This window comes from Mustelus asterias, chromosome 10 (genome assembly GCF_964213995.1).
Source record: "Mustelus asterias chromosome 10, sMusAst1.hap1.1, whole genome shotgun sequence".
NCBI classification, from domain to species: Eukaryota; Metazoa; Chordata; class Chondrichthyes; order Carcharhiniformes; family Triakidae; genus Mustelus; species Mustelus asterias.
Window position 1 is genome coordinate 26441766 of NC_135810.1, and position 72089 is coordinate 26513854.

A 72089-nucleotide genomic window follows, 5' to 3' on the forward strand; every position below is an offset into this window, starting at 1 on the left:
TCTATGCTCCTGATGGTTCTGCCATTTATTTTATAGCTCCCACCTGAATTGGATCTACCAAAATGCATCACCTTGCATTTGTCCGGATTAAATGCCATCTGCCATTTGTCTGCCCAATTTTCCAGTCTATCTATATCCTGCTGTATTCTCTGACAATCTTCATCACTATCCGCAACTCCGCCAATCTTAGTATCATCTGCAAACTTGCTAATCAGACCAGTTAGCTTTTCTTCCAAGTCATTTATATATATATTACAAACAGCAGAGGTCCCAGCACTGATCCCTGTGGAACACCACTTGGTACAGACCTCCATTCAGAAAAACACTCTTCCTCTGCTACCCTGTCTTCTGTGGCCAAACCAGTTGTGAATCCATCTAGCTAGTTCACCCCTGATCCCATGAGATTTAATCTTTTGCACAAGCCTGTCATGAGGGACCTTGTTGAATGCCTTATAAAAGTCCATGTAGACAACATCCACAGCCCTTCCCTCGCCAATCATTTTTGTCACCTCCTCAAAAAACTCAATTAAATTAGTGAGACATGACTTCCCATGTACAAAACGATGCTGTCTGTCTCTAACAAGACCATTCAGTTCCAAATGTGGATAGATCCTATTTCTAAAAATCTTCTCCAACAGTTTCCCTGTCACTGACATCAAACTCACTGGCCTATACTTACCCGGGTTATCCTTGCTACCCTTCTTAAATAATGGGACAATATTGGCTATCTTCCAATCCTCTGGTACCTCACCAGTGACCAACAAAGAAACAAAGATTTCTGTTAGAGGCCCAGCAATTTAATCTCTTGTCTCCCTCAGTAATCTGGGATAGATGCCATCTTGCCCTGGGGATTTGTTGACCTTAATGTTTCTTAATTCACCTAACACTTCCTCCCTCGTAATGATGGCTTGTTCGAAAGGGTTTACAGACCCCTTCAAGACACCATCAATCGACGTGTCCCTCTCCTTTGTGAATACAGATGCAAAGTGCTCATTAAGGATCTCACCCACTTCCTTTTGTTCTACACATAATTTCCCTCCTTTGTCCATAAGTGGACCAACTCTTTCTCTGGCTACCCTCTTGTTCCCAATAACTAGCAGGTGGTGGTGTTCCCATGTATCTGCTGCCCTTGTCCTTCGAGATGGAAGTGCTTGTGGGTTTGGAAGGTGCTGTCTCAGGATCTTTGGTGAATTGCTGGAATGCATCTTGTAAATAGTACACACTGCTGCTACTGAGCGCTGGTGGTGGAGGGAGTGGATGCTTTTTGATGTGGTGCCAATCAAGTGGGCTGCTTTGTCAGTTTCAGGGAATTGCATATTTGAAGCCGTCCCATGTCTCTCTATTCATCCATACCAAACAATTCCTTTGTATGTATTCCTATGTATTGTTACTGGTAAGGATAAAAGGGTGAGGAGAAATGGCAAATGCATACATCTACGTTCATAGAGATTAGAAGGAAATATAAATATGAGGTGATATGGAATAGCCCTGAGGTTGCGAGTATTAAATAATGACACGATGTGGCCATGACAAATGGATTGCAATATAGTTGGCTTCTGCTGATGAATAGTTGATTCTTCAGTTCAGGTGTCCTGTCATTCGACAGAGAGATTTCAGTTCTTTTTCCAACTGCAATCCAGACAGACAGAAGGGAGAGGCAGAATAAGAGAATGGCTGAATGGCAGGCAGCCTAGTTTTTAATCCCCAGATGTGTATTCCAAGGGAGTCTGGGTATATCATAGTCTATCGAGGCCATTTTAAGTTTATTTATTAGCATCACAAGTAAGCTTACATTGACACTGCAATGAAGGGGCGATTCTCCCATCCCGACACACACGTTTTGGTCATTTCGCGGGATTTGTGCATGCATTCCTGTTGCATGCACATCCCCCAGAGCCGGAGAACAGGTGCAGTCGGGACTGAGCTGGAATCCGGTGGGAAGAGAGGTATCTCATTTAAATCTTTTAAAAATATATTTTAAATCTCATTATTGGGTCCGGCACAGAATTCTCAGGACCTGATAGCATTTCCCACCCCGACAGGAGTGTTTCACTCCGGGGTTTAGAGTAGTTCCCTACTTGCGGGGAACTAGCGGGAGACCCCGCCGGACTGAAGGGGGGCAATCGGGACCCCCCAGGGGGTTGGTTGGCGGGGGTGGTGCCCCCTGTGCATGGGCACTCTGGCAGTGCCAGCCTGTGCGCCCTGGCACTGCCCAAGGGGCAAAGTGCCCATGCCCAGGGGCACCTTGGCACTGCCCATCAGACATCAAGCAGTGCCAAGGGGGCAGGGACAATGGGGGGGCAAGGGGGCAGGGCCAAGGGGGTATGGGCTGGGGCCAAGGGGGTGGGGTCGAGGAGATGGAACCTGGGGGTGGGGCCAAGGGCTGGGCGTATTGTGGGCGGTGTCAAGGGAGGAGTGCCTATTGTTGGCGGAGCCGAGGGGCGATCAGTGGGGGTGGGGGGCGTTCCGCTGCCACTCTGCACTGGGGCTGGATGGAGGCCAGCGATCGAGGCTGCCTGGGGGAGAGCGGTGCGGTCTGCTGGGGTGGGGGGGGGGGGGGTGCGTGGTAGGGGTGTGGGGGGAATTGCCACTGCTGGGGCGCGGAGGTCTGGAGATCGGGCCGCTCTGGGACAGGGGACGATTAGGGCTGGCATGGGAATGGTCGTGGGAGCTATGATCAGGCCGTGGGGGGTGTTGGAGGGGCAGCACTGCGGGAGTCCCAGGCTGGCCAGCGATCAAGTTGGCCAGCAAAGTGCAGGCTGCCAGTTCGTGGCCAATGCGCATGTGCAGAGTTCCAGACTGTCAGACTCCAGCGTGAATAGGCCCCACCCCTGAGCTTTAATGAGATTCACAATTGTGATCTCTGCAATGTACAGAGTGTGGAGATTCAGGTCTGAAGTTGAACTGAAAAAAACAGCCATGATTTACACCAGCTTTCTTACAAATACATCACCTTTGGGAGAATCGCCCCCCCTCCCCCCCCCCCCCCCCCAAGTTATTGTGAAAATCCCCGAGTCGCATTCAGGCGCTTGAACAGAGAGGGTGAGTGAGGAGATAAGCCTCTGTGGGACTACTCCATGCTGCTCAGGAGGGGTTGTTTCATGGTGGCCATATTGTGTTTTGGGTCGGCGGGGGGCGGGGGGGGATGGTGCCTGTGAGTGTGTGGGGGGTTGTGGGGCTGTTGTTGCTCATGGAGACAAACTTTGGATCCTCAGCACGGACCTGGGTCTGAGTGCTGACCACGGATCTTAGCGCTGACTCTGGGTCCTAGAGGTGGCAGCAGTAAGCATGGTTGCTGGTGGGGGATGGGCTGGAATTTCTCTGAAGTGGCAGAACTGCAGCATCAGGATTTGTCAAGCAGCACTGTCTGGGGCCACTACTGCATGAGTTGTGGGTGTGTGTTTGTGTGTGGGGAGGAAATAGGGGGAGCTGTGTTGCCATTCTGGGGGACTGTGGGGAATGTGTGGAGTGTGTGTTGCTGGGGAACTGTGGGGAATGTGTGGAGTGTGTGTTGCTGGGGGACTGTGGGGAATGTGTGGAGTGTGTGTTGCTGGGGGACTGTGGGGAATGTGTGGAGTGTGTGTTGCTGGGGGACTGTGGGGAATGTGTGGAGTGTGTGTTGCTGGGGGACTGTGGGGAATGTGTGGAGTGTGTGTTGCTGGGGGACTGTGGGGAATGTGTGGAGTGTGTGTTGCTGGGGGGGCTGTAGGGGAGATATGGGGAGTGTGTATTGCTGGGCTGGGGGCGAGCTGAGTTCCTTAACCTCTTCATCTGTCTCTCCCCTTCCCCAAATCCAGCCTCTTCAGATTGATGAGATAGCTTTTGCAGTGCAACCAATTGATCTTGCTGTTCTTCTGGTTGCTGCTGGAGTTGAGGAGGAGCATTGCAGGCAGAGGAGGCCCAGGCCTTACCACATGAAGGAGTAGAGGGAGACGGCCACCGGAGGCAGGATGTGGCTGTCATTTGCCCCGAGGGGGGTGGGGCAGGAAAAGGAGGGAGCCGAAACCCTGGCAGTTCCACATGCGAGTGTCCTTTGAACAACTGTCAGACTGTGGTGAACCATCGTTGGTTCCCACTAGGTAGGACTGAGCCAGGGTCTGGCCAATACTACGAGTATGTATATATGTCCGGATCTGTCCTTGCAACATAGGATACAAGGTTAAGTGCAAAGGAGGGAGAGGAATCCGGGATGCCAAACACATGAATCACATGTCTCCATTGAACATAGAACAAAGCACCAAAAAAATTACATCATATGAAAAGGCCCTTTGGCCCTCCAAGCCTGTAGCTGCCCATCTGATTTGTAACCCCCTACCCTTCTGGGGACCACATGCCTCTATTCCCATCCCATTCACATAGCTGTAGAGATACCCCTTAAAGATCACTATTGTATCTTCATCCACGACTTCCCCTGGCAGCAAGTTCCAGGCACCCGCTACCCTCTCTGTGCAAATAAAGATGCCTCATACATCTCCTTTCAACCTTGCTCCTCGCACCCGAATCTCGTACCCCCGAGAAGTTGCCTCAAAGTGATCACTGGGGGGAAAGGAAGGAGGTGCTTGGGGGTCAGGGGCTGGAAGCATGCAGGGTGCTGGGGATGGGAGGATCTGGGGGAGATCTGGGGGAAGATGCAAGATGGGGTTCAGCACTCACCCATGCTGCACGGATGAGGTCATTAACTTTTTTCCGGCACTGCTTCCCAGTTGGGGGGGCCAGTGCCCTGGAACTGACCGAAGCAGCGACTTCCTCCCAGGCCACATTTCCATCAGCCCCCCTTGGTCTGGGTCCTCCTGGGGGCAAGAGGGTGTCCCACCTCGCCTCTGCTGCATTCAGCAGCCCCCCCAGGTTGCCCTCAGGTGCACATTTTGTGCAGGAATGCCTGTCCATTCTTGAGTTTTTAATGGAGCTGCCCCTCGTTAGGGCAAATCAGCTGCAGGTAGTTTGGCAGAACTTTCCAGCAAGTTCCATGCAGTCTGCTTGTTAGCATTGAGGGGAAGGCAAGTGAGCACTTGCAGGTGTGCTGATGGGGAAGGGGGAGGTGGTGGATGAGTGCCTCAGTGATTGGGGACAGAGGAGAGAGAGGGAGGTGTCACGCAGCCATCAGAGTCCAGAGGAGATAGGCGCCCTGTGCGGGAGGGTTCGGGGTGGGGGTGAGGGGATCACCCTGCCTGATATCTGTAGGGTGGAGGGTGGATTTCTCTGCCTGTGATGAGTGACAGGAAGGGAGGGTCCGCTACCACTCTGCCTGAAATGAGTGAGGGAAAGGGGGGGTCCGCTGCAACTCTACTTGAGATCATTGGGGGGAAGGGGGGAGGGGGCTGCGATTGGTCTGGGGTGATGGGCGGGTGGAGGGGGGGTAAGGGGCTCAGTAATGTTGTGGGGGTGGGGCAATGTCTGGGGGGTTGGGGGAAGCATTATCTGGGCCGGGCGCAATGTGGCAGGGGAGCCGCATTCCATCATTGTTTTTCTGTGCATTCGCAGTTGGAGGCGCTGATCGGGGCTGCAGAGTTTCGGGTGCAATAAGCCCCACCCACAGGCTTGTGCAGTGCGATTCAGAATCGCTGATATTTTTTCAGGCAGAGTGCGTATGGGGCACCTGAGAACGGGTCTAAAAGTCAGATCTGAAACACTTCCAGTTTCGAGTCCGCCCAGCACTTAGAATCAAAATGGTAAAATAGGGCCCGTACAGTGCAGAAAATGCTCTTTGGCCCATCAAATCTGCACTGAGAATAACGACCACTAAAGTCGCGCTCATCCCATTTTCCAGCACTTGTACCATATCCTTGAATGTTATGATATTTCAAGTGCCCATCCAAATATTCTTTCAAGGTTGTAATGTGACTGACTAGGAGTCTCTCCCACTCTGAACACCTGCCTTTGGCATGTGTTGGAAGAATATTGAAGGTTGATACTTAACCTGTTTGGCCGCATTAGGAACACACCTTCCTTGGTTATTGAGTCCTGGGTAGGACTCGAAGCCAGAACTCTTGACCCAGAGGCATGGAGGCTATCCATTATACCATGAGACCTCTTCCAAACTTTAAAACATTTTTTATTTGATATGTGTGATGTTGTCTGAGCACTTGATTGCCCTTGAATTTGCTAGGAGGGCAGTTAAGACTAAACTACATTGCTCTGGAGTCATGTGTAGGCCAGACCAGGTAAGGGTGACAGATTTCCTTCACATTAATGAACCTGATGGGTTTTTAATGACAATCAACGATAGTTTCATGGTCACCATCAGACTTTTAATTCCAGTTTATTTTTTGTGGAATTCATCCACCATCGGTTGTTGAACCCTGGTCCCCTGAACATTACCCTGGGTCTCTGGATTATTAGTCTAGTGGCAATACTGCTACCCCACCAGCTCTCATTAACTCTTAATAAATAGTATCTCCTACCTCTCTGCCCATTTCGTTAAGCTGAGTAATTTCTTCCTGAGCTGTTTTACATCATTTGCCAACATGTCTTCTTTTGTTTTGTCAGCAACCTGTGAGATTGTGTTCCTAATAACAAATCCAAATATTCTATGGATACTGAAAACAAAGTGGATTCTCAGAGTTTTCTCACAACCAACTGGGATACAGTTGCTTGATTTTTCTCTTCTCTCTCTTTTTGAACAAAGCTGCCAAGTTGGCTACCCTCCTGTTCTCAAGAACAAAAATTTGCTATTCAATGAAGATTGAAGATTATAGCTAAAGCTTTGGCTACTGCTGCTGTGTCTTCTATTGACAATCCAAGGTGGATGAACTCTGGACCTTGTGACTTAGTTATGTTGTATTCTCATTTTTGTTACAAAAACAATTCTTATTCTGTTTATTATCTCTTAGTTGTTCCATACCCTCTGCTCAGACACCCATGGCACCTCTTCCAACATCATTTGTAAAAACCAATGTGTTTTTTTTAATATCTTGTCACACTTTCATTCACCTTCTTCCCAAGTGGCTCTATCATCTCTATAATTTTTGTTTTACTCTCCTTTAGAATTGGCAGCAAATACCAAGATTGTATTCCAATTTTCTTTCAGATTATCTGCTGATCTTATAATATGTTCCTTCTTATCTCAACTAATCTGCCGACATCCTTCTTAAATTCTTCATTAATATCTTTGAATTGTTAGTCCTAAACTTCTGATTTGGAAGACTGACTTGTATTGATATAACATCTTTCATAACCTCAAAATTATCCAATGCCTTTTACAACCGATGAGGTACTTTCAAAAGTTGGTGATTGCTACCACTGAACAGATGAAGCTCTAATGTGCTGCCTTCTAAGCTTTAACTTGGTTTTTAAATCTCTACTTATTCATGGAACTCCATTATTTGATGCTTTTGTCTTTATCTTATACTGTGTTCATCACCTATTTGAAAATTTCCCACGGCTGATTGGCCAACCTACTTGCTAAAATTTCTATCTGGTTAATTTGTAGTTGATCCCTTTTGATCATGCTGAATCTTTTTGATACAGCATCTTTGTATTAGACTCTTCATTGTTCTTTTTTTCTCACATGGTGGCTACTAATTCTCAATTATTCTGACTCCAGTTATTTGACACTGTGGTGGACCTCAGTTGTGCCTTTGTCCTATATGGACCACCATTGTGTGTGTTTGTCATACCTGGACACATCCCCTTCCAGTTTGGTTCCTCCCCTCAGCACCTAGTATAAAGGTGGCTGTCTCCTCCCCCTTGTTCAGTCCAGGTCGGTTAATTGTTGGGATCTGCTCCTGATTCTGTTGTGAATAAAAGCCTACACTTATATTGGCATATCGGTAGTCTTTCGCCTTATTGATAGTGCATCAATTTTATTCACAACAGTTACTAGTATGGAGCAGTTTCTAAAACCCGACAAGTTAGCTTTAGACCCTCAAGAGGTTGGAGCCTCTGATAAATTTGATCATTGGTTGGACTGCTTCGAAGCATTCGTCGACACCGCTACGGCCATCGACACCGACGCTGCTAAACTCCACGTGCTCCGCGCCCGGGTAAGCGAAACTGTCTATGGAATCTTCCGGGACGCTGCTACTTACGCGGACGCTATCGAACTCCTAAAAGGGCAGTTCCGAAAGAGCCCTAACGTGGTTTACGCCAGACACCTCCTAACTACCCGCAAACAGCAGCCAGGAGAATCGTGCGCCCAATTTCTGCGCGCCCTGCGAGTCCTCGCCCGAGCATGCAACTGTAAGGCTGTTTCAGCAGCTCAGAACACGGAGGATCTGATCCGCGACGCCTACGTTGCGGGCATTGAGTCTACATACATCCAGCAGCGTCTGCTGGAACAAGATGACCTAGACCTCCGGAAAACGGCCACGATGGCTGAAACGTTAGAAGCAGCCTCCCATAATCTCGGGTCTTACCTTGGATCCCGTTCCACCGACGGCTCCACTGCGACGGCTGCTCCAGCAGGGCCCAAATGTTACTTTTGTGGCCTCCCTAAGCACCCTCGGCGTCACTGCCCGGCAAAGGACGCGATTTGCTCCGGATGCGGTAAGCTAGGCCACTTTGTCAAAGTCTGCAGAGCAAAGCCGCTTCTGAAGACTCGTGGAGCCATGTGTGCTCCGAGGGCGCGGCCATCTTTGATGCAGGCGGCGGCTGCGCGCGAATCGCCATCTTGGATGCGGTCACCGGAAGTGCGGGAATCGCCATCTTTGATGCGGTCACCGGAAGTGCGGGAGTCGCCATCTTTGAGACTGGCATCAAGGCAAGCTGAGCAGGAAGCTTCATCCGTGACGTCATCAGACGGCGACGAAGATGGATTCTTCTTTAATTCAACAGTGGCATCGATTTGCCTGGACCAGTCGCAGCCACATCAACTCTCCAAGTCCATAATGGAGATCAAGGTAAATGGTTATGCAGAAAACTGCCTGTTTGACTGTGGGAGCACGGAAAGTTTTATACACCCTCGCACAGTGCGTCAATATGCCCTTCCCGTGCGACCCTGGAGCCAGACCATCTCCATGGCCTCGAATTCTCACTCAGTGGAGGTCCTCGGGTGCTGCTTGGTGACGCTGACGGTACAGGGCACAGTCTACGAGCGTTTTCGGCTCCTCGTGCTGCCGCGACTCTGCGCAGCTGTACTGCTGGGGTTAGATTTCCTCAGCCATCATAGAAGCGTCATCCTGCAGTACGATGGCCCTTATCCCCCGCTCTCCGTCTGCAAGGCGCCGTCACGGCAGCGCCCCTCGCGCACCACCTGCAGTCTCTCGACCCTCAAGATCACCCCCCCCCCGTTATTTGATAACCTCACCCCGGATTGTAGGCCTATAGCCACCAAGAGTAGGCGCTATAGTGCGGATGACCGGGCCTTCATTCGGTCCGAGGTACAACGTTTGCTCCAGGAAGGGATTATCCAGGCCAGCACCAGCCCCTGGAGGGCGCAAGTGGTCGTAGTTAAATCGGGGGAGAAACACCGCATGGTGATTGACTACAGCCAGACCATAAACAGGTATACCCAACTAGATGCATATCCTCTTCCCCGTATCGCGGACATAGTCAACCACATCGCGCACTATAGGGTTTTTTCAACGATCGATTTGAAATCGGCTTACCACCAGCTCCCTATCCGCTCGGAGGATCGCCCATACACTGCCTTTGAGGCGGATGGCCGCCTCTACCAGTTCCTCTGAGTCCCCTTTGGTGTCACCAATGGGGTCTCAGTCTTCCAACGGGCCATGGATCAAATGGTGGACCAGCACGGACTACGGGCCACTTTCCCGTATCTGGATAACGTCACCATCTGCGGCCATGACCTGCAGGACCATGATGCCAACCTACAAAAATTCCTTCGTACGGCCACTCTCCTGAACCTCACATACAATGAGGCGAAGTGTGTTTTCCGGACACGCCGCCTCGCCATCCTTGGGTACGTGATAGAAAATGGTGTCCTTGGCCCCGACCCAGCCCGTATGCGTCCCCTTATGCAGCTTCCCCTCCCTACTACCCTCAAAGCACTGAGGAGATGCCTGGGCTTCTTCTCCTATTATGCCCAGTGGGTTCCCCGTTACGCAGATAAAGCCCGTCCGCTCCTAAAATCGACCTCTTTTCCCCTGGCGGAGGAGGCCTGTCGGGCCTTCGATGACATCAAAGCGGACATCGCGAAGGCCGCGATGCACGCTGTGGACGAATCCATCCCATTCCAAGTGGAAAGTGATGCGTCTGACTTTGCCCTAGCTGCCACCCTTAACCAGAGGGGCCGTCCGGTGGCCTTCTTTTCCCGGACCTTACAAGGCCCTGAGATTCGACACTCCTCCGTCGAGAAGGAGGCCCAGGCCATCGTGGAAGCCGTCCGGCACTGGCGCCATTATCTCGCGGGCCAACGATTCACCTTAATTACGGACCAGCGGTCAGTTGCCTTCCTGTTTAACACCAGGCAAAAGGGCAAGATTAAGAATGACAAGATCTTGCGGTGGAGGATTGAGCTCTCCACCTACAGATATGACATCATGTACCGGCCTGGGAAGCTCAATGAGCCCCCAGACGCCCTGTCCCGTGGATCATGTGCCAGTGCCCAACTAGACCAGCTACAGTCCCTCCATAACGACCTCTGTCACCCGGGTGTCACCAGATTTTTCCATTTTGTCAAGTCCCGTAACCTGCCCTTCTCCCTTGAGGAAGTCCGGACGATTACCAGGCAATGCAGGGTCTGCGCTGAGTGCAAACCGCAGTTCTACCGGCCAGGTAGGGCGCACCTTGTGAAGGCCACTCGCGCGTTCGAGCGCCTTAGCATTGATTTTAAAGGCCCCCTCCCCTCCTCTAACCGCAATGTTTATTTCCTGAATATCATTGACGAATACTCACGTTTCCCTTTTGCCTTCCCCTGCTCGGACATGACCACGGCTACAGTGATTCGGACCCTGAACAAGCTCTTCACCCTGTTCGGCTTCCCAGCCTATATTCATAGCGACCGTGGGTCCTCTTTCATGAGTGATGAGCTGAGGCAGTACCTGCTCGCCAAAGGCGTTGCCTCCAGCCGCACCACTAGCTATAACCCCAGGGGCAATGGTCAAGTAGAGCGGGAGAACGCAACCGTCTGGAAGGCCGTTCTATTAGCGTTACGGTCTAGGGGCCTTCCAGTCAGCCGTTGGCAAGACGTCCTTCCGGACGCATTACATTCCATTAGGTCACTCTTGTGCACAGCGACCAATACGACCCCTCACGAGCGGATGTTTTCATTTCCCAGGAAGTCCTCCTCGGGTACTTCGCTCCCGGATTGGCTGATGTCCCCGGGACCCGTCCTGCTTCGGAAGCATGTCCGGACCCATAAGGCAGATCCCTTGGTCGAGGAGGTCCAACTGCTCCATGCTAATCCCCAATATGCTTATGTAGCGTACCCTGATGGGCGGGAGGACACGGTTTCTGTCCGTGACTTGGCACCCGCGGGTGCCCCGGAGGTCACCACGTCCTTCCGCCCCACGGTCCCTGGTGTCGTCCATTCGGAGACTGCTACGCCTCTTCCTCCCTCAGTCCCTGTCCCCAATGTAGTGTGCCCAGAGCCTGTTGCAGCCCCCCACCCCCCAGCTCCGGTTCCCACTGTTCCCCATACGCCACCAGGGCCACAGCCCATTCCTCTCGCCCCTATGTACAGCTCGCTTGAGTCGCCGGAGCCGTCGCCACGCAGTACCCGACGACTGGACGGGACGACGGATCGGTCCGCTTCACACCACCCAGCGCCTTCTCTCGACGCTCACTGTACGGAGCCTGGGCCGACATCGCTCCCTGCTCGGACGACTCTGCGACCTGCACTACGACGATCGCGACGACGGATCAAGCCACCGGTTCGTCTGGACTTGTGATATTGTTTCCGCTTCACCCCCGTGTTGTTTTTTAAAAGGAAGGGGTGAATGTGGTGGACCTCAGTTGTGCCTTTGTCCTATATGGACCACCATTGTGTGTGTTTGTCATACCTGGACACATCCCCTTCCAGTTTGGTTCCTCCCCTCAGCACCTAGTATAAAGGTGGCTGTCTCCTCCCCCTTGTTCAGTCCAGGTCGGTTAATTGTTGGGATCTGCTCCTGATTCTGTTGTGAATAAAAGCCTACACTTATATTGGCATATCGGTAGTCTTTCGCCTTATTGATAGTGCATCAGACACATTTCATTTTGGAGAAGTAAATCAAGCAATGTTTCTTTTCTGTACCAATATAAGGACTCCAATATTGTATACTCCAGTACACAATATACATGGGCGGCACAGTGGCACAGTGGCTAGCACTGCTGGGTTCAATTCCAGCCTGGGGTGTCTGTGTGAAGTTTGCACCTTCTCCCCCATGTCTGTGGGTTTCCTCGGGTACTCTAGTTTCCTCCAACACTCCAAAGCTGTGCGGGTTAGGTGGATTGGCCATGAAAAATTGCCCCTTTGTGTTAGGGTGATAAGCAGGGTAAATACGTTGGCTTATGGTGATGGGAGAGCGGGGGGTGTGGATAGGGCCTGGGTGGGATTGTTATCGGTGCACGCTTGATGGACCAAATGGCCTTCTTCTGCACTGTAGGGATTTGATTTGATTTATTATTGACACATATATCAGTACAGGGAAAAGTACTGTTTCTTGCGCTATACAGACAAAGCATACCATTCATAGAGAAGGAAATGAAAGAGTGCAGAATGTAGTGTTACAGTCATAGCTAGGGTGTAGAGAAAGATCGACTTAATGCAAGGTAGGTCCATTCAAAAGTCTGATGGCAGCAGGGAAGAAACTGTTCTTGAGTCAGTTGGTATGTGACCACAGACCTTTGTATCTTTTTCCCGATGGAAGAAGATGAGAAAGAGAATGTCTGGGAACATGGGGTCCTTAATTATGCTGGCTGCTTTGCCAAGGCAGCAGGAAGTGTAGACAGAGTCAATGGATGGGAGGTTGGTTTGCGTGATAGATTGGGCTATATTCACGACCTTTTGTAGTTCCTTGCGGTCTTGGGCAGAGTAGGAGCCATACCAAGCTGTGATACAATCAGAAATAATGCTTTCTATGGTGCATCTATAAACATTGGTGAGAGTCGTAGCAGACATGACAAATTTCCTTCGTCTTCTGAGAAATTAGAGGCGTTGGTGGACTTTCTTAACTATAGTGTCGGTATGGGGGGACCAAGACAGGTTGTTCGTGATCTAGACACCTAAAAACTTGAAGCTTATGACCATTTCAACTTCATCCCCATTGATGTGGACAGGGGCATTTTTTCCACTACGCTTCCTGAAGTCGATGACAATCTCCTTCGCTTTGTTGACATTCAAGGGGAGATTATTGTCGTTGCACCACTTCACCAGATTCTCAATCTCATTCCTGTACTCTGTCTCGTCATTGTTTGAGATCTGACTTCCTACGGCAGTATTCCATAATTCTATGATTAAAAACATCCTTCACTTTGACACAATGCAGAACTGTACACTTATTATATCTGAAGATTCCTAAAATCGTATTACTACTCAATTGATCCTATTTATGTCTTTTTCAGCTGTCTAAGTTCTTCACTTTTCATAAAATCATAGAATCCCTAAATGCAGAAGGAGGCCATTCAGCCCATCAAGTCTACACCAACAACAATCCTACCCAAGCCCTAATCCCATAACTCCTCATATTTACTTTGCTAATCGCCTGAACACTAGGTTAATTTAGCATGGCCAATCAACCTAACCCCCACATCTTTCGACTGTGGGAGGAAACCGGAGCACACAGAGGAAACCCATGCAGACATGGGGAGAATGTGCAAACTCAACACAGACAGTGACCTGAGGCCGGAATTGAACCTGGGTCCCTGGCGCTGTGAGGCAGCAGTGCTAACCACTGCGCCATCATGCTGTCCAAATTGTCATCCCTACTGCTTCCTGCCCTGTTATGCATGAATTGCACCACTTTCCTTCTTATTTCTTAACTCTATCTGTACGAATTTTCTCTATCCTTCTGAAGATATTAATGCTTCGAATTTGTTGACACGTTTTGAATGCTTACTGTATTTGAATCAGATTTCATTGTTTAGCTGAATATCAAGTAAAGCCTATCGAAACAGGCTTGGTTGTATCAATCATTCATTTATCAAAAGCACATAGAGTTCAGATTGGATGATGGCTAGTTTTCTAGATGGTAAAAGGTAATGGGAACACCACCATCTAGAAGTTCCCCGTTAAGTCACTCACTATCCTGACTTGAAATATATCAACATTCCTTTGCTGTCGCTGGGTCAAAACCCTGGAACTCCCTTCCTAACGGCACCATGGGTATACCCACACCTCAGGGACTGCAGCAATTCATGAAAGCAGCTCACCACCACCTTGTCAAGGGCAATTAGGGATGGGCAATGAATGCTGGCCTAGCCAGCAACACACACATCCCGTAAAATGAATTTTGAGAAATGACTTACTTTTGAGGTGCCTTTTCTAAACTTTCCTGTGTATAGTGCTCAGATACTTCACAAGCTTGGACTTGTGACTGCAAGGATCCCCATTTTACTAATCCAAGATTAAATATAATAAATTCACTGATAAAGAATATTTATGATTTCACTACAAAGAACACATGGAGAAAATCCGCCACTATAATTAACAGCCACTCTTTGAAAAGATCAAATCACAGAAACTGTCTGCATCTGAATTTATACAATTTGAGCCTATTCACTTCAATTCATATTTCCAATTTGGAGTTCATCCCTGTTGGATATCACTGCAAGCCTGACTGTTGACAGTCTAAATGCTCTCTTTATTACAAGAAAATGTCAAGCAGCTGGGCAATGCAAGATCACCTCTCTCCAGGTCTTTATATCTAAATTGCATTCTGGAATATGTCTCAGTGGGGTGGTGGGAGGATGCTTCCAACTTTAAAGAAAAGACAAGACTGTTTGAAGCCATATCATTCAAATAACTTGACATAGTGTTTTTTGCCATATCGTTTAAATAACTTGACATAGTGTTTAACCAATCTTTTATAAGAGATCTCATTATTAACAATTGACTTAAATGTCCAGAGGTTGGCTCTGTCTCCCTAATTAAAACATCTAATGGAATATTATCCATAAACGCCATTTTCTACATTTAGCATCCCAAATTAAATAATCCATTTGGCACTGAAAATATTTTTATTTGCTTTTATGAAAAGGTGAACTTGATGCAGATCCTGTTAACTATGTTCCATTCTTTCTATCCATGTTTCAAGCAATTTCTTTTCTTTAAATGCAAAGGATAATCTAAAATTCAAGAAAATATTTAGTTTTCCTAGCCTTATTGCTGTTACCTATTTGAATACGATGCCCATTCAGAGAATTCAACACATATGTGAGATACAGTCAGACTTGACACAGTTGTCAGTAATGAATGAGAAACAGCTTCAGCGCTTCTTCTGAAGGTTCAGTGGATTTTGTGTTAAGCTGCTGGGCCATGCAGACCAGGGTTGTCGCATCTGATTGTTATCTGGTGACCTCCTCGACCAGAAGCACACTTGTGTCAATATCAGCAGAGACAAGGTCAGGCTTGGCCACAATACCCTGAATTTTAAGTGACCTACAATCTTCCCTTGCTCATTGGCGAGTAGCAATAAAACATGGTGGTCTGATGGTGCAGAGCATCAATTGAATTGAATGTCAAATGAGGAGAAAAGGGAAGACATCTTTAAGGAGCGTGAACAATAATTTGAAGCAATTTGGTGCTTAGTTATCGCCCTCATTGAAGACAAGATTCAAAACTCATGATTCTTTGATCAGTTGGTCAAGAAAAGTATTTCAGACCCAATTTTATAAATCTGCATGTGAATCCCTGATATGCAACAAGGATTTTTTTTTAAATGATCCGAGATAACAATCAGGTCAAGAAAAGTAATTGGTTCAGATGAGAATGAAACATTGAACCAGTGATGAACTATTATTTACAAGTCTGTCAACACATATATTTTGAATTAGTGCATCTCTCATTATGTTGTAGAAATTTAATTTGTTGTATGAAATGAATAGTATTAAACATTTTTTAGATCCTTATTGAATATCAGGGATTCACATGCGCTTATAAAATTGGGTCTGAAATGCTTGAACTGTTTTCCTTCCTGATCACCATCAGCTTCATCACACTTTCCACCCTGTAAAATGAATAATGATACAAGCCTCTCATCACTCTATTGTAGTTAACAAGTTTTCAAACTTTATCTTACAGGTTATTGGGTGCAGGCCCATAAAATTTCAATAATAAACATCAAATCAGCAGAACATTCAACTATTTTCATCATCTCAGTTGGTTATATCGACATGTTCTTAGCTTATTTTATTTCCTCATTTCCTGGCAGACCTATCACATTAATGTGGGTGGCCAACTTAAGATGAATGTGACAGTGATGTGGGAGGAAAGAAATGTTCTCTGATGGAGAATGCTAAAGGCATTGTCAATGAGAATGATGATGAAGTGGATAAGGTCACACAAGGGCACTTGAAAAAAGGACCATGGGCCAATTAATCTTTCTCCCTATACTCTCAATATCACCATTAGTTTCACTTGTTGTTGGACTTCAATTGAGAGAAGTAAAAATTATGGGCAGAATTTTACCAAATGTCGGCAAAGGGCATTTTGTGGGAAAAGCGGTGTTGAAGCTGTCAGCACCAATGACGGCTTTCTCTGGCGTAGCGTCCTGGACTTGGTAAAAATGAAACCAAGAGATGAGTGCCATGACAACAGGAAGGCTCTGATTGAGTCTATCCTTTCAACAACTTAGTGTTTTGGAGATTAGGGCACCATTTTTAGAGGCTCATAAGTTAACCAGGGACATCCCCCATGTATCACCCCCCCCATAAAACCCTCAGGGCGTACCGTCTGGGTAATGCCAGGGGGTAGTGTCCAGACTGTGCCCAGGCATGACCCTGTTGTGCCTGCTGCACAGTCTGTTTTAACCCTTATACGGTGGACAAATAACTGCGAGTAGACGCTGGTTAGTTCAATCAATATTTATTTGAGACACACAATCAATAATCACCCACCCAACCAACAATAAGTTATCTTACAGAAAATACTAGAGTTCAAGTCCAATACAAGACCTTGACTTAACTTTTGCGTGACTGGCAAGTACCCAAGCAGATATTGGCCTTTATCTGTGCGCTGGTCTCGGTCGTCCTCTGCGTGGTCTGGTCCTTTGGTCTGGTCTGGCACTCTGGCTCTGGTCTTCCTTCCTTCTCGGGTGTGGTGGCTCTCCTCGTGCTGGTTGTCGCTGGCGATGGTCACTGGTGTTGTAGCTCATTCGTGGGGTCAGAGAGAGAGAGAGATTCTTGGTTGTGCAGCACCCTTTATACCCTATTGGGTTTCGCGTTTCTTTTGGCCATTGCCAATCAATCGATCAGGACTTGATCACCCTGATCGATGAAGTCCAATCAGGTGCTGCCACACCAGTCTCTGGGTGTGTCCCCAACAGCCATGTCTGCAGGTGCTGGAGGCATGTAGAGTTCACACCTCCCTCCCAAATAAGGGGTTACGGTGCCCTTATGTCTGGTAAACAACCCAGTTTGACCAGAAAGTCTCTTTTGTCCTGGAGATGACCCATATCCTGTGTATTCACCCGTCTGGGTTGCAGCCTGTTTATCTCTGTCTTTTAGGCTGCAGCCTGTCATTTTAGTTCTTGCCCAATTGTTCCAGAGTGCTTTACAAATCGCCATTTTAGATGGCCTGTTTGGCCACAACCCTCTCCCCCCTAAGCATTGCACTCACCTGAGTTCCTCTGGTAGTCTGTTCGCCAGGTGCACGCCTTGGGAGAGCAGCCATGATTCACGCTGGACTGCCCTCACGCCAATGTCAATTACCTTTCTTACAAGTGTAGGGGGATGGTTGAGGTGTAGAGGCCTGATAATGAGATGTTAATGTTGGGAAATGATGTTCCCAGTGTTGAACGTCTGGAATCACATTACATTACATTGGGGACAATCGTGTCAGTTTTACATTGGCATGAAACATGATTTTGGCCTCCCGCAAGATCTTCTGTACCTGTCACCAAACCCGTCCAAAATGAAGGAGCAGAAAATCCCAGCCTATAGGTGAGGACACAGCTCTGGATATAGATATTCACAGATGACAAGTCAGCTGAAATGAGTGAAGATGTGCCAAAATTCTATTTGTTGTGACCTCTGTAGAGACCCAAACTTCATGCTAATAGCTGACACCAGATTCACATTTCGACACTTGACTGTAATAAGTAAATGAAAAGAAACATTGAAGGAGTACCATTTTTGTCAGTAAATTATAATTTAAACTATTGAACAGAAATTTCCCTTTTACTTTTAACTTTAACCAAAAAAAACTCACCTTACATGTTTACTTTACATTGCCCTTTAAGTAGATGTTCATTTGTCCTGGAACTAATTAAATATAAATCTTAGCTCCCTCGGGTTTCCTTCCATTCTTTTTCTTTCCCAGCCAAGTAACTTTAATCCCCAGAACTGTCCTTCACAATGAGAGTATTTTCTGGTGATTCTTCACTTTAAATAATGCTAGTTGAAATCTCACAACATACTTGGAGACAATGGCAGCAGCATCTTTGCTCACAGTGGTTAGTTAGTAGATGTGAAAGTTACTGGAAGGTGTTGAATGTCTTGTTGTAAACAGTCATGCTTTAAACTCCCCATTCAGTTCCAAGATAAAAAAGAGAGTTGGACTCTCAAGGATAGGCAATCAGCATTTCTACCTGGATACAAGGCTCATGTGATTGCTATGGAGATGGGCTTTTGAATCCAATTGTGAACTCCCATCTGCAATCCTGTGTGGTGGACAGTCAAGAATTTTTACTTCTGATTGCTCTCTCTCACCACGATCTTGGCACAGTAGCTATGACTATGCGTTTTAGAATTATCTTTGTAACCCTCACCTTGTAAAGCCCATCTCCATAGCAATCACATGAGCCTTGTATCCAGGTAGAAATGCTGATTGCCTATCCTTTAGAGTCCAACTCTCTTTTTTATCTTGGAACTGAATGGGGAGTTTAAAGCATGACTGTTTACAACAAGACATTCAACACCTTCCAGTAACTTTCACATCTACCAGCTAACCACTGTGAGCAAAGATGCTGCTGCCATTGTCTCCAAGTATGCACATCTTGCACCTTCTTCCCATCAGAACAATTGGGGCCTCCCTTTAATCTTTAACGCACATGTCAGCTACTTCTGTTGTCAGACAGACCCGTGCTTAACCTGTGCTTAACCCTCTCTCCACTCACATTGTCTGTACCTTTAAGACTTGATTACCTGTAAAGACTCGCATTCCAACCATTATTTTGTAAATTGAGTTTGTGCCTTTATATGCCCTGTTTGTGAACAGAATGCCCACTCACCTGATGAAGGGGCAGCGCTCCGAAAGCTTGTGACTTGTGCTATCAAATAAACCTGTTGGACTTTAACCTGGTGTTGTGAGACTTCTAACTAAAAGAGTAGGTCAGAGGCTGGGAATTCTGTGCCAAGTAATTCAATAGGAAGTAAAAGTCGGATTGTGATGGAATATTCTCCACTTGCCTGGATGAAAGCAGCTCCATTAACACTCAAATGTTCCGTCATATTGGGATGCCAGTGCAAGCATTTGTTTCACACTGTGAGGTCAAAAACAAGCATTCCAGATCCCTGGAAATAATTTAATTTTAAGCAGCAACCAGTAATGGGAGTGAAATGGTAATCTCTCTTCTGCTATTGGAGTGTGTTGAATCTACCTCCATAATGAACACAGCATGGTGCTCCTAAAGGATGCAGTCTAGAAACAACACAGCTGTTCAAGCTCTCTCTCTCTCTACTGCCAGAAATAGAGGACATTACATCATTCTATAAGCATCAAAGAGGCTGAGGTAATGTGTATAGGTGTAGGCCTATTATTCAAGATGGGGCCGGAGAGTGGTGACTTCTTGCGAGCTGTGCCCAGCATACCCTCTAACTCTATATTTTTCTCTCGTTCTTTGCTTCTAAAACTCTATTCTAACTCTTTCAAACTCTCTAACAATGACCTGCCTTGTATTAAGTTGATCTTTCTCTACGCCCTAGCTATGACTGTAACACTACATTCTAGAAGCACCCTCTTCTTTCCCTCTTTATGTATGGTATGCTTTGTCTGTATAGCGCGCAAGAAACAATACTTTTCACTGTGTACTAATACATGTGACAATAATAAATCAAATCAAATCAAAGTAGGAAGGCCCATGAACAAGAATCTGCACCGATTTAGCCCAGCCATCAGTTTGAGAACTGAATGATGGGTGCATGAGGTTTGTGCAATGCAGATTTGAAAAGTTCCTAGGCTTGGTTGAAGCTAATTCAAACACAGCAGAATTCCATAGATAATTTCCTACTTGTAACATGTGAAGCAGAATGAGCGATGAATTCCCATATCAGGCACACATCTCATGTGACTATACATATAGAATCAACAGCATCCAAATTTCAAATGTAATCCTAATCACAATCTAATTTTGCAGTTAAAGAGTAGTATTGCAAGACTATAGGAACTCATCACTGCTAAATGGCATTGTGTTTCAGACCTAATATAAGGAAGGAATAGCAAAAATTGCAAACAGAAATGCCTATCCTCACCTGGAAGTGTCAATCTCAAATGGAAAATAATCAGAATCATTTTAGAATCTCTTGTAAATTGAGCATTAAACTGCAAAATTCAGGAATACATGGGAGAAAGGGGAAACAAAGGCCGAATTTTACTGGCATGCGAGAACAGAATTCTCCGCTGGCCTCGGACAGGATTTTATGAGCCTCGCCCGAATGAGGTCATAAAGTACCAGCCAAAGTGTTGAACAGAGAACAGAAAATGCGGAGAAAATCTCAGCAGGTCTGACAGCATCTGTGGAGAGAGAATAGAGCCAATGTTTCGAGTCTAGATGACCCTTCCAGCCTCTGATGAAGGGTCATCCTGACTCAAAATGTTGGCTCTATTCTCTCCTCATAGATGCTGTCAGACCTGCTGAGATTTTCCAGCATTTTCAGTTTTTGTTTCAGATTCCAGCATCCGCAGTATTTTGCTTTTATATTATGTTGTCAAGAGAATCTCACCCTCCTGAACTGTCTCCCTTATAGTTCAATTTTTTTTTGGTAGTGACTAGCTGGACCTTTGAAGCAATTGTCTCACAATAGAAGCAGAGAATTCAAAAGTTCCACAACAGGAAGGTAAGACAGGAATGGATCATTAGTGATAAACCAACATTACTTGAAGATTGTTTGAAGAAAGATACTTTGAACTCTCAGTTGGACATTTTTCGTGTTCAAGAGTGTAATCTCTGATCACAGAGGGTACACCTTTTTGAAGTTAGTGACACCTTTTGATGTTACTGAGCTACAGGTTTCCTTGGCTTATAGAATAAATTAAACCTCTGAGAAGCTACTCCTCAGCTGGGAGCACAGAAGATTATGGTGTAATGTGCTTTATTAATAGACATGTTCAGCAATGTTATAAAAAGCTTCTTTTTGTGTTCTGTAATGAGCTGCAGTCATTCATGTTGTGAAGCTGTAAAAATTCTTTACGTGGAAATCAGCCTGTCTTCCTTGTTTTTTCTTCTTCCTATCATCTTTTAACTGAAAAGCTTGGTGCTGCCACATTGCTGCTTCCTAATTTATGCTATAGGCTGAACTTGTGGGTTAGCTCAGTTGGCTGGACAGCTGCTTCATGATGCCAACAGCATGGTTTCAATTCCTGTATCAGCTGAGGTTATTCACAAAGGTCTCGCCTTCTCAACCTCATCGGAGGTGTGATGACCCTCAGGTTAAAATCATCACCAGTCAACTCTCCCTCGCAAAGGGGAGAACAGCCTTTGGCCCCCTTGGGAGTATGGCGACTTTGCTTTTATGATATAGTTGCGCACCCCTTAATATTTCACTTCATTTCCTAAATTTAAAAATGTCACACGTTCAGATGGCCAATATTACGTATATACAATCATGTGAACTAAACTGTGAAGTTATGCAGCATATTGCTGAGCAATTAGGTTTTACGTATAGTCAAAGTGCTGTGGCACATTGTGGGGGAGTCAAGACACGTGAGTATTCAGGTGAAATAGGATTAGAGGGTTAGGGAACAATTGAATCATGGCGTGTAGATCTAATACAATGTTTAACATCCTATAATCTGTTCTTGCTTATTGTTTATAATTAAAATAAATACAAGATTCATGGCAATTCTGGAAGCAGGGGAATTGGTTTTTTGCATATTAGTTTCTTTCAGACTTATAAATTCAATCGTGTGAAAATGTACTCAGAGGATGGGGGTGGGGTCACTACGCAGATTATGGAAGGATTTAACTTTTTCTTTTTTGTTTAGTGCAGGAAGTAAATACTCCTTTATTTAAATGTCTTTTATAAACATTTTACAGAAAGCAAAATAAAGATTACTTAAGAGAGAGAGAAAGAGAGAGAGGGAGAGACAACAGCCAAAAGCCAGCGCTGGATTGAACAACTCAAAACATTGTCTGGATTGAACTGGCTAAACATCGATCTGTGTCCATAACATAACTGAATACTTGTATTATTACAATGCTGGGTACCAGCAGTCTCCAGCTGCATCATGGCTTCTGTGGCCCTGAAAGCTTCTGTTTATCTTATAGGCAAACTTGTTTACCTTACATTGTATTTTCAGAGAATGTGGCTAAATTTCTAGACTGGACCCAGAATTCCAAGCTGATGTGGCCAAATTAGTTTAAGTTAGCTTCAAGCAGAGCACAATTAGATACATTAGGCAGAAATACCTTAAAATGAAGCCTTTTAATTGGGCAAACCGTACAGAGGATCCCACATTTAGATATTATTGTTCCAATGGCAGTCTGAATTTGAAAGCCAGACACAGGAGGAGAGTTTTAGAAGTTTATTTTAGAACTTTGGCGTCTTAATTTTTTTTTAAGTTGGGAAATGATATACATAAATAACATAAGCTGTGAGTGCAGAAGTGAGCAGTGTTGCCTGTTGCTCTCTCTTTCTCTCTTGCCCTGAGATACCTCCTTCTTCCCTAACCGCTCCTCTCCTCTCCGTCATCTGTATCTCACTTAATCTCTTCCTCACTGTCACATAAATAATCACATAAAACTCATTCACTCACACAATCTCTCTCTCCTCTCTCTATCTCTCTCTCTCCCTCTCTCTCACATTCCCTCTCTCTCTCACAGGCAGAGCTGGAGCTGCTTTACTCGCTTTGAAACCACGTCCATTTTTGGCCTCGCTCTTTCCTCTGGATCCATTATGGCAGTGCCGAGGTCCTAGTTCTCTTCTTTCGTATTGAAATAGGAGGGTTTTTGCAACAGGCAGTGGGGAGGCAAAGGGAACAGTTTATTTATATGAGGCAGATCTTTGAGTTCCATGGTCTTCCTGAAGTGTTGTTATCAGACAATGGAACAGCATTCACGGCTGAATTTCAGACTTTCATCAAGTCTAGTTCATTCATCAAAGAACAAAGAACAAAGAACAATACAGCACAGGAACAGGCCCTTCGGCCCTCCAAGCCCGCGCCGCTCCCCGGTCCAGGATTGAATCCTGAATCCAGGATCCCCGCCCAATTTTCCAGCCTATCTACATACCAATACCCTATCCACCGAGCTGTCCCTCACAGCTACGATGCTTTGTTCATTACAACCTATTAACTCACCCCCACCCCCCTATTCCAGACCATGTGATCCCCAGGGAGAGGCGAAAACCCAGAGTGAAAAACCCCAGGGCCAATATGGGGAAAAAAAAAAATCTGGGAAATTCCTCTCCGACCCCCTGAGGCGATCGAAACGAGTCCAGGAGATCACAATGGCCCTGATCGGAAAATGCTTCCCAACCCTAGTCATTTCCACTTCCATGAACACCATATGAATTCCCTGCCCCCGAGACAGGTTCCCAACTATCCGCAGTCTCGCTCTGTACTGGCACCAGCAAGATGATCATAGAATGAAGCCTTGAAACGAGAAACAAGGAGCAATTAGCCCGCGCCGCTCCCTGGTCCAAACTAGACCACTCTTTTGTATCCCTCCATTCCCACTCCGCTCATATAGCTGTCTAGATAAGTCTTAAACGTTCCCAGTGTGTCCGCCTCCACCACCTTGCCCGGCAACACATTCCAGGCCCCCACGACCCTCTGTGTGAAATATGTCCTTCTGATATCTGTGTTAAACCTCCCCCCTTTCAAAGAACAAAGAACAAAGAACAGTACAGCACAGGAAACAGGCCTTCGGCCCTCCAAGCCTGTGCCGCTCCTTGGTCCAACTAGACCAATCGTTTGTATCCCTCCATTCCCAGGCTGCTCATGTGACTATCCAGGTAAGTCTTAAACGATGTCAGCGTGCCTGCCTCCACCACCCTACTTGTCCCCCTACCATCCTGCCTCGAATGGGTTGGCGGAGTGAGTCAAGCAGACTTTCAAGGCCTCCGTGAAGAAGTAGGCGAATAGGCCAGATTGAGATTGAGATTGGTAAATTGTTTCACGTCCTACTGTATACCTTAGTGTTTCCAAATTTGTTGGGGGGGTGGGGGGTGGAGGCTAGACAAGCCTCTCAGAAAGAGTATCATGACTCTCAGAAAGGGGTCAGATCAATTGATTTTTGATTACCTCACTTTAGCACTGAATTTTGGTGGCAGATCTGCTTGGGTGCCAGGGAAAATTGTGGAGAAGACGGGCCTGGTCTTATATGTGGTTCAAGCACAGGGCCATTGAGCGTAGAAGTAGGTTGACCACTTGCATAAGAGGCAGTTCTGCGAGATAAGCAAATAGCACAATGGCATAATGGTTAGCATGCTGCCTCACAGCTCCAGAGACCCGGGTGCGACTCCTGGCTTGGGTCACTGTCTGTGTGGAGCTTGCATGTTCTCCCCGGATCTGTTTGTGTTTCTTCTGGGTGCTCCAGATTCCTCCTACAGTCTGAAAGGCATGCTGGTTAGGTGCATTGACCATTCTAAATTCTCTTCCTGTGTTCCCGAACAGTCGCTGGAGTGTGGTGACTTGGGGATTTTCAGAGTAACTTCATTGCAGTGTTCATGTAAGCCGACTTGTGACACTAATAAATAAACTCCACAATCGAATAGGTCCTGTACCAGTTTTCTCTGTACCAAATTCTCAACTTGAGGTTTTGACACTCACGGTGGACTAAGGCAGAAAAAGGGACCAACAATGGCCTAGCATCAGTGGTAGCTAATTTGTATGCTCCTTCTGTGAATCTTGTGTCTTCGACTGCTGTGGAGCCCCCGGCAGAGTTGCAGCAGTCTGCCAGTGTCCGGAAGTCTCCAGACAGACTGACATTATGAACTGACCCTCTTCCCATCCACAACCCCCATCCTCCACAGACCTCCCCCCCCTCCCCCACTCCCATATCCTCCCACCTCCCACCCTGGTGTCCCCACTGCAATCTTTCTGCTGCATACATATGTGTGTATTGCATCCCAGGGTACTAAAAGAGATGGGGAAATAGCAAATGCACTAATGGTAATTTGCCAAAATTCGCTGGACTGTGGGGTGGTTCCCGCAGATTGGAAAACAGCAAATGTGACGCCACTGTTTAAAAAAGGAGGTAGACAAAAGGCGGGTAACTATAGGCCGGTTAGCTTAACTTTTGTGGTAGGGAAAATGCTTGAAGCTATCATCAAGGAAGAAATAGCGAGACATCTAGATATAAATTGTCTCATTGATAAGATGCAGCATGGGTTCATGAAGGGCAGGTCATGTTTGATAATTTGATGGAATTCTTTGAGAACATTGCATGCGCAGTGGACAATGGGGAACCTGTGGATGTGGTGTATCTGGATTTTCAGAAGGCATTTGACAAGGTGCTGCACCAAAGACTGCTGCATAAGATAAAGCTGCACGGTGATATGGGTAATGTATTAGCATGGATAGAGGATTAGTTAACTAACAGAAAGCAAAGAGTGGGGGTAAATGGGTGTTTTTCTGGTTGGCGATCAGTGACTAGTGGTGTGCCTCAAGGATCAGTGTTGGGACCGCAATTATTTACGATTTACATAGATGATTTGGAGTTGGGGACCAAGTGTAGTGTGTCAAAATTTGCAGATGACACTAAGATGAGTGGCAGAGCAAAGTGTGCAGAGGGCGCTGAAAGTTTGCAAAGGGATATAGATAGTCAAAGTGAGTGGGCGAGGGTCTGGCAGATGGAGTACAATGTTGGTAAATGTGATGTCATCCATTTTGGGAGGAATAACAGCAAAATGGACTATTATTTAAATGGTAAAAAATTGCAGCATGCTGCTGTGCAGAGGGACCTGGGTATCCTTGTGCAAGAATCACAAGGAGTTGGTTTGCAGGTGCAGCAGGTAATTAAGAAGGCAAATGGAATTTTGTCCTTCATTGTTCGAGGGATGGTGTTTAAAAACAGCGAGGTTATGTTGCAGTTTATAGGGGACTGGTGAGGCCTCACCTGGAGTACTATGTACAGTTCTGATCTCCTTACTTGAGAAAGGATATACTGGCACTGGAGGGGGTGCAGAGGAGATTCACTCGGTTGATTCTGGAGTTGAGAGGGTTGGCTTATGAGGAGAGACTGAGTGGACTGGGGCTATACTCATTAGAATTCAGAAGAATGAGGGGAGATCTTATAGAAACATATAAGATTATGAAAGAATAGATAAGATAGAAGCAGGGAAGTTATTTCCATTGGCGGGTGAAACTAGAACGAGGGGGCATGGCCTCAAAATAAGGAGGAGCAGATTTACCCCCACTCTTTGCTTTCTGGTAGTTAACCAATCCTCCTGAGTTGAGGAGGAACTTCTTCACACAAAGAGTTGTGAATCTGTGGAATTCCCTGCCCAGTGAAGTAGTTGAGGCTACCTCATTGAATGTTTTTAAGGCAAGGATAGATAAATTTTTGAACAGTAAAGGAATTAAGGGTCATGGTGAGCGGGCGGGTAAGTGGAGCTGAGTCCACAAAAAGATCACCCATGATCTTATTGAATGGCAGACCAGGCTTGAGGGGCCAGATGGCCTACTCCTGCTCCTAGTTCTTATGTTCTTATGTAACTATTCTCATTTGCCACAGGTATAGCTCAAGGAGTTAGGGAAGAAGGAGTATGGCAGCATGACCCCTTTTAGAGGCGATCCTTCGTGGGCCACATGACCAGGTCGGAACCAATGGAGAGTGAGCGCATGAATCACGGCTAATCGGGAGCAAGGACGCGCATCCCTGAGACTGGAAGTCAGCAGTTGCAGTGAGGGCATTCTTAGGAGTAGACCTGTGTAGTTGCGCCGTTAAACTTACAGTTGTAAATAGTTCTTTCTATGTAACAAATCTTCAAGGTTGTTAATTGCCACATCGAGTTGCCTCAAGTTATTACAGAATCCTTCCAAAGAGGGGGAAGAAAGTGCTTTGACTCCCAGGACTTGAGTTGCTGTTGTGAAGAGAATTGTTTCTATCTCTTTGTCTTTCTCTCTTCAACCTCCAGTGACATTGGGCTGAATTTTACTAGAATTTTGCAAAGTGTCTGGAACTCTTTAGCTCCATTGGCCAGTTTTCTCTCCAGATCTTGCCCATTCAAACTGCAAAAAGAGAGTGCTCATGATTTGTGCTGTCACTCTGGTAGGGCAGGGAACTCTTAGAAATGGGAGCTGGCACCACTGAGATCGGAGCGCCGCTTTGACATAACATAACAGATATAAAATGTCTTGACATTGATTATGTCACCAGTGAGGGGTGGCAAAAACCGGATATCACAATCTCACCAGCGAGCTTCATGATTTCCCGATTTCACCAGATCCTGAGACCCAGCTGGAGATGTTGCGGACGGAGAGTGTGGGCTCAAGATTCCACCCATTGTTTTCACTTTTAATTCTCCTGTCCCTCCCATTTTGGCTACTCTGGCTCCTCCAGTCACTAATTATTTCCCTTCCACCCTTACTGCTCCTCAAGTCATAGGGCAGAATTCTCCAGCCCCCCCCCGCGGCAGGTTTTCCAGCAGCGGAGGTGGCTCGCTATCGGTCACCGGCTGAATCTTCTGGTCCCGCAGAAGCCAATGGTAATTTACATTCTTCACCTGTGCCATGTTGGTGAATCCACTGCAGGATTTGACTTCTGCGGGACTGGAAGATCCCACCAGTGGGAAGGGCTGAAGAATCCCAACCCATAGATTTTGTCTCTGGATGAAGAGCAAGAGCGGGAGGGAGGGAACCCAACATTGGAGAAGCTGGAGCAACCAATACGGGAGAGAAAGAATCTATGATTGAGGGAGCAGCTGCTCACAGATACTGTGCCATCCACGCTCGCTGTTCCTCCAATAAAATTCTGCATTATTTTCCCTACAAGACAGTAAGAAGTTTAACAACACCAGGTTAAAGTCCAACAGGTTTATTTGGTAGCAAAATTTGGTAGCAAAAGCAAAAGGCTTTTGCTACCAAATAAACCTGTTGAACTTTAACCTGGTGTTGTTAAACTTCTTACTGTGTTTACCCCAGTCCAACGCCGGCATCTCCACATCATTATTTTCCCTATGCCAGACAAGGTGGCTATGCCTGCTATTGTTCAGTCCTGATTGGACCATGGAAGAGCTGTCACGTAAGGTATGGGGATGATCTTTCTTGAATTTTTCTCCCCGTCTTTGATTTTTTTGTGGTCTATTTGTGATCTTTCAAGGGTGAATATGCCGGCCACCTTTGTGTGTTTTGAACCCTGCCCATACCAGTTGAGAACAATGCAGGCTGCATATCAAATCTGTGCTGCCAGCTTAATAGAATTATTTATACCAGCAACACAACTGATTTTTATTATCTCCATGCCTCTTGGTAAGGGCATTATAGCAGAAGACCAGAATACTACCAAGAGGCCTTTTCAAGGGGAGGCACATTCTGACCACAACTCCAATTGTGCAAGTACTTGTGATGAAATGGTTGAAGGAGAGAGAAAGTGGGAGGAGATTATTCGCAAAATCAGGAGCATTGTTCCAAGAACATGGATGCAAAGTGCGAAAAAGTTCAATGAACTGACTAGTGTTGCCAAGGTAAAAACACAGCTACACCACACGTAACCACATAACTGCAACATTCACAGCACTCCCTTCTATCTGCGTTGTGCACAGTGCTTCATTTAGTGCATCACACTTCTCTGGAAGTGTAGAGATGCTTCTGATCTGCCATATTGAGGCTTAATAGGTTCTGTAACCTCCAGGACACAGATATCTTGTGATCATTATATTTTATCATAGAATCATAGAAATCATAGAAACGCTACAGTGCAGAAGGAGACCATTCAGCCATCAAGCCTGCACTGACAACAATCCCACCCAGGCCCTGTCCCCGTAACCCCACATATTTACCCTGCTAATCCCCATGACACTGAGGGACAATTTAGCATGGCCAATCAACCTCACCTGCATATCATTGGAATGTGGGAGGAAACCGGAGCGCCCAGAGGAAACCCAAGTAGACATGGGGAGCATGTGCAAACTCCACACAGACAGTTACCCAAGGCTGGAATTGAATCCGGGCTCCTGGTACTGTGAGTCAGCAGTGCTTGCCACCGTGCTGCCCATCACAATTATATTGTTGACTGTTTGTATAAAATCTTTGGTCTATTTTTGTCTGGAAGTTTAATTGTGTGGTGAACCATAGATGGTTACCACTATGGGTACTGAACCATAGATGGTTAGCACTATGGGTACTTGTACATATGTTACTGTTGTTACTGTTGGGGTTAGGGTTGGGCTGTTCTACCTGTTGGTATTGTTCTGTGGTACACTCCGGTTGGCTCCGCCTACCTGTAGGAGTATAAAGGTCACTGCACTGCCTGGTGACCCTTTAGTCTGGGATTGTATTGTTAAATAGTATGCTCCATTCTTGTTACTAATAAAAGCCTTTATTTCCCGGGTACGATCCAGCCTCCCGAGTGATTTAATCGCGCATCAATTTTATTAGTAACAAATTTTGGTTAAAAAAAACCATGGAGCAAATGTTAAAACCCGATCGGCTTACCTTAGATCCGCGTGCAGCTGGAGCGTCAAACACTTTCGCCCATTGGTTGGAGTGTTTCCAAGATTATATCGACGCCTCAACAGCCATTCAAAACGACGCCGATAGGTTGCGGGTCCTGCAGGCAAGGGTAAGCGACACTGTGTATGCAACAATCCGCGATGCCCAAGACTACAAAGGGGCCATCGAACTACTTAAAAAACTGTACAACAAACTGCCAAACGAGATCCATGCTCGACACCTACTAGCCACTCGACGGCGGCAGCCCGGTGAAACGACGAGACAGTACCTGAGCAAACTTCAGCAGCTAGCCAGAGCCTGCAATTGCAAGCCAGTGTCGGCGGCCCAGTATACTAACGATTTGATCCAAGATGCGTTCGTGGCGGGAATCGGCTCATCCTATATTCGCCTGCGGCTGCTAGAGCAAGGTAACTTAGACCTAGCTAAGACGGTGGAATTGGCTGATGCGATGGAAACGGCCTCCAGAAGTCTTGAAACTTACCCCACCGACCACGTGGGAACATCGTGGCAAGTACAGCCACCGACTCAACTCTACCCAGCGGCTCCCAGGAACTGCGCGATCGTGCTTCCAACCTCGGACCTGACGGCGGCGGCGGCTCCAGGAGGCCCGCGGTGCTATTTCTGTGGATTGGCAAAGCACCCTCGTCAGCGATGTCCGGCCAGAACGGTATTTTGCTCCGCGTGTGGGAAGAAAGGGCACTATGCTAAAGTGGGCCGAGCTAAACCACCCTCGAAGCCAAGCAGTGCGGCGTGTGACTCTCCAGGATCTGTCTCCTTGTCTCCGGCTTCGTCGAGGTCTTCCAACACGTGCGATTCACGAGCGCCGCCATTCCTGAGGACGACAACGCAAGACACGTGCGACCTGCGAGTGCCGCCACTTTCAATGCCATCGACCACGTGCGATCCATGGGCGCAGCCATTGTGGTCGACACCGACCACAGACGACCAGCAGGGGTCATCATCATCAACCATCTCAGCTGCCTGCAGTTGCACTCAAGATTCAACGGTGGCGTCAATCATCCTGGACCAGGACAAGCCTCACAGACTCGACAAGTCCATGATGGACGTAGAGGTAAACGGACGCCTAATACATTGTCTGTTTGACAGCGGGAGCACGGAGAGTTTCATTCATCCTGACACCGTGAAACAGTGCGGTCTCCGAGTACAGACTGTCAGACAGACAATTTCTATGGCGTCGAGGTCCCGATCTGTTACCGTTCTTGGGAGCTGCATGGTAAACCTAACGGTGCGGGGCACAGTTTATGAGAACTTCAGGTTCCTCGTGTTACCGCACCGTTGCGCTCCGATACTCCTGGGACTAGACTTTATGGTCCACCTGAGGAGTGTGACCCTGCAGTACGATGGGACACTCCCTCCACTTTCAGTGGGAGAACTGCAGCCTCCAAATTGCCCAGCGCACTCCACGTGCAGTCTCTCGACACTCAGAATCACCCCGCCATCTTTATTTGAGAATCTCGTGCCAGGCTGCAAGCCCATCGCAACTAAGAGTAGGCGTTACAGCACTGAGGATCGGATCTTTATTCGATCTGAGGTTCAGCGGCTCCTCAGGGAAGGGATCATTCAACCTAGCACTAGCCCATGGAGAGCATAAGTCATGGTGGTTAAAACTGGAGACAAGCCCCGGATGGTCATAGACTATAGTCAGACAATTAATAGGTACATGCAGCTGGACGCGTACCCTCTCCCGCGCATATCTGACATGGTCAACCAGATTGCGCAGTACCGGGTGTTCTCCACCATCAACTTGAAGTCAGCCTATCACCAGCTCCCCATTCGCACAGAGGACCGAAAATATACGGCCTTTGAGGCGGATGGTTGTCTCTACCACTTCTTAAGGGTCCCCTTTGGCGTCACGAATGGGGTCTCGGTCTTCCAGCATGCAATGGACCGAATGGTGGACCAAAACGGGCTACGGGCTACCTTCCCGTACCTGGACAACGTCACTATCTGCGACCATGACCAGCAGGACCACGATGCCAACCTCCTAAAGTTTTTACGCACTGCGTCTCGCCTGAATCTGACCTATAACAGGGAGAAGTGTGTATTCAGCAAGCGCCGCCTAGCAATTCTCGGATACGTGGTGGAAAACGGGGTCCTTGGCCCTGATCCAGACCGTATGCGTCCCCTCCTTGAACTTCCCCTACCCACTAGCATCAAAGCACTGAGAAGATGCTAAGGCTTCTTTTCGTATTACGCACAGTGGGTTTCCAATTATGCGGACAAAGCCCGTCCGCTCATAAAGTCTACCTCTTTTCCCCTCGCAGCAGAGGCTCACTTAGCCTTTGAAGGGATAAAAGCTGACATCGCGAAAGCCACGATGCATGCTGTCGATGAGTCCATCCCCTTCCAGGTGGAGAGTGATGCATCTGATTTCGCCCTGACCGCCACACTTAACCAGGCGGGCAGGCCCGTAGCCTTTTTCTCTCGCACCCTCCAAGGCCCTGAAATTCGGCACTCCGCTGTGGAAAAAGAGGCTCAGGCCATTGTGGAGGCCGTCCGGCATTGGCGCCATTACTTGGCTGGAAAACGATTCACCCTGCTCACGGACCAGCGGTCCGTGGCGTTCATGTTCAACAACACGTTAAGGGGTAAGATCAAAAATGATAAAATCTTGAGGTGGAGAATCGAACTCTCCACCTACAACTATGATATCATGTACCGTCCGGGGAAGCTCAATGAGCCCTCAGATGCCCTGTCGCGTGGAACATGTGCCAGTGTGCAGGAGGACTGGCTACAGGCCCTCCACAATGATCTCTGCCATCCGGGGATCACTCGGCTCTTCCATTTTGTAAAGGCCCGGAATCTGCCCTACTCCATAGAGAATGTCAGGTCGATAACTCGAAGCTGCCAGGTATGTGCTGAATGCAAACCGCACTTCTACCGGCCTGACAGGGCATACCTCATTGAAGCCACTCGCCCTTTTGAAAGACTGAGTGTTGATTTCAAGGGCCCCCTTCCTTCGACAGATTGGAATGTGTACTTCCTCAACGTGGTTGACGAGTACTCCCGATTCCCTTTTGCCATTCCCTGTTCAGACATGACCGCTGCCACGGTTATCAAAGCATTGCGGGATCTTTTCACCCTGTTTGGTTACCCCAGTTATATCCACAGTGATAGGGGTTCGTCATTTATGAGTGACGACTTGAGGCAATACCTGCTCTCAAAAGGGATTGCCTCAAGTAGGACTACGAGTTACAACCCCCGGGGTAACGGGCAGGTCGAAAGAGAAAACGCTACAGTCTGGAAGGCTGTCTTACTGGCATTGAGGTCTAAGGGTCTTCCAGTCTCCCGTTGGCAAAAGGTACTTTCTGATGCGCTCCATTCAATGCGGTCCCTCCTGTGTACGGCAACCAACGCTACCCCACATGAGCGGATGTTTACCTTCCCTAGGAAGTCTTCCTCTGGGACCTCACTGCCGTCTTGGTTGACGTACTCAGGACCTGTCCTCCTGCGGCTGCATGTTAGGACCCGCAAGTCCGACCCTTTGGTTGAACAGGTCCATCTCCTCCACGCCAACCCTCAATATGCCTATGTAGCATATCCTGACGGGCGAGAGGACACGGTCTCTATTCGAGATCTGGCGCCTGCAGGGGACCTGGAAACCCCCGTCGCTCCCGCACCCCTGGTTAGGGACCCCTTGCCCTTTATCTCCCCTCCAGACATGGCGCGGGCAGTATCAGGACCACCACTTAATCCTCTTACTCCCGTGTACAGCTTGCCTGAGTCCAGGAGATTGTCGCCACCTCGGGGCGTTCCTGAGTCCAGGAGATTGTCGCCACCTCGTGGTCCACTCGGTCGTGAGGAACTGGAGGAGTCACTGGACACCGCCTTGGAGAGAGGGTCATCACGGTCACCAGAACCGGTGCTACCGCCAGTGTTGATGAGGTCGCAGAGACGGTGCGGCCCTCCGATACGACTGAACTTGTGAATATATGGACAGTTCGTACTGTTTTTTTGCCCCACCGGCCTTTGTTTTTAAAGGAGGGGTGAATGTGGTGAACCATAGATGGTTAGCACTATGGGTACTTGTACATCTGTTACTGTTGTTACTGTTGGGGTTAGGGTTGGGGTGTTCTACCTGTTGGTATTGTTCTGTGGTACATTCCGGTTGGCTCCGCCTACCTGTAGGAGTATAAAGGTCACTGCACTGCCGAGTGACCCTTTAGTCTGGGATTGTATTGTTATATAGTATGCTCCATTCTTGTTACTAATAAAAGCCTTTATTTCCCGGGTACGATCCAGCCTCCCGAGTGATTTAATCGCGCATCAAATTGCAAATCATTTGCTTATGGTATCCTTTACTATAATATTCACTTATTCAATTACAACAAGAAGTTGAACTTTTAAATCAATTTGTATTATGTAGAAAAATCATGGAATAAAATTCTGGATGCTTTCCCGAACTGAACTGAATTATTCTGAACTTTTTATTACGTTGGGTCTGTCGGGATATTCTGGCAAGTCCAGCAGGAAACATGGATCATACACCAGGGGCTACAGTATTGTAGTTATATCCCTGGCTAATGTATTCTTGAAGCACAGCTTACCTGCTGGCTGCGTAAGACTATGCATTCTTGGACACACGCATTGCATTGCACACGGTTGCATTCTTGGACACACGCATCTCCATTAAGGACGGTCACCTCAGCACCTCACTGTACCGCAAGCCCACGGATAACCTCACGATGCTCCACTTCTCCAGCTTCCACCCTAAACACGTTAAAGAAGCCATCCCCTACGGACAAGCCCTCCGTATACACAGGATCTGCTCAGATGAGGAGGATCGCAACAGACACCTCCAGACGCTGAAAGATGCCCTCATAAGAACAGGATATAGCGCTCGACTCATTGATCAACAGTTCCAACGCGCCACAGCGAAAAACCGCACCGACCTCCTCAGAAGACAAACACGGGACACAGTGGACAGAGTACCCTTCGTCGTCCAGTACTTCCCCGGAGTGGAGAAGCTACGGCATCTCCTCCGGAGCCTTCAACATGTCATTGATGAAGACGAACATCTCGCCAAGGCCATCCCCACACCCCCACTTCTTGCCTTCAAACAACCGCACAACCTCAAACAGACCATTGTCCGCAGCAAACTACCCAGCCTTCAGGAGAACAGTGACCCCAACACCACACAACCCTGCCACAGCAACCTCTGCAAGACGTGCCAGATCATCGACACAGCTGCCATCATCTCACGTGAGAACACCATCCATCAGGGACACGGTACATACTCTTGCAACTTGGCCAACGTTGTCTACCTGATACGCTGCAAGAAAGGATGTCCCGAGGCATGGTACATTGGGGAAACTATGCAGACGCTGCGACAACTGATGAATGAACACCGCTCGACAATCACCAGGCAAGACTGTTCTCTTCCTGTTGGGGAGCACTTCAGCGGTCACGGGCATTCGGCCTCTGATATTTAGGTAAGCGTTCTCCAAGGCGGCCTTCGCAACACACGACAGCGCAGAGTCGCTGAGCAGAAACTGATAGCCAAGTTCCGCACACACGAGGACGGCCTCAACCGGGATATTGGTTTCATGTCACACTATCTGTAACCCCCACAGTTGCCTGGACCTGCAGAGTTTCACTGGCTGTCTTGTCTGGAGACAATACACATCTTTTTAGCCTGTCTTGATGCTCTCTCCACTCACGTTGTTTTGTTTGTTAAAGACTTGATTAGCTGTAAGTATTCGCATTCCAACCATTATTCATGTAAATTGAGTTTGTGTTTTTATATGCCCTGTTTGTGAACAGAATTTCCACTCACCTGAAGAAGGGGCTTGGAGCTCCGAAAGCTTGTGTGACTTTTGCTACCAAATAAACCTGTTGGACTTTAACCTGGTGTTGTTAAACTTCTTACTAAGACTATGAAGCCATGCCTTTATTACAACCTAATCTGCTATTACCTTACCATTGATACATAACTTTAAGTAGCACTGCTTGCAATTTTCTTATCCTATATGTTGCAGTCTGGTCATTGCCTGGGACTGTGGGTATCATTAAACATTAGACCCCATCGTAATGTAGCCAGTGTGTTACAATAGGCCATCACAACTGAAGTCAATGAGAAATCATTGCACTGGCCCTCAGAACAATGGGACCAGTGTTTGGATCCAGAATGAGAGCACAAGATCAGGCTGGGTTTTGGGATCGAGTTAAGTGACCTTTAATTGTGGGGTCATGGGGGGCAAGAATGCAGCTAATTAAAAGTTGGTGCTCAGGAAGGTAAAAGACCAAAGGGTCAGGGAGAAAGCCTATGTGAAGCATCAGAAGGGACACTGATGAGAAGGGGAGCTAAACATGAAGTCAAAGAGCAGCCCTGATCCTCCCAACTGCATATTTGGCTAAGTTAATTACTTAAGAATGAGCATTGCTCACAAATCCAGCATTCATCACCCATTCCTATTGTGTGTCAGAGCTTCCATTTTGAAGTGTTGCAATCCAAGTGGGATAGGCACACCCACAGTGCTGTTTGGGAGGACATTCCAGACAGTGAAGGAATGGTGCTATATTTCCAAGTCAGGATGGCATGTGACTTGAAGGGATGTAATAGTGGCCGGAAAGGACATGGTTGATCATCAATAGATCACTCCAGGGGCTTGGTGGAGTATGAGTTTCCCTATTAAGCATGTGAGAGCTCATCCAACATGAAATGAGTCGTGGGAATTTAAAACCTGTGCTCACAGCCTGGATGGGTTGTTATAGGTCCGGAGCTGCTGTAAGCAGCAGACGCAACCGTTTCTTCATATTAAATGAGCAGTGTGATAGTGGAAGACTGGCCATGCTGAGATTATTAGAGAGGAATTTCCAGGTGATGGTGTTCCCATGTGTCTGCTGCCATTGTCCTTTGATGTGGTAGAGGTCATGGATAAGTGCTATTGAAGAAGCTTTGTTGAGTTGCTGCAGTACACCTTGTGGATGGTACACACTGCTGTCCTGTGCCATGATGGTGAGGCAATAAATGTGATGGATAGGGTGCTTGATCAATTGGTTGCTTTGATCTAGATGGTGTTGGGCTTCTTATGTTTTGTTGGAGCTCATCCAGGCAAGTGACTTGTGCCTTGTAGATAGTGGACATGCTTTGGGGAGTGAGGCAGTGAGTTACTCTCTGTAGAATTGCCAGCCTCAAGTAGCCATAGTATTTAAGTAGCTCTTCCAGTTCAGTTTCTGGTCAATGGCTATTGATAGTGGGGGAATTCAGTGATGATAATGTAATTGAATGTCAAAGGGAGATGGTTAGATTGTCCCTTGTCGAGATGGTCATTGCGTTTAAGTAGTGTAAATAAAAGTTGCCTCTGAGTTTAGCTCTTTTGTCCAAGGCTGTCATGAGGTCTGGAATTGCCTGGCACTGCAAAAAACAAATTAAGCATTGGTGAGCAGATTGTTGCTGAGTAAGTGCTGCTTGATAGCACTGTTGATGAGACCTTCCATATTTGCTGATGATTGAGTATAGATTGATGAAGCAGCAATTGGCCAGGTTGTGGCCACCTTTTTGTGGGTTGGACAACAGTTGGTCAATTTTCCAAATTGTTGGGTAGATGCCAATGCTGGATTGGAGCAGCTTGGCTAAGGCTGCAGCTAGTTTAGGGCACCAGTGTTCAATAATCTAGCCGGAATGTTCCCTGGACCCATAGGCTTAGCAGTATCCACCAACTTCAGCCATACTTCATACCACATGAAATGAATCAAGGCTGGTATCCAAATGGTGAGGACTTCAGGAGAATGCCAAGATGGATCAATAACTTGGCACTTCTAAGTGTAAGATGGGTGCAAATGCTTCAACTTTGTCTTTTGCACTAACCTGCTGGACTCCCCTATCATTGAAGAAGAAGATGTTTTAGGGCCTCCTTCTCTGTTTAGTTGACCACAACCACGACTGGATGTGGCAGGACTGCAAAGCTCAGATGTGACCCATTGGCTGAGAGGTCATTTAACTCTGCCAAAGCATGCTGCTATCCTTCAATATCTTTTCTTAACAAACATTTATCAGGCTCAAAAATAATTACAATTATGATTTAATAATTTATCGGGCATTATTGTTTGCAGAACAGAATTCCAAACCTTCCCCCGCCCCCTCCCCGCCACACTGCATTTAGAAATACTTCCTAATTTTACTTCTGAAAGGCCAGGCTCTAATTTCTAAGTAATATTTCCAAGTCCAAGTGGGTATCATTTTGTTCATCTACCCTGTCTGTTCCCTTAGTTTCTTGAAAAATGCATTCAAATCCCTCGTAATTTAGACCTTGGAATCCAGGTGTCACTCTGATAAGTCTGCATTGCACTCCATTCAAGGCCAAAATATCCTCCATTAGATGCAGTACCTGTAACTGCTCAAAGTTCTCCAGGTGTGGTCTAACTTAGTACAACTGAAGCATGATTCCTACCCACTTCATAGAATCATAGGATTCTTGCCGTGCAGAAGGAGACCATTCGGCCCATCAAGTGTGCACTGACTCTCCAACTCTCCACGTAACTCCACGTATTTACCTTGTTAAGCCCCTCAACCTACACATCTTGGGACACTAACGGGCAATTTTGGCATGGCAAATCCACCTAACCTGCACCTCTTTGGATTGTGGGAGGGAACTGGAGCACCCGGAGGAAACCCAGAGACTGCATCAACCCCCCACAGACAGTCGCCCAAGACTGGAATTGAATCCAGCTCCCTGGCGCTGTGAGGCAGCAGTGCTGACCACTGTGCCACCCACAATTTGTATTCTCGCCCCACGCGACATCTCTGTGCCCCACCCTCATCCCCATTTCCGCCGCCCTCCGCCCACCTTCCCCACCCCATTCTCCCATTTACTCGCTCTCTTTGGAACTCCAATGCTTCCTGCTTCTAGCTTTTCACTCTCTGCTCGGTAATAATAGCTTTACTAAAAATTAATCTCCTGCTGAGGCTTAATCAAATCATAATCATGCCCTGTGATGAATAGTGAATATTGCTGAGAACATTCTGCTTTCAGCCTTTTAAAATTGCATTTTGCAAAAGTTTACATCCTGTAATAACTGTGTTTTCCCAGACACTGCGATTAAATTGAAGAAATTGGCTGGAATTTTACACAGAGGCGGAGGCTGTGGTGCTGTGCCCAGATGAAGCTCCACAGCAATTTGACAGCTGTTAATTGACTCAAGGCGGGACCCCTGCTCCGATCTGAGGAGGAATCTCACCTCTGAGAGCTGCCGGCCTATAAAATGGAGGGACTTTATCTGTACCACCAGTGCCATTGCGAATAGTGGTTGGACACTCAAGGGCTTCAATTGACCCATGATGATGTGGGATGCCTGCGGGCCTGTGCCTCTCCCGCCTTAGATGGTGAGTAGATGATGGGTATGTGCCACTGCCGTGCCACCCAATCTTATACCCAATCTCTGTCATCCAGCCTACATGTGGTGGTGGAGTGATGGGGTAGAAACGACAAAGGGAATCTCATAAAATTCTGGCGATGTCCAGAGGTCAAACATTGGTGTTTAAAATCTTTGAGCAGGCCTTGTGAACATCCTTTGAGCATTTTAGATAAAAAGCACAAATTAATTTGGAAGAGTCCCAGTGCAGTCAGTCTCCAAAGAGCTTCATTCGACATGAAGTTGACCGTTTGTAGCTGTCTGTAGGTATTTTACTTGCTTCATCCTCTGAATAATTTATTGTTCGTGCCAAATAGTCATCCATAGTGGAGTATCGGCTCATATTGCATGCTTTGATATATTTGTAATGAACCTAATAAAGTTAGATCATTAATCCAGAAGTTTGAGAACCTGTCATTGTTTCCTGAAAGTTGCATGTCCGGCGCAGAGTAAGTAGACTGAAAAGTTCTACTCTTTTTTGTTCTAAAGTGGATGACATTATGGTTGTGATTCTCCCAAAAAAGTTCTAAGTGTTGAATTCGTGTGAAAACTGGAGTAAATCCTGTTGGTTTTGTCAGCGGGATTTTTTAAATGAATTTCCCGCACTCTGCATTGCAGAGAACCCCAGTGGGAATCTTGTGAAAAATAAGGGGGTTGGGTTTATTGCCACTGGAGAGGCCAGCAGCATAGTGCTGAGCGGGCCACTGTGCATGCGCCTATCTGTTAGAGTAGAGATTGGCGCATACGCAGTAGCCCCACACTGCTGCCTCCCGATCGCTGGCCAGCTCGATCGCTAGCCAGCCCTGCGGCCCCCACATCACTGGCAACAGATCCCCCACGACTCGATCGCTGGTCCCGCAGATCTGTCTGGGCCAGCCTCAACCCCTCCCCCACTCTCCCCCCGGCCTGCCTCGATCTCCACCCTTCCCCCCGCAGTCCCGATTTGCCTCCCGCACCCCCCCCCCCCCCCCCCCCCGCCCGCCATCACCAGTCCCGACCCTTCCACCACGATGGCCAGTCCCAATCACTGGCATCCCTCCCCCTGTCACTGCCAAGTGCAGAGTGGCCGATTCCCCACCCCCACTGATCTTCCCCCAGAGCCCCACCCCCTATATACTCCATCCCCATTAGGCCCCACCTGTGGCACTGTCAGATGCCCAGTGGGCAGTGTCAAGATGCCCTCTGGGCATTGCCACTTTGCTCCTTGAGCAGTGCCAGGGGGCTCAAGCTGGCACTGCCAAGCTGGCAATGCCCAAGGGGCACCCACTTACCCCAGCCTATTAAGGGGCCTCCATGGTTTCCCTTCACTCAGCAGGGTCAGACCGTCAGCTCTCTGCAAGTGGGGAGCTATTATAAACCCTGCTGGAGTGAAACACTCCTGACATGGGGGAAGACGCTAGCGGGTTTGGAGACTTCAGTCCTGCACTCTCTAATCATATGGTAATTCTAATTTAAATAAACTATACAGCTCCGCGCCAATTTCTGGCGTGGAGCTGATGGCACCAGAAATCTGGGGGCCGGAGTCGCAGGGAGGCCATGATGCACAGTGGGCAACTAAAGCATCGCAGTAGGCTGAAAGGATTGCCCCCAATATTTGCCCATATAGAAATCCATTTGCCTCAGTATGCCCATTCACTGTATCCATCAATATCTCTTTCTAATTTTCTGCTTTCGTCGGTACTGTTTACTTGCTACACTAATTTGTGTTATTGACAAATTTGGATATATAGTTTTCTATTTCATCATCTAAATCATTAATAAATGCAGTAAATAGGTAGGAGCCCAACACAAATGCAAGATACAACTAGTCATATCCTGATAATTACTATCTCCTATTATTTCTACTCTGTCTCCTGCTGCTCAATCAATTTCCTGTCTGTTTACCCCTCATTACATCCTCTTATTCTTTAAGTGATTTCTTCCTTAATCAGGAGGCTAATTCTGTATCATTTTGTAGACTTTATAACCTGGTATATTTAGTTTCCAGCCCTGAGTGTTTTACATCCATGTTAATTCTATCTTGTGGAGATTTTCTTGTGCTGGTTTCCCTCTGTGCAATTTACAGTGGTGCAGAGACCGACAGACATTAGGTGCCTTATAAATATTCAAAGCGATTAATACCTGCTTTGGCAATTTGTAAATGCAACTCTTGTTTGCCTTTGCCTGATATGACTGTAATGCAGTTTATATGTCTATTAACATTGCAGTATCAAGTATTCATAATATTTGTCCCATATTATAAATACAGTGATATTGTTATCTTTGACTTAATGGAAAATCATTGGAGGATATTGCTTTTAACACTGGTGGCACTATCACCGAAATTGTGATAAAGGAAAGGAAGAGGAGCACAAAGACTTGTTGCTTCCAGTGTGAAAAGCTGGTGTTTCTCTGGTTCTCCAATGTGAGTAGTTAACCAACCACCATCGTTTACCTATCACCACTGTCTGTCACCAATGCCTACCTATCGCCTTCACTACTCACCTTCAAACAGCTGCCTAATCTCAAATAGACCATCATTCACAGCAAGCTACCCGACCCTCATGGGAACAGCCCGCGACACCACACAACCCTGTCACTGTAACCTCTGCACAACATGCCAGATCATCGACACGGATACCACCATCACAGCGGGGTACACACCACCCACCAGATATACTTTAGGTACTCATGCGACTTGGCCGATGTCTACCTCATACGCTGCAGGAAAGGATGCCCTGGGGCATGGTACATTGGCGAGACCATGCAGACACTACAACGATGGATGGACAGGCACTACGCAACAATTGCCAGACAAGAGTGTTCCCTCCCAGTCAGAGAACACTTCAGTGACCAAGGACATTCAGCCTCCGATCTTCGAGTAAGCGTTCTCCAAGGTGGCCTTCGGAATGCACATCACCACAGAATAGCTGAGCAGAAACTGATAACCAAGTTCCGCACTCATGAGGACGGCCTTAACCATGATCTCGATTTCATGTTGTGCTACATGTAACCCCACCAGACTGTTCTGTGGGGGAAAAATCTCCCTGACTGCCCTGTTTTGACTCCATGCACATCTTGATTCCAGGTGATGATCTCTCTGCCTGAATTAGTTTGCATAGTGTTTAGCACCATCTTACTCTTTGATTGTTTGTAATTATCTCTCTGCCTTAAATGATCAGTTCTTAGATCATCCCTTCATTAGTTATACAACCTGTCAATATTTTACACGTACAGATTATACTTAACTGCTAGCATTTGTCTATTAGCTCTCATGGTTACTTGTAAAGACTTGTTATTCAGCTGGCCTACATTGCACTACACTGTTTAAATTATCCTTTGACACTCTTGATTACATGTTAGTGTTGGGCTATCATCACTATATATTGTGTGCCTGCGCACCTCGCTCCACTTCACCTGATGAAGGAGCAGAGCTCTGAAAGCCTGTGATTTCAAATATACCTGTTGGACGATAACCTTGTGTCATGTGACCTCTCATCTTATCCACCCCAGTCCAACACCGGCATCTCCACATCATATCACCATTGTTTACCTATTACCATTGTCTACCCATTACCATTATCCATTTACCACCATTGTCCACCTACCACCATTGTTTGCTTAACACCATTTTTTACCACCATTATTTACCTCCCAAAACTCCCCAAGTAACTGAAGGAAATGGATTTTCTTTTGGTACCTTTGCTGCAGCATGTTACTGCCACTTGTGCAAACCTGATACTTCTAAAAACTGTGCATTTGAATTAAGATTGCAATACCAAAACAATATAGACTGGTTTATGCATTTACTGAGCCAATGACTGGAACTTTCTGGTGCGTCCTCACCACGGGTGTCCTGGTAGTGTTGGGTGGAATCAATGGAAAATTCTATTGACAGCGGTGGGGCCAATAGATCCTGCCACCAATGGCTCATTGCCTGCCGCCGCCAGAAAGATGCTGTGGGGAGGTCAAAGAATCATGTCCATAATCTAATCTCAGCTGACTCCCACAAGCTGATCTCAACTACAGCATTTATGTTTTCTCCCCTGTAACCCTGGGTCAAAACTGTGGGAGAGGGAGGGGGATTTTTTGCTCCCGTTTTCATCAGAAAGGATTAACCAAAGGAGCGGAAAATCCAAATCGCATTTCATACCAACCAAAAAACTTGATGTGATAGTCCATGTCCCCACGTCCCCCGCCAATGACTTAACGGGATTCCCAACGTTCAACATGGGGAGCATCATTTCCATACATTTATGGAAATATCATTGTCAGACTTCTACACCTGAATCATCTCCCCCTTAATAAAATCCATTCACATCAGTGTGAGGAGAGACTGACGTGAATTGCAACTGGTCTCTCAAGGTGTGCACCTATGGGGCAGACCTTTCAGAGAAGCTCAGCTGAGTGCAGTTTTCATGGGGAGTGGGTCCTTTGTGGCTTGGGAAGGAATCCCCATGTTAGATTCACATTTCTTTTATTCATTCATGGGACATGGGCATCACTGGCTGGCCAGCATCTATTGCCCATCACTAGTTGCCCTTGAACTGAGTGGCTTGCTAGGACATTTCAAAGGGCAGTTGCGAATCAATTGCATTGCTGTGGCTCTGGGGTCACATATAGGCCAGACTAGGTAAGGATGACAAATTTCCTTCCTGAAAGGTTCTGGTTGAACCTGTTGCAATCCTATGAAAATCTAGTGAGGGGGGGAGGTCTGGTATCTGGTGTGGTGGGAGACGGGGGTCTTTTAAAATGTATTTAAATAAATGGAAATTAGGTTCTCACCAATTATGGGCATAAAAATGCTGCCTCAATTCTACTGGGCCCCGAAAGGAGTGTTTTGAACTTGACTTGTTACTAACTACTGTTTATAAGTTCATCAGAACTACGATGGTGTTTGAAGTGCAATTATGATTCTGTTAGATGAAAAAAAATAAATGATCCCCAAAGAGGAAATATTCAAGGAACTGATACAAGATGCCCATGTGGGTCCCTACAAGTAGTCTGCAAGTTAGTACAACAGAGGGCCATTCAGATCCTTGAGGCCAAAGAGCAGATCATAGACCAGAGCTTCAGGTCTTACGTAGCGGAGAGATTACTGGCAATGGCAGGGATAGATGGAGGTGCGAAACTCTGCCCCATCCAATTGACCCAAGGCAGTTTAATGCTCAAGGAAATAACCCCAGCGGATGATTTGAAGGGCTACCTCTTGGTCTTTGAATGATGTGCCAATTGGAAAAGATGGGCACAAGGCCAATGGGCTGGCACTGGGCGGAGGGAATGGCATGGTGGGGGGCATGGGGTTAGACGCTGCATTCATCCTTTAAGTAAAAAGCACACTTCACTGGCAAATGGTGGACGTCTTAGGGGCTAGGGAAATGGGAAATGAAGGCTCCATCCCAACTGCTGGATGAAGTCATGTCATACAGTTTAAGCTATTTATGATATGTGCAGTTTATTTGAAAGAAACAAATGATTATGTTTCCAAAGTTTTGCACCATTCAGTGTTTTCTCACCTCGTGTCTGGGTTTGTTGTCAGATGATCGATTAGTCAGAACTGCCATTATTGTTGTATCACGTGACACTGCAATGGCAGGAAGTAAATGAGCAGTTCTTTGTGATGGGGTTTTCAGGCTGTACATGACCCAAGACTGGAACTTCCCACACAAGGTCAACGGACCTTTACACGGTCCGTCAAATTTTCTATCCCACCAATAACGATTCCCAAGGCGGGATGGGCAATTTCCAGCTTTGGTCTTTTTCATCCAGTAATTCTGTTTCTATTTAGCAATTGGTGGCCTCCAATTTATGTCAGCCACTCTCTGTTTTGAAAAGCCCTTTTGTTTAAGAGATAATTAATGTCACATACTGCATTTTTGGCACTTCCCCTGCTTAGTAAAATACTCTTTGAAATTTTTGCTATTTTAAATACATAAAATTTTCACTTGTGACACTTAAGTCCAACTTAACTAATTTGTTTTCATCTACTTAATGTTCCACCATCAGTGTTTTGAACAATTGGATCATGTTATTCCTAGTCTACTTTTCTTGAACTAAAATAAAACAAATGTTCTGAATTGACAGAGAGAAAAAAAAACAGCTTGCAGCTTCTGTCTCCAGATGTGAAGGTTCCACACAATGGGACTGTTTTGCCTTTAAATTTCTAAGAAAATGTAGTATTCACACAACGCGCATGATAATTTAATTATTGCTTGGGCACCTCACATTATAATTGCTGAGTTCAGCAGCAATATGATTAATCCCAAGTCTTCCTAACTTTATCTTCTCAGCTGAAAGATAAAAAAACTTTATAACACCTCTCTCATACTTAACATCAGTTTACGTTAAGATGTATCGACTTAGCATTGCATAGAGTGGATGGAAATATCACAGTTGGCCTGAGGATATTACAAACCTGGTATTGTCTCTTTACATGTACAGAAAAGGTAAACATATTGTCATCAAATAGATTTGTTTACCAGAAGGTCAGAGCTAGGTAGAGAACAAAACGACTATCTTATGACTCTTCCACAAACATGAAGAGGTGTTGAATGCCTGAGCTTGTTTTATCGGCAATTTTCGGATTGCTGTTGTCAGGAAAAGTTGTCTTTTATGTAAAGGACTCAAACATAAAATAGATTGTTTAATTCAATCTTTCCTGCAAGTGTTTCTCATCATTCCCCTTCTACTGCAGCCTAAACTACTCATCCTTAAAAGGTATAGTCAATTAACAAATAGTGCACTGGTGATGGTATGAAAGATTTCCAAATTCCTAATATTGCTTTTGAAGTGACACGACCATAGGTACAATATAACGTTCTTTATAGTTTAGATCACTTAGCTTTGAAATTGTCTTTCTCACTCTATGGCAAACTCGATCCAGTTCCTCAATGTCCCTTTTGAGATGGCATTGACAATGAACAAGTAGTTTACTGAAATCCCCTGTTAAATAGCAGAAGGCTTGAAAGAGAAAACATTCAGAACACTATAGAAGATCTTGTTAATGGGAAAACATTGGTTTTGTAATTTTTGCAATATGTAAAGTTTCACCTCAACTGAAAAGAAAATCTGAAGGTTGAATTTCCATGGGGTTTCTCTCAATCTCCCAATGCAACTTGATTCACCTGATGAAGGAGCAGCGCTCCGAAAGCTCGTGATTCCAAATAAACCTGGTGGACAAAAGCAAATTACTGTAGATGCTGGAATATGAAACCAAAAGAGAAAATGCTGGAAAATCTCAGCAGGTCTGGCAGCATCTGTAAGAAGAGTAAAGAGCTGACGTTTCAAGTCCAGATGACCCTTTGTCAAAACCTGATGGACTTTAACCTGCTGTTGTGAGACTTCTCACTGGGAGAAACTTTGAATAACAGTTTTTATGCTTTTTCTCTGTAGATCTTCTGCCAAAGCTATGGTGGAAGATTGCCATGTGAACATTTTACTCCAAATAATTAATAGGTTATAATTTGCCATAGAAGGACAATGAACCATGTCTACCACAAATTACATTTGAGCTCACCCGTTTAATTGTGAAGCTATTTTGTGTCCCAGGTTGCTAAAAATACAAGCTGATAAGTCACAGCAAGGGAAAATGATTGCCTGGTGCCTAAGCAACTGAATATCTCCCTAATCAATCAGATGGAAGGATTGGGAAATTAACAGCACAAGGACTGAGAAGAAAATATAAATTCAGAAGGGTGCATTCAATTAATCAGGATTAGAGAGAGAAATAAAGAGAAGAAAGGTGAAATTGCGAGATAAAATTAAGCAAAGGAAAAAGAAAACAAAAACATTTCAAATTTTGAAAATCTTCAACAATTAAAACCTGAAAGAATGAGATTCCACTGTGGTAATTGCTCATTTTGATTGCTAGATAGGCTGTTTGGTAGTAATTAACACTTGTCACATCATTAAAGAATACTTATGCTGAAATGGACTTTCGAGGGAAAGTTTTAATTTGCACCAATCATGCAAGTACAACAATGGCATGCCATTCAATGCATCTCACTGATGAGATAGACGGTGAAATGTTGTTGCTCAAAAGTTGATGCCAAGCAGTACATATCAAACAGCAAATTTTGGATTTTTACATTTAACCACACATCTGTGTTTGCCTGAAGTTACTATAGCATTTGCACATAATTAATGGGAAGTACATTAGTTTCATCACTTTTTTGACAGCAAATTATAGGTCATTAACAAATGTTGAATGTCAATCAATTAATTAATATGTAATGCACACAGAAATTTTGACATCTTTTAGAGGCATATTATTATGAATTCATTATACCATTATTGTAACACAGTCAAAACTTAACATTAAGCATCAAAGTGCTGTTAGATTTGATCTTTGGTACACTTTGGTATACTTGGTACAGTTTCTCGATGCTCATGTTACCAATGTGGGTCATTAATTCTTGATTTTACCTCTCCATATGAATCATAGAATCCCTACAGAACAGAAAGAGGTCATCTAGCCCGTCGAGTCTGCACGGGTCACAATCCAACGATATGGGCCCTATTCCCATAACCCCACTTATTTACACTACTAACCCCCTGGCAATAAGGGGCAATTTAGCATGGTTAATCAACCTAACCCACATATCTTTGGACTGTGGGAGGAAACCGGAACACCTGGAGGAAACCCATGCAGACAAGGGGAGAACATGCAAACTCCACACAGGCAGTCACCCAAGACGGGAATCAAACCCGGGTCCCTGGCGCTGTGAGGCAGCAGTGCTAACCACTGTGCCACTTGTGCCACTGTGAATAATGGAGCATGATTACATATGTGTGACCATTCAATAACTCAATTGTTTAGAGTTAATTTCTGCATGTTATTTAAATGTAATGATCAGTGGTTCTGGATTTGATCCCCATATGTTTGTTGGTCAGCTGAATTGTGCTACAGTGGTACTACTGGATGCTATAATTAATCTCAATACTCTCGGGTGTTGAGGAAGAATCTGGGCAAGGTTCCTGACTCTAATTGGAAATTGGTACAAGATCAGGCAGTACCTTATTGAGTGCTCGAGCAGCTTGAGGGGCTGAATGGCCTCCTCCTGCTCTATGTCTCTTTTGGACCTGCATAATTGCCAGCCCATGATCTCCTAATAGAAAATGTATGTGGATGTGATGCAACTGGAGGAATGGATTCAGCAATCAAACAATCTCCCAACATTAGCATAAATTGAGAAAATGCCATTTTAGGATGCAGTATTGAAATAATTTGAGATATGACATACGGTAACTGTGATGTGGAGATACCGGCGTTGGACTGGGGTAAACACAGTCAGAGTTTTAACAACACCAGGTTAAAGTCCAACAGGTTTATTTGGTAGCAAATGCCATTAGCTTTCGGAGCGCTGCTCCTTCGTCAGATGGAGTGGATATCTGCTCACAAACAGGGCACAGAGACACAAACTCAAGTTACAGAATACTGAATAGAATGCAAATCTTTACAGCTAATAATAAGTGGGGTTATGGGAATAGGGCCCATATTGTTGGATTGTGATCCGTGCAGACTTGACGGGCCAGATGTCCTCTTTCTGTGCTGTAGGGATTCTATGATTCATATGGAGAGGTAAAATCAAGAATTAATGACCCATATTTGTAACATGAGCATCGAGAAACTGTACCAAGTACACCAAAGTGTACCAAAGATCAAGCCTTTACAGCTCATCAAGACTTGATTAGCTGTAAAGATTCGCATTCTAATCAGTATTCTGTAACTTGAGTTTGTGTCACTGTGTGCCTTGTTTGTGAGCAGATTTCCACTCCATCTGACGAAGGAGCAGGCCTCCAAAAGCTAATGGCATTTGCTACCAAATAAACCTGTTGGACTTTACCTGGTGTTAAAACTCATACGGTAACTGTAGCAGGCTTGTAAGGAAAAAGGTAGCCTTGAACCTATGGTTTCCAAAGGTCTTGATCACTATATTTTTCCTCATGTCATCTCTGGGTCTGTTGCAGTCTGATTAATAAGGATTGATTGCTACGATTAGTCAACAGATTCATTAACATTATATCATCCATCTACAAACATAGAAGCAGGCAAATTAGATAGGCCTTGCGATGAGCTTCCCGTCCTCAATTCCCACCCTTCCCCCACTGTGGTGTGTATTATGTTTAGGCAACCCGCCATTGGCTGGACGTGGGATCTTCCAATCCCGCCGCTGTCAATGGGTTTTCCCATTGTTCACACCCTCCATTCTGGGGAACCTGCGATGGGCTTGGGGAATGGTCACCATCAGCGACAGGTCCCACCAGCAGAAACAAAGAACAAAGAACAAAGAACAGTACAGCACAGGAAACAGGCCCTTCGGCCCTCCAAGCCTGTGCCGCTCCTTGGTCCAACTAGACCAATCGTTTGTATCCCTCCATTCCCAGGCTGCTCATGTGACTATCCAGGTAAGTCTTAAACGATGTCAGCGTGCCTGCCTCCACCACCCTACTTGGCAGCGCATTCCAGGCCCCCACCACCCTCTGTGTAAAAAACGTCCCTCTGATGTCTGAGTTATACTTCGCCCCTCTCAGCTTGAGCCCAAAGACCCCTCGTGATCGTCACCTCCGACCTGGGAAAAAGCTTCCCACTGTTCACCCTATCTATACCCTTCATAATCTTGTATACCTCTATTAGATCTCCCCTCATTCTCCGTCTTTCCAAGGAGAACAACCCCAGTCTACCCAATCTCTCCTCATAGCTAAGACCCTCCATACCAGGCAACATCCTGGTAAACCTTCTCTGCACTCTCTCCAATGCCTCCACGTCCTTCTGGTAGTGCGGCGACCAGAACTGGATGCAGTACTCCAAATGTGGCCTAACCAGCGTTCTATACAGCTGCATCATCAGGCTCCAGCTTTTATACTCTATACCCCATCCTATAAAGACAAGCATACCATATGCCTTCTTCACCACCTTCTCCACCTGTGTTGCCACCTTCAAGGATTTGTGGACTTGCACACCTAGGTCCCTCTGTGTTTCTATACTCCTGATGACTCTGCCATTTATTGTATAACTCCTCCCTACATTATTTCTTCCAAAATGCATCACTTCGCATTTATCCGGATTAAACTCCATCTGCCACCTCTCCGCCCAATTTCCCAGCCTATCTATATCCTGCTGTATTGCCCAACAATGCTCTTCACTATCCGCAATTCCAGCCATCTTCGTGTCATCCGCAAACTTGCTGATTACACCAGTTACACCTTCTTCCAAATCATTTATATATATCACAAATAGCAGAGGTCCCAGTACAGAGCCCTACGGAACACCACTGGTCACAGACCTCCAGCCGGAAAAAGACCCTTCGACCACTAGCCTCTGTCTCCTATGGCCAAGCCAGTTCTCCACCCATCTAGCCACTTCTCCTTGTATCCCATGAGCCTTAACCTTCTTAACCAACCTGCCATGTGGGACTTTGTCAAATGCCTTACTGAAATCCATATAGACGACATCCACGGCCCTTCCTTCATCAACCGTTTTTGTCACTTCCTCAAAAAACTCCACCAAATTTGTAAGGCACGACCTCCCTCTTACAAAACAGTCGGAAAAGCTTTGGCCTTGGTCTTTTTTAAACCAGCAATTTCCATGTAACATTAATCTTCTTGGCTCATGCATGAAGATGACCTTGCCAGCACTGGCCACATCCTGAGAAGAGATACAAATACAAATTGTCCCTATTTGTACTTGTTTTGTTGCTTTGAATACAACAAAACATTGAATAAATCATGTCATAGGTATGTTTCACTGGTTCGTGCTTCCATACTCATCTGGTTATATAATTTCTCACATTGCTGCGATACATTACTCTGCTTAAAATCAGCTCCAGCAACTGAATTTCCCTCGTTTTGTTTCCAACTGATTCTTGTCTCAAATTTGGCTCATCTCTTAATTTGGACTCTGGTCAAATTCAAACTGGATCAATCCCGGATTTGAGCTCCCAATTTCTGTCTCAGACGGGAGCAGGGGTCAATTTAAACTGCCTTGATTTCCCCATTCTCACACACTAGAAAGAGGGTTCAGGGTATGACCACAATAAAATACAAGTATGGGTTGACATGTCCAGAATCAGAAGTAAACCAGAATGATCCTCCTGCGGGGAGGTTGATTGTAGATTGCCCTCATCTTTCCAGATTAAGGCTGGCATGACATGAGAAGGCAAGTAAATTGAGTCAATCAGGAGGCACACGTTCTAATGTTCCAGCAGTTGGCAGGGTTGATGAGGCCCTGAAGTCTTTCTGCTGCTTGATGGAACAGTGCACAGGCTTTTGCCTGGAATTCTGTTCACGTTGGACGTTAAACAGGAACCGCCGGAATTCAATTCCAACAGATGAAATCACAGTGCAGCTTGTGGTGGTCATGTGACATACCTCCTCGATGTTGGACACGGGATGTATTTTCCTAAGGCTGGAATCTAGGTGTTTCATTGGAGTTGGGATTCCTTTAGTTTTTTGGAGACAATGGTGTTGAGTTAACTTAATTGCCACTCTCTTTGTCAAAACCGTTGGATTAAGACTGCTAATGCTTTGGCCATTAAACCAGTACGGGAGATTATGACTTGCAAAGGTCTTCCTTTGTTCAGAGTTAGCTGGACCAGACTCCCTGTCGCTGTCGCCATGGTTGCCTTGAAACTGCTGCAAGGTGATTGGCTGAACCACCATTTTTTTTATCTTTCACCTCTCGACTGTGATAAGTTCCATATTGCCCTTTAGTGTGTAGGTTAGGAGGATTAGCATGGGGCTATGGGGATAAAACAGTGGGAGGATGGGCCTGGGTAACATGCACTTTCGGAAAGTTGGTGCAAACTCAATTGGCCAATTGGCCTCTTTCTGCACAGTAGGGAGTCTATGGTTCTATGATAGGTGAGAATATTTGAAGAGTATTTTATATTGGGCCATGAGAAAAATCAAGATGGACCTAAGTTCTGCTATTTTCAGAATTAATGAAAAAATATTAATTCATTTGTTTTGTTGCATGTTCCTCCTTTATACAATCAGCGATGTTTAACTAATTTGCTGTTTCTTTTGAGCAGTCCGTTACTGCCAATAAACTGTTAATAATGAATTGAGGCCAATATAAATTATTGAGAATTGAGAAAAATATAAATTATTATGAAACTTAATGTTGAACTTAATAGGCTTATATTATATTTAACTGCCTGTTGTAACATATTCAGCACATCTTCAAAGTTCATTTAGATTGGGAGGGAGAAAATGTATTAGAACATAGGAATAAAGACATTCAAAAGAAATATTGTGACAGAAATGGAATGATGAATTACGAGAAGTGCAGAAAAGGATGATTAAATGTTGAGTTTGTTATGTTTCTGAAGTATCTGAGTTTCTCAAACCATGGAACTGCTAAACTAAGGACACCTGTCAGTTAAGAGTGTGCATTCTAAGAAGTACATTTAGCAGGGAAGATATTCTGGAATTTTGTCTGATTTGCCCATAAGAGGCAAGGAGAAAATTCAATTTCCATTGAAACTAGATTAGTGAAAGGTATCTCCATAGAGTTATAGAGTAATCGAGGTATGCAGTATGGAAAGAGGCCCTTCGGTCCAACTCATCCATGCCGACCAGATTTCCTAAACTGAGCTAGTCCCACTTGCCTGTGTTTGGCCCATATCCATCCATGTACCTGTCTAAATGTCTTCTAAATGTTTTAATTGTACCCACTTCTGCCACCTCCTCTGGCAGTGCATTCTATATACGCACCACCCTCTGTTTGAAAAAGTTACCCATCAGGTTCCTTTTAAGTTTTCTCCTATCAGCTTAACCCTATACCCTCTAGTTTTGGACTCCCCTACCCTGGGGAAAAGACCTTGGCTATTCACCTTATCTATGCCCCTGATGATTTTATAAACTTCGATAAGGTCACCCCTCATCCTCTGACACTCTGACAAGGAAAAAAGTCTCAGCCTACCCAGCCTTTCCTTATAATTCAAACTTTCCAGTCCCGCTAACATCCTTGTAAATCTTTTTTGTACCCTTTCCAGTTTAATAACATCCTGCCGAAAGAAGGGCGACCAGAATTGTACGCAGTACTCCAAATGTGGCCTTCCCAATATCTTGTACAGTTGTAACATAACGTCCCAGCTCCTGTATTCAATGCTCTGACCGATGAAGGCAAGTATGCCAAATGTCTTCTTCACCACCCTGTCTACCTGTGACACCACTTTCAAGGAACTCGCACCCCTAGTCTCTCAGTTTGACTATACACTAACTGTGTAAGTCATGCCCTGGCTTGACTTACCAAAATGTAACACCTCACATTTATCTGAATTAAACTCGATCTGCCATACCTCGGCCCACTGACCCAGTTGATCAAGATCCCATTGTAGTCTTACATAACCTTCTTCAATATCCACTACACCAACAATTTTGGTGGCATCCACAGATTTACTAACACGCCTCCTATATTCTCATCCAAATTGTTTATATAAATGACAAACTATAGTGGACCCAGCATTGATCCCTGCAGCACATCGCTGGTCATAGGCCTCCAGTTTGAAAAACAACCCTCTACAACCACCCGCTGTCTCCTACTGGCAAGCCAATTTTGTATCCAATTGGCTAGTTCTGCTTGGATCCCATGTGACCTAACCTTACTGACCAAGGTACCATGTGATACCTTGTCAAATGCTTGCTAAGGTCCATGTAGACAACATCGACTGGACTGGCCTCATCTATTTTCTTGGTCACCCCTTCAAAGGACTCTATCAAATTTGTAAGACATGATTTCCCATGTACAAAGCCATGCTGACTATCCCTAGTTCTTGCCTATCCAAATAAATGTAGATCCTGTCTCTCAGAATCCACTCCAACAACTAACTTATCATTGACATTAGGCTCACCAGTCTGTGGTTCACAGCTAATGTCATATATCCAAAGAAACACATTCTTAACTATTTCTCTCATAAATACAGGGTTACTTTTTTCTGGTGTGCACTCAAAGTTAGAAAACTTATCTCTTATCAGCACTATCTGAATATTATGAACATGCTTCTTGATTTTTGAAGTGTGCTATCAAAAAACGAATTGCTCCATCCTTAATATATTCTCAAAAAATAGCACATTATCTAGAAGTAAAAGTGCATGTTGCCACAGCAACTCAAGTTCCCCTAGTGAACTGTAAACACAGCACAGCATAATGGAGCTGCATCTTAGCTATGAGGTGCAATACATGAGGAATGCAAATTGGGAAATTACAGATCACAGCCAATAATTTTCTACCAATAGTTTAATGAACAGAAATAATGGGCGGTACTTTTTACACTGGAGGCTAAATGTGGCGACAGGTGTGGAAATTGATGTTTCCTCCCGGCTGGCATGGTGTGTTTCTCCAGCAGATCAGCTACTATTCAGCTCATTATATAGGCATGAACATGAAGCACATCTTATCTCGCGGCAGATAAGCTGGGATTGTTCCGCCCTGCTGTGATCTCATTAGATCATCGTTCCAGGAGCCATATTGAAATTGCATTCTCAGCATCCCAGAATTAATTGTAGTTGGTCCTGAAAGATAAGAAGTCTACTGCCCTCAAGTTCAGCAACAATGTGCTGTGGACGCTTCTGGATGCTGTGAAGGAATGCTTTCTTTACCACCTTCCAACAAATTTTGAGTAATCAGCCTCACTGAAAGATGTTGGTAACATTTTTCAATCTTGCCCGGTACTGCTGCCAACACGAAAAAGAGAATTTGGCGCTCAGCCAAAGCTTCATTCATTCCAGCAGGACAGGAGAATCCCAGCCATGGGCGAGTCAGAGAATTCTGGCCGTTTAGCCTTACAGTTCCTGCTAGATAATTAAAAATGTGACCTCGTGGTTGTGTGCAGAGGCCCAAGATGCCTGATTTGGACATGGGAGGATGCAGTGCTGGACCAGTAGGTCTGGCTAGCATCTCATCACATTAACAATCAGCTTGCTCTGAGTCGCTCGATCGACAAGCTAACATGCAGCGGACCATCACATTGATGTGCCTGGGTTCTCTGTGCATTTATCAGCCTGTTGGAATGAAAAGGTGGAGGATTCAAATGCGATCAGAGCGAGTTTGTGAGACATCTAATGTGTGCTCTTTATGATCAACAATTGGGATCCTTATGGCCTAGATTGTGTGTCAGCATGTTCCTTCGTGCCCATAAATGCCATGGTGCGGGGGGGCGGTGGGGGCGGTGGGGGCGGGGGGGGGGGGGGGGGGTGGGGGGGGGCGGGGGGGGAGGGGCATGGGGGGGCGGAGGGGGCGGGGGGGAGCGGGAGGGGGTGCAGGGTGGCAGAATATCCTGCCTCACTAACATGCCACCTCCTCCCAAGTTTGAGCCTGAAGGGTCAGATAACCATTTCTTCCTGCACACTCAATGTTCTTCCCATCCATCTCTGTCCCATCGGATCACAACTTTCTTGTTCTTCATCCTATTTCCAAACGCATTTTGCTGTTAGCTCAATGAACAATTGATCAAACTTCCTTTAAATGCTTCAGTTGAGTTGCTATTGACTTCAGTAAATCAAATCTACAATTAAGAACAAGCACTGACAACTCGGTGAGAATTACTGATTTGAAAATTTGATTTTGAGCAAACTTGGTCAGTTATGGGTGAGATCTTGGATTTCGTTAACTGAAATCAAATTAGTATCCATTTAAACACGCATGGATTTATCCAACACAAGCAACACAAATTTACCGTCATAGCAACATAGAAGCATAGAAGATGGGAGCAAGAGGAGGCCATTTGGCCCTTCGAGCCTGCTCCACCATTCATCACAATCATGGCTGATCATCCAACTCAATAGCCTAATTCTGCTTTCTCCTCATAACCTTTGACCCCATTCACCCCAAGTGCTATATCAAGCCGCCTCTTGAATACATTCAATGTTTTGGTTTCAACTACTTCCTGTGGTAATGAATTCCACAGGCTCACCACTCTTTGGGTGAAGAAATGTCTCCTCATCTGCATTCTAAATGGTCTGTCCCGAATTCTCAGACTGTGACCCCTCGTTCTGGACGCTCCCGCTATTGGGAACATCCTCCCTGCATCTATCTGTCTATCCTGTTAGAATTTTATAAGTCTCTATGAGGTCCTCCCTCACTCATCTGAACTCCAGCAAACATAATCCTGACCTAGTCAATCTCTTCTCATACATCAGTCCTGCCATCCCTGGAATCAGCCTGGTAAACCCTCGCTGCACTCCCTCGAGTGCAAGAACATCCTTCCTCAGAAAAGGAGACCAAAATTGCACACAATGGGGGCGATTCTCCCAAAAGTGCTGAATTGGCGAGAAAACTGGTCTGGATCGCGACTGTTTCTTCAGTGCAACTTCATACTCGAATCTCCCCACTCTGTGCAATGCAGAGGTCACAATTGTGAACATCATTAAAAGCTCAGGGGGCGGGGCCAAAGGGCCTGAAATCGGCGGGATGAGCGGGAATCCGCGCATGCGCACATTGCTGAGAGATCGCGGAAAAGACCTCCCAGCATCCAGATCACTGCCATCCAACCCCCACAGACATCACTGGCCTCATCACTGGCCCCCATAACCCTCTCCCTCCCCCCACAGACATCACTGACATCATCGCTGGCCCCCACAACCCCCTCACAGATATCACTGGCCTCATCGCTGGCCCCCACAACCCCCTCACAGATATCACTGGCCTAATCGCTGGCCCCCACAACACCCCCACTGTCATCGCAGGCCTCGTCACTGGCCCACAACCCCCATACAGATATTGCTGCCTCTTCCCGGTCTCCCCCCACAGTCAGACATGGCTGCCCACTCACCTCATGCCCCCATGGATCCGGATAATACGGGTACCCCATCCCTCCAGCCCTTAAACAAACTGTCCTCACTGCTGCCCTGCAGAGAACTAGCATTGTGCTGGCATGCAGAACCCCAGTTGTGATCATTCCCTCTCTTGAATGGGAGCCTTCAGTATTGCACCCCCCCACCCTGGACACAGCAGCCTATTGAATGGCAGCCAATCAGCACCCTGAGGGATGAATGACACTCAATTGAAAGCAGCTTTCAAAATCTCTCACAAGCATTTGTTGCCAACAGGCCCATGACTGGCCGCACTCACTGCACCTGCACTCTCCTAATAAGCCAGAGCTGTATATAAGCTGCAGGAATGGACACACAGCCAGTCACGCCACAAAGATGTCTGCGCGCAAGCCCGCTCCCAGATTCACAGAGGCGGACCAGGAGCACTTGCGAGATGCTGTGGAGGAGAGGTGTGAGCGGATCTTCCCTCGCCCAAGGGGTGCACCGCCATGGCATTGTGGGAGGAGGTGGCAGAAGTGGTGAATGTCAGGAGCCTGACACCGCGCTCCGACCAGGGGTGTCGGAAAAAATGTACAACCTTCTTCGAGCAGCAAGGGTGACTGAGCATCCTACTTGGAACCCGCATGTGCTTGGCACAGATCTCCAACCCTGCTTGGACACCTGAAAGGCAACAAGTTACCCTTCCTCCAGAAACAAAATCTAACCCCTTCCCCTCACCCCTCAATGAGCACCCTTCAGTGGTGACCACTTTCCCTGAAACAGCCAGCACAACGCCCGAGACACAGGCACATATTGCGCACCATGCACTGCAATATATTAATGCTTGCTATCCACCTCATGTTCCCATAAAAGAACATTCGCAACTTACGTGACGCTACACAGACTGGTGGTGTGTGCCTGACCTGCAGCAGCTGACCAGCATCGAGGAGCATGCCATGGTACTGGCAGGGGGTGATGGGTGATCCCGAATGGTCACTGACAGCCAGGTTGGCGTACAGTATGCAAGTGAGCAGAAAAACACCCTCAACCTTGGTCCTCCTCTAAGTGCGATACTGCATGGAATGTTTTGCCTCCCTCTCACTAATGTGGTTTTTTACAGCTCTGGACCCAGAGGAACCCGGCCCTTCGGGTGTTGCCACCGCCCCTGCTGCTCTGGAGCCAACTGCCCATGATCCCCTGGATGACACCTCGGAGGGAGGCACTGAGGAATCCTCCTAGGGCAGCACCACTGAAGCGTCATCAGCATGTACCACACAACCCACCAACACAGACTGTCACCACAGTAGGTACCTTTAGTGTTGAGACTTCTGGGTCACGAACTGTTGAGCATATCATAGCTGCTGATGCACATCGGGTGGAGGCGGGCACATCCGAGGGCTTGGGCACACGGAGGTCTGCTGGAGGCCAGGATTGAGCTGTGCCCAAGCCAGATGCTGAGCCTCAGGGTTTGTTCCTCCCAAGGTTGGTGGAGATGCATCAGGAAACCCGGGGAGTTGTGGAAGGGTTGTCAGTAACCATGCTGCGACTGCAAGGCTGTTCAGGGGAGTTCAACAGTGTGCCATTGCAGGAGGTGGTGCCGACACAGCATGCGAACCAGGGCAACACTTCAAGGGTGGTGACCGCAGTGGAAAGTCTGGCTCAGAGGTCTGTCCTCATGAGTTACAGGGTCCAGGCCATCCTAGAGACTCTACAGGCGAGTGTGTTTCTAGCATCCAGGAGGCAGTGTTCCAACGCCATGGGTGTCGGGGGCATTCTGGAGACACAGCAGAACATGGCTGTGAGCCTCGACTACTTAGCTCAGTCTCAGAGGGCCAAGGCTGAGATAATACATCATGGGGCAGACGCATCTGGGCCTCCAGGATTGGCAGAGCCAGGTGACGCCAGAGCTTCGGAGCTCAGTCCAGCTACCCTGGCATCCCATGGAGTGTCCCCGAGACCTCTGAGAACCCCAATGGAGGAGGCACGGTTTGAGCCCATGCTGGGGTCTTTCATCCAGGAGATCCCAGACGTCCCAAGACCTTCTGATTCTCCCCTTCCTCACACCGGGGCATCTCAGGGCCAGTGAGATGAACAGGGTGACACTGAAACAGTGTCATCTCCAAGTCAGCCGGGGCCCTCCAGGTCCTGGCCACCCAGGGGGCGTCCGCCAAGGGCATCACAAGTTACGGGATGTGCGTAAGAGCTGGACATCGCCACCTCTGATATGCATCCTAGGGTAGCACCTAGAAGAAGCAGCAGACAGCACAATGTTAGAAAGTTGTAGTTCACTAAGAGAGCATGGGTGAAGGTCACCAGTAGTCAGGGTTATTCATCAATAACGTTAAGAACACTTAATCTTTTGTGACTAATATGTCTCTGATTCTCTCTCCTGCTTAGCCCAACAAAGCTGAGTGGTCCCGATCCCAAGCACAGAGGTGCTGTCTGTTGAGCCTTGGAGACTCAGCCACATGTTTCAGAGTGCCTGCCCTACCTTCCCCAACATCCACCAGACCCTTGGTGCAAGTGGCCCAGCACCCCTTTATTCGCCAAAAAACACGTGTCCCCAACCCTTACAGCTACATGGACCAGGGTGGCAGTGTGGATTCGGAATACAGGTAGGAGTCAGACTTGAGTGGCATCAGGGGCAGATCCCAGTCTGCACAACAGCAAGTTGTCATCATCCTTCAACCAGGATGTTTCTGGGGGAAAGGGTGGTGGGATGACAGGAGCAGGGGAAGGGTGATGTGATGGTTTGAGGGCCCAGGTTGATTTGGAGGGGGAACAGCGGCTGCACTTGCTCCTGGGGTATGGTGGATGTGTGTTGGTTGCACCCCCTTCACTGCACAGCACCAGCTAGGTGAAGTGGGCTGCAATCAAGACGTCCCTCGCTGCTCTGACCTGCCGGACACCTGCCATTGCCGCCCGCCGTCTTTCCTCCAGCTCTTCATATGGCATGATGCCCACCTCACCCCCTCACTGCTCTTCCTCCTCCTCCTCCTCCTGCTTCAGCTGGTCTCCCTGCTGCTGGGCAATTTTGTGCAAAGCGCAACAAATGATAATGATCCGTGAAGCACGTACAGGCTCATACTGGAGGGCTCCTTCCAGAGCGGTCCAAGCAGCGGAACCGCATCTTCAGCAGGCCAATGCATCGCTCTACTATGGACTGGGTGGCTGCATGGGCCTCATTGTAGTGGGTCTCCGCCTCGGTCTCAGACCTCCGCACAGGCATCATCAGCCACGACCTTAGCGGGTAACCCTTGTCACCCAGTAGCCATCCTGGGAGCCTGGGTTAGTCTTAAAAGAGCCCAGGGATGTCCGACTGTCTGAGCACAAAGCTGTCATGGACACTCCCTGGGTGACGTGCATCGACTTGCATGATCCTCATTTGATTTGGACTTTCAGGAAGTGGAAACCCTTCCTGTTCACAAATTGCTGCGGTCCTGCATGGGGGGCCCACAAGGTGATATGTGTCCTGTCCACTGCTCCCTGGACATTGGGAATCCCAGCAATGGAAGCGAAACCCAGGCCTCCTGCTGTGCATGGCCCACATTGAAATTTATGTAGTGGCCTGCCCGGTCATACAGAGCAACTGTGACCTGTCGCAAACATCTGTGCACGGAGGCCTGAAATGGAGATCCCAACTAAGTCGCCACTGGGTGCCTGAAATGAGCCGGAAACATAATTATTCAGGGCAGCCATAACTTTCACGTCAACAGTGAGTGGGTGGCCGCCCCTCCCCTGAGGTGCCAGGTGTGTGAGCACCTCACAAAGGTGTCACACCGTGGTCTTGGAGAGCAGCTGTCGGCGATGGCACATCTCCTCCGAGAGGGCCTCAAAGAAATTGTAGGGCTGTACCTCCTTGGCCTCGGCACCCTCCGCCTTCTGTGCACCCTCTTGGGAGCTGCTCACCCACCACCTGGCCCTCAGCGGCAGCACCTGTCCTCCTTCCTGAGGGTCTGGTGGTGGCTGCTCCAGACCCGCCACCTCCTGAATCGCTTCCTCCTCAGCCCCTGCTGCCACCAACATGGCCAGCTCCAGATCGAGCAAACCGAGATCCATCTGCACAGCGATGTTTGGAAAGAGCAGAGAATGATGGATTATTATCATTGGCTGCGTAGACCCAGCAACACCCCAATCCCTCACTTGGGCCAGCATCCCCACTTGTGGTGCTGGCAACACCACACGATCCATGGTGTCATGCGTGGCCCGATTAGGATTGTATGAGATTCTCATCATGACAAATGCTGGCACAGTTTACGCAGGTCGGTGTGCAGCCGTGGGCAATTTACATCCTTGAGCCATTGCTATGTGTGTAACTGCAGCATCTGTTACAGGCATGTGTTGCTGGTCCGTGTCACAGGGCAGGGACAGACTGCTAGTCAGCACCAGGTGTGTGCCCAGTGACAGCAGATTCCATGCAGTCCATGTCTGAACCTCTTCACCCCGGCTTGGAGCAGCAGCTGCTTCATCTGGTTAGGCCTCAGTCAGTACATGGTGCACTCCTCCCCCACCCCGGAACACCAGCACGCAGTCGAGTCCCTGACTATACCCCGTGGCAAGACAATGCCACTGCAAAGTGCCCTGGAGGGGAAGGCTCAGCAGGACTCCTTGAGGGTGCTTCCCATACTAAGGTACAGCGCTGCCCTGAAAGGGGAGGTTGAGCAGGACTCCTTCATGGAACCTCACCCAGACAGCTGTGAGAAAATAGAAGCCCTCCCACCCCAGATATCACTGATCCAAGGGCCAGCACTTGAAGACAGCAGGAGGAAGACCACCAGGCATCTCCAGGGCCTGCCTGCAACATCCCCTGTGCTCTGCTAGCAGCCCTTACCTCCATGTCAATTCAAGGTTGCCACGCCAGGTTGAGACTTTTATATACCTATTCTGATTCACACCAAAGTGACATCATGCAAACGTGGGCGGAGATTGCCGCGTGGATCCCGAAAATGGCATGGTAAGGTATGGTAAGTAATGCAAATCAGTGGCATGCCGGTTTTCAGCACTGTCCCAGCGGCGCCATTTTTTTCTGGTTGGGAGGTGCGCATGGTCATAAATGCCAGCGGGGAACCCGCGAATTGGCCACCATGCACATATTCCCAACCCGACCCGCCAAAACATTTGTGGGTCGCGATGGGAGAATCGCCCCCAATATTCTAGGTGTGGCCTCACCAATGCCCTGTATAATTGTAACAACTCATCCCTGCTCCTGTACTCGAAACCTCTCGCAATGAAATTGTCCATTTAAAAAAAATATATAGCTAATTGTTTTCATGAGACTGAAAATCAGATCGGTTCTACAATGTGCGGCAAGTCCATTCCAGACAACAACTGCTGTGAGGTGAAAGGAAAATTATTAGCGTGGTGTTTGGAAGAAATACAACAGCATGATTGAAGGTTGGTTTGGTAAACAGGAAACAATGGCGGTACTTTTAAATATTGGCAATGCTCGATTGGCCAACCATTCTATACCTCTTCTGATTTTCATTTCTATTATGGTTGTTTGAAACCTGCAAATAGACAGTGTGGAAGAAAGTTTGAAAAACCAGCAACCAGTAGGAGTAGGGAGAAGATCGAAATAAGAATCATTGAAGGGGAAGCTTAGTAAGTGAAGAACTGCCAAAGGTTGTCCAGCAGATACTAAAAGCTGAGGAACAGCGAAAAGTTAACTTTAAACCAATAGCAGTTGATTCAAAGACGTATCAAACCAGACTCCCATCCATTGACTCTGTCTACACTTCTCGCTGCCTCAGCAAAGCAGGCAACATAATTGAGGACTCCACGTACCCGGACATTCTTTCTTCCACCTTTTTCCGTCGAGAAAAAGGAACAAAAGTCTGAGGTCACGTACCAACCAACTCAAGAACAGCTTCTTCCCTGCTGCTGTCAGACTTTTGAATGAACTTATCTTGCATTTAGTTGATCTTTCTCTGCACCCTAGCTATGACTGTAACATTACATTCTGCACTCTCTCGTTTCCTTCTCTGTGAATGGTATGTTTTGTCTGTGTGGCGCGCAAGAAACAACACTTTTCACTATGTTAATACGTGTGACAATAATAAGTCAAATCAAATATCAATTGGTATCCACTACTGTAAGCATGCACTAGCAGGTCTGATGAACAACCAGAAAGGACAAGGCGCAATAGTGGTGAAACTTAAGGATTAACAGCAGTGAATCTATGAGACCCATGGCAGGTGAAATTGTACTCCAAAAGATTGCAAAGATGAGGATTATTGCTCAAGAATGTCAAGAAGCAAACATGAGAAAGAATCTGAGAAGTGAGTCAAATCCAGCCCAGAGAAGTTCTGATGGCAAAGTGAAATAAAGTCAGCAACTGGGCGGCATGGTGGCACAGTGATAAGCACTGCTGCCTCTCAGCACCAGGGACCTGGGTTCAATTCCAGCCTCATAACCGTCTATGTGGAGTTTGCATGTTCTCCCCATGTCGGCGTGGGTTTCCTCTGAATGCTCCGGTTTCCTCCCACAGTCCAAAGATGTGTGGGTTAGATTGATTGGCCATGCTAAATGGACCCTAGTGTCAGGGGGATTCGCAGTGTAAATGTTTGGGTTTATGAGAATAGGGCCTGGGTGGGATGTTGTCGGCGGAGGCTCGATGGGCCAAATGGCCTCCTTCCGTACTTTAGAGATTCTATGATTCTAAGGAAAATAAGCAGGGCCCTGTTAACCAAATTTTATTAATATGATTATTCAACATTAATAATTTCATCCTCCTTAACGGGTCTGAGCAAATCAGGGGATGTTAATTTTCGATGCCTACTGCTACCTTAAAGAGCCAGATAAGATGCCATGCAGGTGTGATATCTTAGCAAGGTGGGACACATCATTGGCATATATTCGATGCAGGCAACCCCTGTAATGGGAGCCTGATTTATATTTAACTGCTGCCGAGCAGGTTTCCCAAGTCTTGGAAAACATTGCAGCCATTTGGAGGTGAGGACTGCCAGCTGCACATGGTCAGTGACCATAAGACCATAAGACCATAAGACATAGGAGCGGAAGTAAGGCCATTCGGCCCATCGAGTCCACTCCACCATTCAATCATGGTTGATTTCAACTCCATTTACCCGCTCTCTCCCCATAGCCCTTAATTCCTCGAGAAATCAAGAATTTATCAATTTCTGTCTTGAAGACGCTCAACGTCTCGGCCTCCACAGCCCTCTGTGGCAATGAATTCCACAGACCCACCACTCTCTGGCTGAAGAAATTTCTCCTCATCTCTGTTCTAAAGTGACTCCCTTTTATTCTAAGGCTGTGCCCCCGCGTCCTAGTCTCCCCTGTTAATGGAAACAACTTCCCTACGTCCATCCTATCTAAGCCGTTCATTATCTTGTAAGTTTCTATCAGATCTCCCCTCAACCTCCTAAACTCCAATGAATATAATCCCACGATCCTCAGACGTTCATCGTATGTCAGGCCTACCATTCCTGGGATCATCCGTGTGAATCTCCGCTGGACCCGCTCCAGTGCCAGTATGTCCTTCCTGAGGTGTGGGGCCCAAAATTGCTCACAGTACTCCAAATGGGGCCTAACCAGTGCTTTATAAAGCCTCAGAAGTACATCCCTGCTTTTGTATTCCAAGCCTCTTGAGATAAATGACAACATTACATTTGCTTTCTTAATTACGGACTCAACCTGCAAGTTTACCTTTAGAGAATCCTGGACTAGGACTCCCAAGTCCCTTTGCACTTTAGCATTATGAATTTTGTCACCGTTTAGAAAATAGTCCATGCCTCTATTCTTTTTTCCAAAGTGTACGACCTCGCACTTGCCCACGTTGAATTTCATCAGCCACTTCTTGGACCACTCTCCTAAACTGTCTAAATCTTTCTGCAGCCTCCCCACCTCCTCAATACTACCTGCCCCTCCACCTATCTTTGTATCATCGGCAAACTTGGCCAGAATGCTCCCAGTCCCGTCATCTAGATCGTTAATATATAAAGAGAACAGCTGTGGCCCCAACACTGAACCCTGCGGGACACCACTTGTCACCGGTTGCCATTCTGAGAAAGAACCTTTTATCCCAACTCTCTGCCTTCTGTCTGACAGCCAATCGTCAATCCATGTTAGTACCTTGCCTCGAATACCATGGGCCCTTATTTTACTCAGCAGTCTCCCGTGAGGCACCTTGTCAAAGGCCTTTTGGAAGTCAAGATAGATAACATCCATTGGCTCTCCTTGGTCTAACCTATTTGTTATCTCTTCAAAGAACTCTAACAGGTTTGTCAGGCACGACCTCCCCTTACTAAATCCATGCTGACTTGTCTTAATCCGACCCTGCACTTCCAAGAATTTAGAAATCTCATCCTTAACGATGGATTCTAGAATTTTGCCAACAACTGAGGTTAGGCTAATTGGCCTATAATTTTCCATCTTTTTTCTTGTTCCCTTCTTGAACAGTGGGGTTACAACAGCGATTTTCCAATCCTCTGGGACTTTCCCTGACTCCAGTGACTTTTGAAAGATCATAACTAACGCCTCCACTATTTCTTCAGCTATCTCCTTTAGAACTCTAGGATGTAGCCCATCTGGGCCCGGAGTGCTTCTGTTAGTGCTCACAATGCAGCAAGAGCAGTTATATGCTTACCAACCTCGCACATCGAGGATGTGAGCAGCCTCCCTTCTGCCAAACATGCTGTCTGCTATTTGTCACAACTGATGCCTCTCCCTCCGCTGTCTCCAATTGTTAATTGCATAAATTACAGCGAATAAAGATGGGGGCACTCATTGGATAATTATGTGCATATATGAAGAATCACTTACTGACATGTCTGTTGGGTTGTAGAGTTAGGAACAATACATTTATAATGTCTCGCTTTCTGAATACACATAAAATTGAGTAAAGATTGACTTCCGGTCATCCTTCATCAACTGGCTGTCAGAAGTTTCATCCCCCACCTCCGCCCCAGCCCTGCCCCTAGCCACAGTCTGCAGCTTCTTGCTGTTGGTTTCCTTGCCCAGCAACTGGCCAACTTGTTAATTTGTCTGGGTGGAAAACAGAAGGAAGAAATGGCAATGAGTCTCGCCTTTAAATTCATCAGGCCTTGCCAGGTTCCCTCAACAGTACCTCATATCTTCTTAATAGATTCTGTGGGTGGAATTTTACTGTCCTGCCCACCATGGGAATTGGAGCGGGCGAGGAGTAGAACATGGAAAGGTCCGTTGATCTGGGGCCAGATTTTCCGGCCTTGGGGCGAGCGGGGTTGGAAAAATCCCACCCTCTGTCTCTAAATCAATTTCTGCCCTCGTCCTGTGTAGCCTGACACAACTGTTTATACATACATTCAAATCAATTTAATCTTTATTTGGGGCAGCCTCAAAAATTAGCACTGCAGTTGAAGGACATTTTGCTTCCTTCCTACATTTGGCAACCTTACCAAGAGAGACAATTGCACGAATGCTATCTGGTACATTGTTATATTATAGGTAACGAGCTAGGAACTAAATGTTATATGATTGTACATCCAGGGTGCCACATTGACTGCCACATGGCAGTCTGGTGCTGAGCAACAATATATCAGTTCACCAGCCACATGGAAAATCATCAAGAGATACACTTGATGAATCTCCAGCATTTTCAGTCGGGAAATGTGATTATTTTGAACTTTGGGAACCAGAAGGCATAACATTATCTCCAACCTGAGAACAGTGCCAGAGGAGGTTATTATGTGAAGGATTTCAATGGCAAATGTTCCAGCTCAGGAGAGGCAAAAAAAATTCTTCAGCGGTGATGCGCGACAATTAAGCACGTGGAACCAAGGCTTCGATATTGAAGGCTTTTATTGTGTAACAATGGAACTACTAACACGAATACACCAGTTCAGACTGAAGGGGTCCTGCCGGAGCAGAGGGTCTGATACCTCGCCACCGGAGGCGGGACCCCACTGGAATGTGCCATGATAACTCTTATAACAGGTAAACACCCTAACCCAACAACATTGTACAACCCCCACAGTAACAACACCCTAGCCCAACAGTAACATAATAACAACCCCCAGTGGTGAACCAACGATGGTTCACCACATTCACCCCTCCTTTAAGAACAAAAGGTGGCGGGGTGCAAGAAAAAAACAGGTCATATAAACAGAATTCACAAGTCCAGACGGTCTGGAGGACCGCACCGACGCTGTGATCTCCTCAACACCGGTTGCGAAACCGGAGCAGGTGCTTGCGGTGGCGTTCTTTCCAAAACAACGTCTGGCTGTCCCCTCAAGGACTCCCGGGCCGGCTGGCCCTGGTGAGGCGATGGTGCAGGGGATCCTGGAACCTTTGGTGGTGGTGGTGGTGGTGATGATGGTGGCGCCGATCTCCGAGTCTCAGGCAAGCTGTACATGGGAGTAAAAGTGTTATGCACTGGTCCCGGTGCTGACCGCGCCACGTCTGGGGAAGCAATGAGGAGTAGTGGATTCGTGACTGGGGGAATAGGAGCGACAGGAGTTGCTACGTCCCCTGCGGGCGCCAGGTCTCTAATGGAGACAGTGGCCTCTCGCCCGTCAGGATATGCCACATAGGCATACTGAGGGTTGGCGTGGAGGAGTTGGACCGGTTCGACCAAGGGGTCGGACCTGCGAGCCCTCACATGTCGCCGCAGAAGGACGGGTCCTGGGTACGTCAACCAGGCTGGCAATGAGGTTCCCGAGGACGACTTCCGAGGGAATGAGAACATCCTCTCGTGGGGAGTAGCATTGGTTGCCGTACACAGGAGGGAGCGGATAGAATGGAGCGCATTTGGAAGGACCTCCTGCCAACGGGAGACTGGAAGGCCCCTGGATTTCAGTGCCAGTAGGACAGCCTTCCAGACTGTAGCATTCTCCCTTTCCACCTGTCCGTTACCCCTAGGGTTGTAGCTCTTGGTTCTACTCGAGGCAATCCCGAATGAGAGCAGGAATTGCCTCAAGTCGTTGCTCATGAACGACGAGCCCCTGTCGCTATGAATGTATCAGGGGTACCCGAACAGGGTAAAAAGCTCACTGAATGCCTTGATGACGGTGGCAGTCGACGTGTCCGCACAGGGGACAACAAACGGAAACCGGGAATACTCGTCTATTATGTTGAAGAAATAGACATTCCGGTCCGTTGAGGGAAGGGGGCCCTTAAAATCCACACTCAGCCTCTCAAAAGGGCGAGTGGCCTTGACCAATTGTGCCCGGTCTGGTCGATAAAAGTGTGGTTTGCATTCTGCGCAAATCCGACAGCTTCTCGTCACTGACCTGACATCCTCCACCGAGTAGGGCAGGTTGCGGGCTTTGACGAAGTGGTAGAGTCTGGTGACTCCAGGATGACACAGATCATTGTGGAGAGCCTTCAAGCGGTCCTCCTGCATGATGGCGCATGTTCCGCGCGAGAGGGCATCCGAGGGCTCATTGAGCTTCCCTGGACGATACATAATATCGTAATTATAGGTGGAGAGCTCAATTCTCCACCGCAAGATCTTATCGTTCTTGATCTTGCCCCTCTGCGTGTTGCTGAACATAAACGCCACGGATCGTTGATCCGTGATCAGGGTGAACCGCTTCCCTGCCAGGTAATGGCGCCAGTGTCTGACTGCCTCCACAATGGCCTGAGCCTCCTTCTCCACCACTGAGTGCCGAATTTCGGGGCCTTGAAGGGTGCGGGAAAAGAACGCGACGGGCCTGCCTGCCTGGTTTAGTGTGGCGGCTAGGGCGAAATCAGATGCATCACTCTCCACCTGGAAAGGGATGGATTCATCCACCGCGTGCATCGTGGCTTTCGAGATGTCGCTTTTCAAAGCCTTGAAGGCCAATTGGGCCTCCGGCGTAAGTGGGAAGGTCGTGGACTTAATGAGCGGACGAGCTTTGTCCGCGTAGTTGGGGACCCACTGTGCGTAATATGAAAAGAACCCGAGGCATCTCCTCAGTGCTTTCGTGCTAGCGGGCAAGGGAAGTTCAGTAAGTGGGCGCATACGGTCTGGATCAGGGCCAATGACCCCGTTTTCCACCACGTATCCGAGGATGGCTAACCTGCGCGTACGGAATACGCACTTCTCCCTGTTATAGGTCAGATTCAGGCGAGATGCAGTGCGCAGAAAGTGTTGGAGATACGTGTCGTGGTCCTGCTGGTCATGGCCGCAGATGGTGACGTTATCCAGGTACGGGAAGGTAGCCCGCAACCCGTTCTGGTCCACCATTCGGTCCATAGCACACTGGAAGACCGAGACCCCATTGGTGACACCAAATGGAACCCTGAGGAATTGGTATAGACGACCATCCGCCTCAAAAGCCGTATATTGTCGGTCCTCTGGGCGGATGGGGAGTTGATGGTAGGCGGACTTAAGGTCTATGGTAGAAAACACTCGGTACTGCGCAATCTGATTGACCATATCAGAAATGCGCGGGAGAGGATACGCATCCAGCTGCGTATAACGATTAATGGTCTGACTATAGTCGATGACCATCCGAGGTTTGTTCCCGCTTTTGACTACCACGACCTGCGCTCTCCACGGACTAGCACTGGCCTGTATGATCCCTTCCTTGAGGAGCCGCTGAACCTCAGATCTAATAAAGATCCGGTCCTCAGCGCTGTAACGCCTACTTTTAGTAGCGATGGGCTTGCAGCCAGGTACCAGATTTTTAAAAAGGGATGGTGTAGTGATTCTCAGGGTGGATAGATTGCATGCGGGGCGCTTTGGGCAATTTGGAGGCTGCGGCTGATTCCCTACTGCCAGTGAAGGGAGTGGCCCACCGTACTGTAGGATCACACTCTTCATGTGGACCATAAAGTTTAGTCCGAGGAGAATTGGCGCACAAAGGTGAGGTAACACAAGGAGCCTGTATTGCTCGTAAATTGTGCCCTGTACCTCAAGAGTTACCATACATCGTCCTTGGATCGGTACAGACCGGGACCGTGATGCCATGGAAATTGTCTGCTTGGCAGGGAGAACCCGGAGTCCACACCTTTTAGCAGTTTCAGGGTGTATGAAACTTTCGGTGCTCCCACTGTCAAACAGACAATTCACAGTTCGACCACTAACCTTTATATCCATCAAGGAATTTTCAAGTCTGTAGTGCCTGGTCTGGTCCAGGGAGATCGACGCCACCGTTGGCCCCTGGGCGTCACTGCATGCTGCCGATGTGGATGCTGAGGACCCCTGCTGGTCGCTCCTAGTCGTCGTGGACCATGATGGCCGCCCCCATGAATCGCACGTGGGCGAGGGCGCCAAACGCAGTGACTCCTGGTGGTCTTCCTCCTCCTCCGTCAGCCACGATGGCGCCGTCCTGGGTTCGCACGTGGTCGGACCTCGTGGGTACTGCGACGCCGAAGGAGATTGTCTCCGTTCTGGAGGGTTACGAGCTGCACTGCCGTTTTTAGGCTTGGACCTGCAGACTTTGCCGTAGTGGCCTTTTTTACCGCACTGGCTGCAGATTGCCGTTCTTGCCGGACACTGTTGCCGTGGATGCTTGGCCCCACCACAAAAATAGCATCGCTGGCCACCTGGAGCTGCCGCCGTCGTCGGATCGATCTGGGAGCGCGGGTTAGCGGGGCGAGGAGGGAGCTGAGCTTGCTCCAGCCACGTTGACTGCACGTGGTCCTCAGGGTACAGCACCAAGCTCTTCGACGCCGCTTCCAGCATCACAGCCATCTCCATTGCTTGGGTCAAGTCGAGTTTCCCCTTTTCCAGCAATTTAAGCCTGATGTACGAGGACCCTACCCCTGCTACGAACGCGTCTCGGGCGAGGTCGTACATATATTGTTCGGCTGATACGTCTTTACAATCGCAACCCCTGGCAAGCTGCAGGAGCTCATTGGCGTAGTCCTCCATGGTTTCGCCTGACTGCCGACGTCGTGTAGCGAGGAGGTAACGAGCGTGTATCTCGTTGGGTGGCTTCGTGTATCTTTTTTTTAGGAGCTCGACGGCACCCGGGTAAGTGGGAGCTGCACGAATGGCGAGATAAATCGTGTCGCTTACCCTTGCGTGGAGGACCTGGAGTTTATCACTGTCCGTAGTGATAGCTACCGAGGCTGCCAGGTAGTCCTCGAAACACTTCCACCAATGGTCGAATGTGTTAGCGGCACCGACCGCACGTGGGTCCAGTGTCAGACGATCCGGTTTTAAGATCTGTTCCATACTCTTTTTTTGTACAGCTGTGAGTTTCCATTGTTACACAATAAAATTGATGCGCGACAATTAAGCACGTGGAACCAAGGCTTCGATATTGAAGGCTTTTATTGTGTAACAATGGAACTACTAACACGAATACACCAGTTCAGACTGAAGGGGTCCTGCCGGAGCAGGGGGTCTTATACCTCGCCACCGGAGGCGGGACCCCACTGGAATGTGCCATGATAACTCTTATAACAGGTAAACACCCTAACCCAACAACATTGTACAACCCCCACAGTAACAACACCCTAGCCCAACAGTAACATAATAACAAGCCCCAGTGGTGAACCAACGATGGTTCACCACAAGCGGCTATCTGAAGCTCTCTTGTAAGGTGGCAGTGACTGGGAGGAGCTTGTTCCCAATAATCCAGAATGGTGACAATTTGTCGATCAAGCTGCATCATGCATCTAGTACCAATATCATAATAATGAGGCAGAACGACAGCAGAGATGGAAAGAAAAGGAAGCAAGTCCTGTAATCCGGATCCCATGTGCCTGGAACATTGCAGCAGGCCAAGGACGGATATATGGGCATGAGAGCAAGATGCTGAGTTGAAATGGCAAGCAACATGAAGGTTGGGGTCATACTTGCTGATGTGCGATATAACTCACGAGGCTAGAGGTGCTCGGGAAATAAAGGCTTTTATTGACTACTACAATAGAGCTAACATATATAATACACGATCCCAGACTGAGGGGTCCCAGACAGAGCAGTAACCTTTATACCTCTCCCAGGAGGCGGAGCCCAAATGGGATGTACCATAAGATCTTTATTACAGGTAGAACAGCCCAACCCTAACCCCAACAGTAACATGTGGAACAACCCAACCCTAACCTCAACAGCAACATATATACAGACTCATAGTACTGGCCAGACCCTGGCTCAGTACTACCTGGTGGGAACCAACGATGGTTCACCACATTCACCCCTCCTTTGAAGACAAAGGCCGGCGGGGTACAAAAAAAA